The sequence below is a fragment of the Arachis hypogaea genome, chromosome 19 (assembly GCF_003086295.3).
Source record: "Arachis hypogaea cultivar Tifrunner chromosome 19, arahy.Tifrunner.gnm2.J5K5, whole genome shotgun sequence".
NCBI lineage: Eukaryota > Viridiplantae > Streptophyta > Magnoliopsida > Fabales > Fabaceae > Arachis > Arachis hypogaea.
Window position 1 is genome coordinate 15209672 of NC_092054.1, and position 72089 is coordinate 15281760.

A 72089-nucleotide genomic window follows, 5' to 3' on the forward strand; every position below is an offset into this window, starting at 1 on the left:
TTTAATGTTGCACTTTAAATTAAAATCATCTTTTAAAAATTTCTTGGACAAAAATATTCTTATCTTTGTTCTATATCTCCAATCCTTTTATCTACCACCATCATTATTCTTACCAATAATATTACCATCACCAATTTTTTTTATTCCCACCAACTATAAACATTCAACAACAACAATACAATATTTAAATACAAACAATAATCTATTTCATCGATCACCAAGAATAACACTAACAATAACCTTTTTCATTGCAACCTAATTTTTTAAATTCAACAATACAGTATTTATTTATTTTAAAGAAAGAAAAATGATGGTTTTTTAGTGGCTAAGAGAAGGGGGTTGAATCTTAGCCTCTTTTTGGCTTAGTAACACTTGCTAGTCTTTGAAACAATTTCTAAAAACTTTTTGATTTTTGTCTCATACCCAGCCACAAAACTTTTTCTTTTTATCTCGTAACCCGGCACGAGATATTTTCCAGTTTTATCTCCTATGCAGCAGAAACAGAAATGGAGTAGAAGAGAGATAGAAAATCACACCACGAAGTATCCTGGTTCAGCTGCTAAGTGCAATGCAGCCTATATCCAGTCTCCATCACAACAATGATGGAATTTCACTATAATCATCATGATTATATACACCAATTCTCCCTAGGAACTACCCTTCCTATCCGGGACAAGTCCAGAATCTAATCCCAATCCTGAACTTGACTTGGTCACTGCCAAGCTTTCAACTGCTAAGTGCTAATCCAACTTGCAAGGGGATTCCCACAGAATCATGAAACACAACACAGATGTATAAAGGACCTCTAAGGACATCTATGGCTTTTTCTTTTAATTTTTCACTCTCTGCCTTTTTCCACTCTATGACTTTTTCTTACAAACCTCACTGTTTGCCTTTTTTCATGAGACTCAAGACAGACAAAATTAAACAGAAAATTACAAAACAGAAAATATTGAAGGAGAAGAACTTCTGTTAGCTTAGGTAGCTATGAGAACTCTGTGCCTTTCACTCTCACTCCTTGCTTCAAGCCCTGGCTGTTCTCCCTTATTTATAGAAGGGGAAGCCTCCACGGTTGAAACCATTTAACCAAGCTAAACTTCTTCTTATTCAAGTAAAACCGGTTCGGCCAGAGAGAGAGGAGAGGAAACTGAATGTAAAACCCAACATGCAATTACCTCTGTGTCTTCCCTTTACACCAAACTTCACCAATCCGAGCCATCCATCTTGACTTGTACTCCTAGAAGGATCCCTAGCCCTTGATGCTTCTTGATGTATGACAGCTCCTTCTTCTCCACTTTTACTTCCTCCTTCACGTAGCCTTCCTAGCTACCTTCTGTGATGAGTGAACACAAAGTAGAGACGAGCCATGCCTCTGAGATCTTCTTCCTCTGACCGAAATCTTCTTCTTCCATTTTTGGTATGGAGAAGCTGAGATCTCTTCACCAAATCTTACCATTTGTGGTGAAAATCTCAGCCACAACATACTTTTTGTTTTCTTTTTCTTGCCATCATTACAATGGGCTTGTTACTTGCTTATTCTTCTCTTCGGTAGCTTGCCATAGCTTCCATACTTTTTCTCTGAAATGACCGAATGAAGAAGAAAGAAGAAAGAGAAGAGAGATGACTTTGAAATGCTTTTAGTGAAGCTAGGAAAGAGAATGAAATGAATTAATTGTTTCGAAACCCAAGCCTAGAAGCGTGTAGTACACTTAAGGCAATCACATCAATTTTTTGATTTTCTCTTTCCTATTTCCAATGTTTGCATTAAGTGCAATGAAACATAATTTGAAATCCATCCAAAGATGCATATGATATCCGTGGAAACATGCATGGATCTCTCTTTCTCATTTTTTCAATTTGGACCAAGCTAGTGGATCTGTCCATCAAAGTTAATTTGGGCTAATAAATATCAAATCTGGCCCAACAAGGATAATAATAAATCAGCCATAACAATTTCACACCAAGGCTGAAAAACTTATCCCAATGGGCTTGTTATATTTCAGCCCAACAGCAAAAACCTGCATAGGAAAATTATTTTAATTAGCACATATGGATTAAAACCAAATTAATAATTTTGTAACTAATTATTTTAATAATGTTTGATCATCATCAATTTAAATTAGAGTTTTTCAAACTCATCAATCTCCTCCTTGATGACAAACATTATTTAAAAAAAATTGAAGTGGAAAGAGATTAAAGATTAGAGTACTCCCTTTGAATACTTGGATTCCTTCCTTTCCAATTGTTACATGACTCCCCCTTAATGTATGCTATTTTACCAAGGGAAGCTTTAGCTGTAACTTTTGAAATCAAGCCTAAGGCAACTGTGTTATTCAACATATAAAATTCTGCAATGTTGAATAGCTTGATTTATGAGCAGAGTTGAGGATAAACAAATACTTAATTTGTTATCATAAAAAATTTTTTTGCTCAATCAAAATAATCAAAAACTAAAGCATGCTTGAGTACCTTCAGAGTACTTTTCAACATATATTAAAAACTCAACATACTTTGGATCAAACTAATTCTTGTAAAAAGCAGTTTCTTGCCAAAAGGATTTGCCAAACAAAAAATTACAATCTACGAAACTGTTTCAGGTCATCACCCAAACTGACTAAGATTTGCAGATTATTTAAACTAAACTTATCACAGCAAAAAACAGATCATTATAACCATAAACTTGCAAAATTAGTATAAAAAATAAACATAAATCAGAGCAACATAATCAGAACAGCACATGTACAGGGGTAATCATGAATTAACTTGATTTCAGCCCCTGTTTTTAGTTCTAACCACTTTTCAAGTAACTTTTTCAATTTTTTTTCAGCTTTCCTCCCCCTTTTGTCATCAAAGGAGAACCTGCAAAAACACAATGATATGCAACAGATCCAAAATATAACTTGTAACAAAATACCAAGTATCACAGTTCTAAAGTATCCATAACATCCTACAAAGTATCAAAATAAACAAACCCAGAAATCAACAATAAACATAGTGATCAATCATCAGATAAATTATACTCAGAGCCATCTGCATCATCATCATTGGCAGCCCCCCATCTCTTCTTCAAAATTCTGCAGCATTAGGCCAACCCTTTCTTGACACTTCATGCAAGCCCTTTCATTTTCAAATACTTGTTTACGAGCAGCCTTCTACGAATCCACCATCAGTTTAGACATGTTCAAAAACTCACTGAGTATTTCTCTTATTGACTCTGTTACTTTGGATGGCTCGGCCGGTCGGCTCTCTAGGTCACTGTCAGAGGGCATTGACTTTTTCCCTTTGGTGCCTTTCATTGTACTTGAAACTCCTCATCCCTTAATGATTGAGACCTTATTCTCTACAGGTTCATTTGTTAGATCAACTTTAAAATATTCAAAAATGCTGGTGAGAAACATGCCATAGGGAAGGTTTGCCTTTTTGGTACTTTTAACAGCTTCCCACATATGCCTTATCATAAGGTATGCAAAAGAAATAGAAGAGGAAGTAATAATAGCAAAAAGCACAAGAGAGTCAGAAATAGTTACTCTGTTGTGTGAGCCACTCTGTGGAGTCAGAATGAGTAATGATTCTGTGCAGCAATGAGTTTTCGGGACCGAGGGCCTTGTGAGTAGGGATGGTGCCATCCAAGCCAGACAAGTTCTCACAGATTTGTTGCAGGACAATCTTGTATGTGACTCCAACCTGAGAGTCCCATTTTTCAGACATGTACGCTCTTGGTCCCTCATCAGTGGAGCCTAGGGCAGTGCTGATTGTCTTCAACTTCAGAGTCATATATACTCACTTTACGTAGGAATGAATGGTACTATCGATCAGCCTCATACTAGCATAAAATTCTCGTACCAATCCTGGGTAAACGGGTTTCTGAATATGGAGCAGAGGGGTCCATTTCAGATTCTCAAACAGAGGAGAGAAGTTGATTCCTTTGGCTGCAAGTGAGTCCAGATTCACTAGGTGTGAGACACACAAGTGTCGTTTCTCTAATACTTCCTTGTGGAACTCATAGGAGGCCCACGAATTGAATCTAGCTGGATCAAAGTACGAGGTTTGTTGAATTTATTTTTGAATTCCAATGATTCTAGATTGGCTGGTTCCCTCGTGTTGTGTAACACAAAGCTTTTGGTCTTCTGTGAACTTCGTCCAGGGGTTGCCTACTTCGGTGGTGAGGGAGGTGGTGAGGTGTGAGACTCCTCTTCCTCTTCAACCACAGGTTCCATCTTTTTTCTTGATGAAGTCTTCGTTTCTATCACATTTCTTCTCATGGTGTCCGTTTGCTTGGATGATGGTGAGAGAGATTATGAAGATTTAGAACGAATGTGTATTTGAGGGGTGGAGAATTTTTTGGAGAGAAGAATTCGTTCACTTTTCCTTGGAGTAGTTTTCTTTTTCATGATATTAAAAATGGAGAAGTGGAGAGGGGAAGGTGAAGAGAGAACCGAAGTGAGTGGAGAGATGTGGGAGGTTAGGGAAGCGTTAAATGCTAATTGGAGAGAGAAGTGGAGTAGTTATTACCCATTAAGGCGTGGTTATTAACCAGGGGAAGTTTTCTTTTTGTTTTAAAAACTGAAAGTTTGGCTCCTAGAATCAAGAGATGTGGGAAGAGAAAAGATTTGATTTGGCAATAACTTCTTCCAACAAGATTTGATAAGACAACTTCAAAAAAAATGTGATTAACACAAAGAGGAACTCAAAACGGGTCAGAGTAAGGTCAAAGAGATTTGGTGGGGCCCAAGATAATTAATGTCAGCGCAATCTCCCCCTGTATCATGGCCCATTCAATACATCCTAAAATTTGTCTCCTGCTTTCCTACGAGACAAAACCAACAGAATCAAAAAATTTCACAAATTATCAATAGAGCTTAAATCTATCATTCCCAAACTTTTTCTCAAAGAGTAGAATCTGTCTTCACAGAGGGGTTTTGTAAAAATGTCAGCAAGTTGGTCTTCAGATTTAACAAATTAAATATCAGTAGTACCCTTTTGCATATGCTCTCTAATAAAATGATATTTGATTTCAATGTGCTTGGTTCTTGAGTGCAGAACAGGGTTCTTAGAAATGTTTATAGCACTCATATTGTCACAAAATAAGGGTATACTATTGATTTTTAATTTATAATCTTCCAATTGAGTTTTCAACCAAATTAATTGTGAACAACATGCAGATACAGAAATATATTCAACTTCAGCTGTGGATAAAGCTACGGTGGCTTGTTTTTTACTTGACCACATGTTGAGTGAGCTTCCAAGGAAGCAACACATGCCGGATGTACTTCTTCTATCCACTCTATCTCCCGCATAATCTGCATCACAAAACCCAATTGCATAAAAATCATCAAATTTTGGATACCATAAGCCACAATCACTAGTTCCCTTAATGTATCTAATGATGCATTTAACGGCCAAAAGATTGGATTCTTTTTCTTTTGGGTGAGATTGAAATCTTAAACATACACCCATACTTTGAACTATATCCGGTCTAGAGGAGGTAAGGTACATGAGAGATCCTATCATTCCTCTATACCTTGTTTCATCCACATCTTTGCCATCATCATCCTTTTCAAGTTTAGTGTTTGGATGCATTGGTGTTCCCATTGGTTTGGAATTTTCTAGGCCAAATTTCTTGATTAGTTCTTTTGCATACTTTCCTTGGTGAATGAAAGTGCCACTAGGAGTTTGTTTAATTTGGAGGCCAAGAAAGAATGTTAGCTCTCCCATTAAACTCATTTCAAACTCACTAGTCATGAGTTTTCCAAACTCTTCACACAAGGACTCATTGGCCGACCCAAATCGGTGGTACCCCTTTGAAATTGATTTTCCAACAAGAAGGCACCAAGCCTTTCATACCAAGCTCTTGGAGCTTGCCTAAGGCCATAAAGGGCTTTTGAGAGTTTGAAAACATGGTTTGGAAATTCTTTATCTTCAAAGCCGGGGAGTTGTGCCACAAACACTTCTCTATCAATAAAGCCATTAAGGAAAGCACATTTGACATCCATTTGAAATATTTTAAAACCCTTATGGGCAGCATAGGCAAGAAGCAATCTAATTGCTTCCATTCTAGCTACCAGAGTAAAAGACTCATCAAAATCTATACCCTCTTCTTGATTGTAACCTTGGGCCACTAATCTAGCCTTGTTACGAACAATTTTTTCATCCTCACCTAGTTTATTTTTGAAAACCCACTTAGTACCCGTTACCTTCTTACCATTCGGATGAGGTACTAATGTCCAAACCTCATTCTTGTCAAATTGAGCTAGCTCTTCTTGCATGGCTTTGACCCAAGAAGGATCTTCAAGAGATTGCTTTATATTATTAGGCTCTATTTGTGACAAGAGAGCAAGATTGCTTCGTTCGGTTTGCCTTTTGGATGAGGATCTTGTTGTTACACCTTGTGAGGGATCACCAATGATAAAGTCGTGAGGATAACCCCTCATGGACTTTCATTCTCTTGGTTTCCGAAGTGGTGTTGAGATTTGATGAGCTTCAGTGGGTTGTTCTATTCCAGATTCTCTCGCTGGCTCAGGAGACAAAACAGAAATGTCTCCTCCATCCTGACGAGACAAATTAAAACTAGACGGACAGATTCTTCATTTTGAACAGACTTGGAATTTTCTTTACTGGTTTCCTTATTGACAGCATCTTCACAATCTGAATTATTTTCTATCACAGTACTGGAAATTGAGGTAGAATCACAAAAATAAACATGTATGGGTTCCTCTATAGTCCTATGGTCTGAAGTAAATTCTATAAGTCTTGCTAGTGGTGGAGTATCCAACAAACATCCCCTCATATGATTTTGGATCAAATTTACCAAGGTTTTCTTTATTGTTAAGTACAAAGCATTTGTATCCAAAAACATGGAAATACTTAAGATTAGGAGGGGTTCCTTTCCATAACTCATAAGGAGTTTTCTTTAACCATTTTCTAATAATGGTCATATTCAAAATGTAACGAGCTGTATTTACAGCTTCAGTCCATAGAAATTTTGGAATCTCCTTTCCACATAACATAGCCCTAGTCATTTCTTGAAGGCTTCTATTCCTTCTCTCAACCACCCCATTTTCTTGGGGGTTCTAGGGCATGAAAAGTTATGAGCAATTCGAAAATCATCACAGAATTTTTCAAAGTCTTGGTTTTCAAATTCTTTTCCATGATCACCTCTTAAATGGGCAACTTTTAAATCCTTTTCATTCTGAATTTTTTTGCAAAGGGCTGAGAAAGCATGAAAAACATCATTTTTATGAGCAAGAAAAAGTACCCAACCAAATCTAGAGTAATCATCCACCACCACTAGACCATAGTATTTACCTCCTAAACTTTGAGTTCTTGTTGGACCAAAAAGATCAATGTGTAACATCTCTAAAAGTCTCTTAGTTGAAATTCCATCTTTTGGTTTAAAAGAGGATTTTACTTGTTTGCCTAATTGGCAAGCATCACAAGTAAGATCCTTATCAAATTTGATATTTGGAATTCCTCTAACCAAATTTTTCTTGACTAGCTTAGAAATTTGGTACATGCTAGCATGACCCAATTTTCTATGCCAAAGCCATTTTTCAGATTCAAGAGAGGTGAGACATGTTACTCTTTGATCTTTTAAGTCTTCAAGAGTCAATCCATACACATTATTGCACCTTTTAGCCTCAAACAAAATATTCCCAGATTTTTCACAAATAACTAAGCACACAAACTTTCTAAAAATAACTTCATATCCTAGATCACACAATTGGCTTACTCTAAGTAAATTGTGTTTCAAACCATTTACAAGAAGAACATTATTTATACAAGATGAGAAACTTTTACCAATTTTTCTAACGGCCACTATTTTTCCTTTACCATCATCACCGAAAGTGACAAACCCTCCATCATACTCATCAAGCTTTATGAAGAAGGTTGTCTTTCCGGTCATATGCCTAGAGCATCCGCTGTCCATATACCACATATTGTCCTTCCGCTTGGATGCTAGGCATACCTGTTCAACGTGGTTTGCCATAAGACATGGTTGAGACTTGGTTTCGGATTCTTCATCATCTTCTGAATCGTTTTCCAAGTCCTCCCAAGAGGCCATCAGACCTTTCTTCTTTCCCTTCTTTGGCTTCTCTTCTTTCTTCAACTTAAGACAATCTAATTTGAAATGCCCAGTTTCTTTGCAGTTGTAACATATCACCTTGCTGAGATCTTTTCTTTGTTTTCTAGAGCTACTTCCCTTGCTTCTCTCCTTGAAATTCACCATTTTTCTGAATTTTTTGGCAAACAACACAAATTCATTTTCAGAGGAATTATCACTGGATTCATCATCCAGGGGGGTTAGTAACAGATGCAAAAGCATTTCCTTTCTTTTTTGAATCCTTTTTCAAATAAGTGTTTTCAAAAGCAAGTAGGTTTCCTCTCAAGTCATCACATGTCATGGAATCTAGACCACTACTCTCAGATATGATTAAAGCTTTTGTTTCCCACTCTTTAGTAAGACATCTTAGGACTCTCCTCACAAGCATTGAATCAGGATATATAATTTCCATAGCATCCAAGCCAATAATGATGATGTTGAATCTTTCAAATATTTCATCTATTGATTCTCCATCCTTCATTGAGAACATTTCATATTCTCTGTTCAACAGGTCTATCCTGGTTTTCTTTACTATGGTGGTTCCTTCATGAGTGATTTGAAGTTTGTCCCAGATTTTCTTTGCCGTTGTGCATCGTGATACCCGTCGGTATTCCTCGAAGCTGATAGCACAGTTGAGCAAGTTGACAGCCTTGGCATTGAGTTCCACCTTCTTTCTGTCTTCTTCTGTCCAGGTTGCTTTGGGCTTAAGAGAGACTATTCCTTCAGCACTTGTGGTGGTTGGAAATTGAGGACCCTCCAAAATAATCTTCCAGAGCCTGTAGTCTACTGCTTGCACAAAGATCTTCATTCTCTCCTTCCAATAGGTATAGTTTTTCCCATTGAAAAGAGGAGGTCTGTTGCTTGACTGTCCTTCTGTCAGGTTGTAAGACACCAGGTTTGAGCCACTATTTTCTGCCATCTGGATCTTTTCTCCGAGCTACAAAGCTTGATCTCTTTGAAACCAAGCTCTGATGCCAATTGATGGTTTTTTTAGTGGCTAAGAGAAGGGAGGGGTTGAATCTTAGCCCCTTTTTTGCTTAGTAACACTTGCTGGTCTTTGAAACAATTTCTGGATACTTTTTTATTTTTGTCTCGTACCCAGCCACGAGAATTTTTCTTTTTATCTAGTAACCCGGCACGAGATTTTTTTCAGTTTTATCTCCTATGCAGTAGAAATAGAAATGGAGTAGAAGATAGATAGAAAATCACACCACGAAGTATCCTGGTTTAGCTGCCAAGTGCAATGCAGCCTACATCCTGTCTCCATCACAACAATGATGGAATTTCACTATAATCATCATGATTACGTACACCGATTCTCCCTAGGAACTATCCTTCCTATCCAGGACAAGTCCAGAATCTAATCCCCAATCCTGAACTTGACTTGGTCACTGCCAAGCTTTCAACTGCTAAGTGCTAACCCAACTTGCAAGGGGATTCCCACAGAATCATGAAACACAACACAGATGTACAAAGGACCTCTAAGGACATCTATGGATTTTTCTTTTAATTTTGCACTCTCTGTCTTTTTCCGCTCTATGACTTTTTCTTACAAACCTCACTGTTTGCCTTTTTTCATGAGACTCAAGACAGACAAAATTAAACAGAAAATTACAAAACAAAAAATATTGAAGGAGAAGAACTTCTGTTAGCTTAGGTAGCTATGAAAACTCTGTGCCTTGCACTCTCACTCCTTGCTTCAAGCCCTGGCTGTTCTCCCTTATTTATAGAAGGGGAAGCCTCCATGGTTGAAACCATTTAACCAAGATAAACTTCTTCTTCTTCAAGTAAAACCGGTTCGGCCAGAGAGAGAGGAGAGGAAACTGAATGTAAAACCCAATATGCAATTACCTCTGTGTCTTCTCTTTACACCAAGCTTCACCAATCCGAGCCATCCATCTTGACTTGCACTCCAAGAAGGATCCCTAGCCCTTGATGCTTCTTGATGTATGACAGATCCTTCTGCTCCTCTTTTGCTTCCTCCTTCATGTAGCCTTCCTAGCTACCTTCTGTGATGAGTGAACACAAAGCAGAGACGAGCCATGCCTCTGAGATCTTCTTCCTCTGATCGAAATCTTCTTCTTCCATTTTTGGTATGGAGAAGCTGAGATCTCTTCACCAAATCTTACCATTTGTGGTGAAAATCTTAGCCACAACATACTTTTTGTTTTCTTTTTCTTGCCATCATTACAATGGGCTTGTTACTTGCTTATTCTTCTCTTCGGTAGCTTGCCATAGCTTCCATACTTTTTCTCTGAAATGACCGAATGAAGAAGAAAGAAGAAAGAGAAGAGAGATGACTTTAAAATGCTTTTAGTGAAGCTAGGAAAGAGAATGAAATGAATTAATTGTTTCGAAACCCAAGCCTAGAAGCGTGTAGTACACTTAAGGCAATCACATCATTTTTTTCATTTTCTCTTTCCTATTTCCAATGTCTGCATTAAGTGCAATGAAACATAATTTGAAATCCATCCAAAGATGCATATGATATCCGTGGAAACATGCATGGATCTCTCTTTCTCATTTTTTCAATTTGGACCAAGCTAGTGGATTTGTCCATCAAAGTTGATTTGGGCTACAAATCTGGCCCAACAAGGCTAATAATAAATCAACCATAACAATTTCATACCAAGTTTGAAAAACTTATCCCAATGGGCTTGCTATATTTCGGCCCAACAGTAAAAACCTGCATAGCAAAATTATTTTAATTTGCACATATGGATTAAAACCAAATTAATAATTTTGCAACTAATTATTTTAATAATGTTTGATCATCATCAATTTAAATTAGAATTTTTCAAACTCATCAATCTCCCCCTTGATAACAAATATTATTTAAAAAAATTGAAATGGAAAGAGATTAAAGATTAGAGTACTCCCTTTGAATACTTGGATTCCTTCCTTACCAATTGTTACATGGCTCCCCCTTAATGTATGCTATTTTACCAAGGGAAGCTTTAGCTGTAACTTTTGAAATCAAAGTTAAGGTAACTGTGTTATTCAACATATAAAATTCTGCAATGTTGAATGGCTTGATTTATGAGCAGAGTTGAGGATAAACAAATACTTAATTTGTTATCATAAAAAAATTTTCTACTCAATCAAAATAATCAAAAAGTAAAGCATGCTTGAGTACCTTTAGAGTACTTTTCAACATATATTAAAAACTCAACATACTTTGGATCAAACTAATTCTTGTAAAAAGCAGTTTCTTGCCAAAAGGATTTGCCAAACAATAAATTACAATCTATGAAACAGTTTACAAGTCATCACCCAAACTGACTAAGATTTGCATTTTACTTAAACTAAAATTATCAAAGTTTAAACAAACTTATCACAGCAAAAAATATATCATTATAATCATAAACTTGCAAAATTAGTATAAAAGATAAACATAAATCAGAGCAACATAATTAGAACAGCATATGTACAGGGGTAATCATGAATCAACTTGATTTCAGCCCCTATTTTTAGTTCTAGCCACTTTTCAAGCAACTTTTTCAATTTTTTTTTTCAGCTTCCCTCCCCCTTTTGTCATCAAAGGGGAACCTGCAAAAACACAATGATATGCAACAAATCCAAAATATAACTTATACCAAAATACCAAGTATCACAGTTCTAAAGTATCCATAACATCCTACAAAGTATCAATATAAACAAAGCCAGAAATCAACAATAAACATAGTGATCAATCATCAGATAAATTGTACTCAGAGCCATCTGCATCATCATCATTGGTAGCCCCCCATCTCTTCTTCAAAATTCTGCAGCATTAGGCAAACCCTTTCTTGGCACTTCATCCAAACCCTTTCATTTTCAAATGCTTGTTTACGAGCAGCCTTGTACGAATCCACCATTAGTTTAGACATGTTCAAAAACTCAGTGAGTACTTCTCTTATTGACTCTGTTACTTTGGATGGCTCGACCGGTCGGCTCTTTAGGTCACTGTCAGAGGGCATTGACTTTTTTCCTTTGGTGCTTTTCATTGTACTTGAAACTCCTCCTCCCTTAATGATTGAGACCTTATTCTCTACAGCTTCATTTGTTAGATTAACTTTAAAATATTCAAAAATACTGGTGAGAAACATGCCATAGGGAAGGTTTGCCTTTTGGTACTTTTAACAGGTTCCCACATATGCCTTATCATAAGGTATGCAAAAGAAACAGAAGAGGAAGTAACAATAGCAAAAAGCACAAGAGAGTCAGAAACAGTTACTCTGTTGTGAGCCACTCTGTGGAGTCAGAATATGAGTAATGATTCTGTGCAGCAATGAGTTTTCGTGACCGAGGGCCTTGTGAGTAAGGATGGTGCCATCCAAGCCAGACAAGTTCTCACAAATTTGTTGCAGGGCAATCTTGTATGTGACTCCAACCTGAGAGTCCCATTTTTCAGACATGTACGCTCTTGGTCCCTCATCAGTGTAGCCTAGGGCAGCGCTGATTGTCTCCGAGTTCAGAGTCATATATACTCACTTTACGTAGGAATGAATGGTACCATCGATCAGCCTCATATTAGCATAAAATTCTCGTACCAATCCTGGGTAAACGGGTTTTTGAATATGGAGCAGAGGGGTCCATTTCAGATTCTCAAACAGAGGAGAGAAGTTGATTCCTTTGGCTGCAAGTGAATCCAGATTCACTAGGTATGAGACACACAAGTGACGTTTCTCCAATACTTCCTTGTGGAACTCATAGGAGGCACACGAATTGAATCTAGCTGGATCAAAGTATGAATAAGATTTGTTGAATTTATTTTTGAATTTCAATTATTCCAGATTGGCTAGTTCCCTCGTGTTGTGTAACACAAAGCTTTTGGTCTTCTGTGAACTTTGTCCAAGGGTTGCCTTCTTCGGTGGTGAGGGAGGTGGTGAGGTGTGAGACTCCTCTTCCTCTTCAACCACAGGTTCCTTCTTTTTCTTGATGAAGTCTTCGTTGCTATCACCTTTCTTCTCATGGTGTCCGTTTGCTTGGATGATGGTGAGAGAGATGATGAAGATGTAGAATGAATATGTATATGAGTGTGGGTTTGAGGGGTGGAGAATTTTTTGAAGAGAAGAATTCGTTCACTTTTCCTTGGAGCAATTTTCTTTTTCATGATATTAAAAATGGAGAAGTGGAGTGGGGAAGGTGAAGAGAGAACCGAAGTGAGTGGAGAGATGTGAGAGGTTAGGGAAGCATTAAATGCTAATTTGAGAGATAAGTGGAGTAGTTATTACCCATTAAGGCGTGGTTATTAACCAGGGAAAGTTTCCTTTTTATTTTAAAAACTGAAAGTTTGGCTCCTAGAATCAAGGGATGAGGGAAGAGAAAAGATTTAATTTGACAATAACTTCTTCCAACAAGATTTGATAAGACAACTTCAAAAAAAAATGTGATTAACACAAAAAGGAACTCAAAACGGATCAGAGTAAGGTCAAAGAGATTTGGTGGGGCCCAAGATAATTAATGTCAGCGCAATTTCCCCCTGTATCATGTTCAATACATCCTGAAATTTGTCTCCTGCTTTCCTACGAGACAAAACCAACAGAATAAAAAAATTTCACAAATTATCAATAGAGCTTAAATCTATCATTCCCAAACTTTTTCTCAAAGAGTAGAATCTATCTTCATAGAGGGGTTTTGTAAAAATCTCAGCAAGTTGGTCTTCAGATTTAACAAATTAAATATCAGTAGTACCCTTTTACATATGCTCTCTAATAAAATGATATTTGATTTCAATGTGCTTGGTTCTTGAGTGCAGAACAGGGTTCTTAGAAATGTTTATAGCACTCATATTGTCACAAAATAAGGGTATACTATTGATTTTTAATTTATAATCTTCCAATTGAGGCTTTAACCAAATTAATTGTGAACAACATGCAGATACAGAAATATATTCAGCTTCAGCTGTGGATAGAACTACAGTGGCTTGTTTTTTGCTTGACCACATGTTGAGTGAGCTTCCAAGGAAGCAACACATGCCGGATGTACTTCTTCTATCCACTCTATCTCCCGCATAATCTGCATCACAAAACCCTACTGCACAAAAATCATCAGATTTTGGATACCATAAGCCACAATTACTAGTTCCCTTAATGTATCTAATGATGCATTTAACGGCCAAAAGATTGGATTCTTTTTCTTTTGGGTGAGATTGAAATCTTAAACATACACCCACACTTTGAACTATATCCGGTCTAGAGGAGGTAAGGTACATGAGAGATCCTATCATTCCTCTATACCTTGTTTCATCCACATCTTTGCCATCATCATCCTTTTCAAGTTTAGTGTTTGGATGCATTGGTGTTCCCATTGGTTTGAAATTTTCTAGGCCAAATTTCTTGATTAGTTCTTTTGCATACTTTCCTTGGTAAATGAAAGTGCCACTAGGAGTTTGTTTAATTTGGAGGCCAAGAAAGAATGTTAGCTCTCCCACTAAACTCATTTCAAACTCACTAGTCATGAGTTTTTCAAACTCTACACATAAGGACTCATTGGCCGACCCAAACACAATGTCATCCACATAAACTTGAACTAGGAGAATATCATCATTAGATGCTTTTATAAATAAAGTAGTGTTGGTGGTACCCCTTTGAAATTGATTTTCCAACAAGAAGGCACTAAGCCTTTCATACCAAGCTCTTGGAGCTTGCCTAAGGCCATAAAGGGCCTTTGAGAGTTTGAAAACATGGTTTGGAAATTCTTTATCTTCAAAGTCGGGGGTTGTACTACAAACACTTCTCTATCAATAAAGCCATTAAGGAAAACACATTTGACATCCATTTGAAATATTTTAAAACCCTTATGGGCAGCATAGGCAAGAAGCAACCTAATTGCTTCCATTCTAGCTACCAGAGCAAAAGACTCATCAAAATCTATACACTCTTCTTGATTGTAACCTTGGGCCACTAATCTAGCCTTGTTACAAACAACTTTTCCATCCTCACCTAGTTTATTTTTGAAAACCCACTTAGTACGCGTTACCTTCTTACCATCCGGATGAGGTACTAATAACCAAACTTCATTCTTGTCGAATTGAGCTAGCTTTTCTTGCATGGCTTTGACCCAAGAAGGATCTTCAAGAGCTTGCTTTACATTATTAGGCTCTATTTGTGACAAGAGAGTAAGATTGCTTGGTTCGGTTTGCCTTTTGGATGAGGATCTTGTTGTTACACCTTGTGAGGGATCACCAATGATAAAGTCGTGAGGATAACCCCTCATGGACTTCCATTCTCTTGGTTTCCGAAGTGGTGTTGAGCTTTGATGAGCTTCAGTGGGTTGTTCTGTTCTAGATTCTCTTGCTGGCTCAGGAGACAAAACAAAAATGTCTCCTCTATCCTGACGAGACAAAACTGGACGGACAGATTCTTCATTTTGAACAGACTTGGGATTTTTTTTACTGGTTTCCTTATTGACAGCATCTTCACAATCTGAATCATTTTCTATCACAGTACTGGAAATTGAATTAGAATCACAAAAAGAAACATGTATGGATTCCTCTATGGTCCTATGGTCTTTGAGGTAAATTCTATAAGTCTTGCTAGTGGTGGAGTATCCAACAAACATCTCCTCATATGATTTTGGATCAGATTTACCAAGGTTTTCTTTATTGTTAAGTACAAAGCATTTTGCATCCAAAAACATGGAAATACTTAAGATTAGGAGGAGTTCCTTTCCATAGCTCATAAGGATTTTTCTTTAACCCTTTTCTAATAATGGTCTTATTCAAAATGTAACAATTTGTATTTACAGCTTCAGCCCATAGAAATTTTGGAATCTCATTTTTACATAACATAGCCCTAGTCATTTCTTGAAGGCTTCTATTCCTTCTCTCAACTACCCCATTTTGTTGGGGGATTCTAGGGCATGAAAAGTTATGAGCAATTTAAAAATCATCACAAAATTTTTCAAAGTCTTGGTTTTCAAATTCTTTTCCGTGATCACTTCTCAAATGGGCAACTTTTAAATCCTTTTCATTCTGAATTTTTTTGCAAATGGTTGAGAAAGAATGAAAAGCATCATTTTTATGAGCAAGAAAAAGTATCCAACCAAATCTAGAGTAATCATCCACCACCACTAGACCATAGTGTTTACCTCCTAAACTTTGAGTTCTTGTTGGACCAAAAAGATCAATATGTAACATCTCTAAAAGTCTCTTGGTTGAAATTCCATCTTTTGGTTTTAAAGAGGATTTTACTTGTTTGCCTAACTGGCAAGCATCACAAGTAAGATCCTTATCAAATTTGATATTTGGAATTCTTCTAACCAAATTTTTCTTGACTAGCTTAGAAATTTGGTATATGCTAGCATGACCCAATTTTCTATGCCAAAACCATTTTTCATATTCAAGAGAGGTGAGACATGTTACTCTTTGATCTTTTAAGTCTTCAAGAGTCAATCCATACACATTATTGCACCTTTTAGCCTCAAACAAAATATCCCCAGATTTTTCACAAATAACTAAGCACACAAACTTTCTAAAAATAACTTCATATCCTAGATCACACAATTGGCTTACACTAAGTAAATTGTGTTTCAAACCATTTACAAGAAGAACATCATTTATACAAGATGAGAAACTTTTACCAACTTTTCCAACGGCCACTATTTATGAAGAAGGTTGTCTTTCCGGTCATATGCCTAGAGCATCCGATGTCCATATACCACTATTGTCCTTCCACTTGGATGCTAGGCATACCTGTTCAATGTGGTCTGCCATAAGACATGGTTGAGACTTGGTTTCGGATTCTTCATCATCTTCTGAATCGTTTTCCAAGTCCTCCCAAGAGGCCATCAGACCTTTCTTCTTTCCCTTCTTTGGCTTCTCTTCTTTCTTCAACTTAGGGCAATCTGATTTGAAATGCCCAGTTTCTTTGCAGTTGTAACATATCACCTTGCTGAGATCTTTTTTTTTATTTCTTAGAGCTGCTTCCCTTACTTCTCTCCTTGAACTTCACCATTTTCCTGAATTTTTTGGCAAACAACACAAATTCATTTTCAGAGGAATTATCACTGGATTCATCATCTATGGGGTTAGTAACAGATGCAAAAGCAATTCCTTTCTTTTTTGAATCCTTTTTCAAATAAGTGTTTTCAAAAGCAAGTAGGTTTCCTCTCAAGTCATCACATGTCATAGAATCTAGACCACTACTCTCAGATATGATTAAAGCTTTTGTTTCCCACTCTTTAGTAAGACATATTAGGACTCTCCTCACAAGCACAGAATCAGGATATGTAATTCCCATAGCATCCAAGCCAACAATGATGATGTTGAATCTTTCAAACATTTCATTTATTGATTCTCCATCCTTCATTGAGAACATTTCATATTCTCTGTTCAACATGTCTATCCTGGTTTTCTTTACTATGGTGGTTCCTTCATGAGTGATTTGAAGTTTGTCCCAGATTTCCTTTGCCGTTGTGCATCGTGATACCCGTCGGTATTTCTCGAAGCTGATAGCACAGTTGAGAAAGTTGACAGCCTTGGCATTGAGTTCCACCTTCTTTTTGTCTTCTTCGGTCCAGGTTGCTTTGGGCTTAAGAGAGACTATTCCTTCAGCACTTGTGGTGGTTGAAAATTGAGGACCCTCCAAGATAATCTTCTAGAGCCTGTAGTCTACTGCTTGCACAAAGATCTTCATTCTCTCCTTTCAATAGGTATAGTTTTTCCCATTAAAAAGAGGAGGTCTGTTGCTTGACTGTCCTTCTGTCAGGTTGTAAGACACCAGGTTTGAGCCACTGTTTTCTGCAATCTGGATCTTTTTTCCAAGCTGCAAAGCTTGATCTCTTTGAGACCAAGCTCTGATACCAATTGATGAATTTTTAGTGGCTAAGAGAAGAGAGGGGTTGAATCTTAGCCCCTTTTTCGCTTAGTAACACTTGCTAGTCTTTGAAATAATTTCTGGAGACTTTTTAATTTTTGTCTCGTACCCAGCCACGAGACTTTTTCTTTTTATCTCGTAACCCGGCACGAGATATTTTTCAGTTTTATCTTCTATGCAGCAGAAACAGAAATGGAGTAGAAGAGAGATAAAAAATTACACCACGAAGTATCCTGGTTCAGCTGCCAAGTGCAATGTAGCCTACATCCAGTCTCCATCACAACAATGATGGAATTTCACTATAATCATCATGATTACATACACCAATTCTTCCTAGGAACTACCCTTCCAATCCGGGACAAGTCCAGAATCTAATCACCAATCCTGAACTTGACTTGGTCACTGCCAAGCTTTCAATTGCTAAGTGGTAACCCAACTTGCAAGGGGATTTCCACAGAATCATAAAACACAACACAGATGTACAAAAGACCTCTAAGGACATCTATGGCTTTTTCTTTTAATTTTGCACTCTCTGCCTTTTTCCGCTCTATGGCTTTTCTTACAAACCTCACTGTTTACTTTTTTTCATGAGACTCAAGATAGACAAAATTAAACAGAAAATTACAAAAACAGAAAATATTGACGGAGAAGAACTTCTGTTAGCTTAGGTAGCTATGAGAACTCTGTGCCTTGCACTCTCACTCCTTGCTTCAAGCCCTGGCTGTTCTCCCTTATTTATAGAAGGGGAAGCCTCCACGGTTGAAACCATTTAACCAAGCTAAACTTCTTCTTCTTCAAGTAAAACTGGTTCAGCCAGAGAGAAATGAGAGGAAACTGAATGTAAAACCCAACATGCAATTACCTCTGTGTCTTCCCTTTACACCAAGCTTCACCAATCCGAGCCATCTATCTTGACTTACACTCCAAGAAGGATCCCTAGCCCTTGATGCTTCTTGATGTATGATAGCTCCTTCTGCTCCACTTTTGCTTCCTCCTTTACGTAGCCTTCCTAGCTACCTTCTGTGATGAGCAGAGACGAGCCATGCCTCTGAGATCTTCTTTCTCTGACTGAAATCTTCTTCTTCCATTTTTGGTATGGAGAAGCTGAGATCTCTTTACCAAATCTTATCATTTGTGGTGAAAATCTCAGCCACAACATACTTTTTGTTTTCTTTTTATTTCTATCATTACAATAGTCTTGTTACTTGCTTATTCTTCTCTTCGGTAGCTTGCCATAGCTTCCATACTTTTTCTGTGAAATGACCGAATGAAGAAGAAAGAAGAAAGAGAAGAGAGATGACTTTGAAATGCTTTTAGTGAAGCTAGAAAAGAAAATGAAATAAATTAATTGTTTCGAAACCCCAAGCCTAGAAGCGTGTAGTACACTTAAGGCAATCACATCATTTTTTCATTTTTTCTTTCCTATTTCCAATGTTTGCATTAAGTGCAATGAAACATAATTTGAAATCCATCCAAAGATGTATATGATATCCATGGAAACATGCATGGATCTCTCGTTCTCATTTTTTCAATTTGGACCAAGCTAGTGGATCTATCCATCAAAGTTGATTTAGGCTAATAAATATCAAATCTGGCCCAACAAGGATAATAATAAATCAGCCATAACAATTTCACACCAAGGCTGAAAAATTTATCCCAATGGGCTTGCTATATTTCGGCCCAACAGCAAAAATCTGCATAGCAAAATTATTTTAATTAGCACATATGGATTAAAACTAAATTAATAATTTTGTAACTAATTATTTTAATAATGTTTGATCATCATCAATTTAAATTAGAGTTTTCCAAACTTATAAAAAAAAATTAGAATAGAGACAAAAAAGATAAAATGACGAGAGAGAAAAAGAAGAAGAAAGAAGCGCGAGAGAGGAGAAAGGGAGAGTTAGACAATAGTAATGAGAGAATCCACTGCTACTACCGCTGGTTGGGTCATTGTAAAGAGAGATTGAGAAAAAGAAGAAAAGAAAAATTGAGATCTGTTTCTCCTCATTTACCTCTGCTTCTACCATCGCTAAAATTATCGCCGCTGTTTTTCAAAACTGTCACTAAAAAAGGGAAAGAATATGATTCCAAGCTTCTTCAAACCAAAAAAAAAAATATCGCTTATTCCAAACTTTTTTAAAATGGAATGAAACACCAATTTCTTTGACCAATTCTCTCTCGACGTCTAGGACCTATTTTAGGACTTTCCCTCAACTGCATTCTCCACTCCTCGCTCGAATTCTGCCAACAAAACCACCGTCATCGTCAACACCCGCATCGACTGGATGGAGACACCTGAGGCAAGGAAGTGAATGTCAAAATCGAAGAAAAAAGGGTGCTCCAGATTAGCGACAAGAGGAGTAAGAAGAAGGAAAAAATGAATGAAAGTATGTGGTCTCATAAAAATGAAGATAGAGTTAGTGAAGTGAAGGTAAAATAATCAAAAAATAATTTAAAAAATTTAAATAAAAAAAGTTAGAAATAATTTAGACCAAAATAATACTTATCTCCAAATTACAATTATAAAATTAAACCATGGTTTCCCACGAGACCAATATATAAGGAACAGGACACTTCTCAAAATCTTACGATCCAATCTTCAATCTTACACATAACTTAGACCACAAATAATGGATTTCCTTTCTCTTCCAACAGTAATGCTTGTAGCTTCAGCCTTGGTCCTTCTCTATAACATATGGAGGATTATGAACAAATCAAGTGAGAAGCAATTGCAAGCACCAGAACTACCTGGTGCATTCCCATTAATAGGTCACCTCCATTTACTAGGAACCAAAACTCCACTCGCAAGAACCTTCGCTTCTTTCTCCGATAAGTACGGTCCCATATTCCGAATCCGTCTGGGATCATACCCTGCTATTGTGATCTCTAACAAAGATGGAATCAAAGAATGTTTCACCATAAATGACAAAGCTCTTGCCTCGCGCCCCAAGTCTAGCCAGGGTGTATACATTGGCTATAACTACGCCGCTGTTGGGTTCGCTCCTTATGGCTCCCTCTGGACAAAACAGAGGAAGCTAGCTATGCTTGAACTACTCTCCTCTCGCCGCGTTGAATTATTGAGGTATGTATATGAATCCGAGATTGATACTTTGATCAAGGATTTGTTATTGTATACTGCAGGAAATTCGCCGGCTAAAGTTGTTGTCATTAGTGAATGGTTGGAACGGTTGACTTTTAATATAGTGACAAAGATTATAGCTGGAAAGAGATATTTTAGTTACTTGCAAGATGTGGATGATGTTGAAGCACAAAGAGTTGTGAAGCTCATAAGAGAAGTCATGCATTTATCTGAAGGGGGTTTGGTTCCTTCGGATGTGATTCCTCTAGTTCGATGGTTTGGCATAGAAGGGAAAGTTCTTAAATCCATGAAAAGAATTGCAAAAGATTTGGACACACTTTTTGGAAGCTGGGTTGAAGAGCATAAAATGAAGGGCAATATGGTAAATAGCTCAAGCGAGAAACAAGATTTTATTGATGTTATGCTTTCCATGGTTGAAGATGATCCTGATTCTGGCCATACACGTGACACTATCATTAAAGCTCAAATTATGGTAACCATATTGATAATTATGATAATAATTATGCTCAAGATTATTCATGTATCACAATGAATGTAACAAAATAAGTCAAAATTATATAATTTTTTTTTTCTTCAATGCAGAATCAGATATTGGCAGGGACAGACACAACATCCTCAACAATGATATGGATGGTAGCTTTATTGTTGAAGGACAAACAAATTTTGAGGCGCGCACAAGAGGAAATTGATGTGCATGTGGGTAGGGAAAGAAAAGTAGAGGCATCTGATATGAAAAATCTTGTTTATTTACAAGCAATTTTCAAAGAAACTCTAAGGTTATATCCGAGTGGACCTCTATTATTACCCCATGAAGCAAGAGAAGATTGTTACATTAACGGGTATTACGTGCCAAAAGGGACACGTGTCTTCGGAAATGTGTGGAAGCTACATAGAGATCCAAGTATTTGGTCAGAGCCAGAGAAGTTTTCACCAGAGAGGTTTATTAATGGGAATGGAGAAGTTGATGAAGATCACCACTTTGAATACCTTCCATTTGGGTTAGGTAGAAGAGTTTGCCCTGGAGCCTCTTTGGCAACACAAGTGAGCCTCATCACACTTGCACGTTTCCTTCAAGCATTTGACTTCGATTCTCCCATGGATGAACCTCTTGACATGAGAGAAGGCTTGGGTCTAACCTTGCCCAAGTTGACTCCAGTCAAAGTTTACCTCACCCCACGAGTATCCTATGAACTCTATCCCTGAAGCAGTATCTTTAGTTTTATCTAATAAAAATAAAACGAAATATTAAAATTACTCAAGAGGGATTATGTTGCTATAGAATTATTTATGTAAGAAAAATTTTAAATTTATCCCAAAAAATAGTTTTTCTTTGAAAAGTCAAGTTTTTGGTGTACTGAGAAAATTTTTTCTTCCACATTAATAATTTTGTTAGCAACATAATCTTTCAAGATAATTTTAGTATTTTTGTTAATATACTAATATTTGGGGACGGATACAGAAAAAGTGAGTAGTGGCCTCCACCCCAAAATTTTAAATAATTATACCTATTTATAAAATATATGTTTAAGGAAATAAAAAATATTATGTAATTGAATAATTTTATATGTATTATTTTTTATTATATAATAAATTTATGTCTCAATTATTTAATTTATTTATATTTTTTACTTAACCAATTTAGTATCATACCCTCAATTTTGTATACTTTTCAACTAGTTACTTTTGTATACTCATCTTTATATTTATTTTTAAAAAATTTGTTTGTTCTTTTAATATTAATATATTTAACATTTATATTATTATATAGAATATTCATAATGACTTACGACATAATTATATTTTGGTAATCACATTGAATATCTTAGATGTTCTTTTTTTGTAAAAAATATTTATTTTTTTTCTAAACTTACATCCTTAAAAGAAAAAAAAAGAGCTTACTTTAATTTTTCATCTTACTTATTTAATTTTAACTATCATTTTATTTTAATTTTTGTATCTTGCATATATTCTATAAAGATATTATACCTTTCAAGTAACTAATAATTTATGTTTTTTTTTTATTTTTAAAAGAACTAATGTTAATTAATAAAATATGTAATTATTTTTTAATTAAATACACTATAAATAATTTTTGGTATTTTGTACTTTTATAATGTATTGTTGATATTGTTATCTCTTATATGTAATTATTATATCAAAAATAAAATTACAAAAAAATATAAAATTATTCTTTTCTTTATATATAAATAAAACCAATTCAATAACTACATATTATGTTTACATTATATATATATATATATATATATATATATATATATATATATATAATAAAAATATATAATAAAAATAATTAAAAATTAATTTCAAATTCGACCTCTTTATATTAAAATTTTTAGATACGTCTTTGCTAATATTCATCTTATAACTAAAGTAAACAAAAAATTATGCTTCAAGTGTTCTAAAAAGCATGTTAGCACACATACTATTCATCTACCAATCTAGCACATGCAAACCTTTAAAAATTGTAGTATTGAATGTTCGTTAAATTAAATTAAAAATAATTTTTAATAAATATAATTATTAATAATAATTATATTAATAAAATAATTTTTAAAATTAAAAAATATTAATAAAAATAAATATAAGAAAAAATTTTAATATTTATTAATATATAGAATTATATTAAATTTTTAAATTTTGATAAAAATAAATTAATTAAATTTTTTTTTAAATATTTTCAAAAGCACCATAATATTTAAAAGTTATTGTAAGTATAAATATATTAATTTTTTAATTTACCAAACATAAAATAAAGTGACATGTGCTTTTCAAAAAATACAAAAACAAATACTTCTTTAAAAATCTTTAGAAAACCAAATCTAACTATACGGGTGTTAAATCACCATTTTATACTTAAGAAGTTATGGATAAAAAATAAAAGACGGTAGTAGAAAGTATATCATCAATTATATCGTATATTCGTATATAAAGGTTTTTTATATAGAAAATAATAGATATTAAATTAATCACTACATATTTATATATAAATTAAATATATATTATTTTATATATTTTTAATATAATTTTATATTTTAATATATAATTTATATAAATAACTAATCTAGTAGTAGATTTTTTTAATATGCATAATATGATTTGAAAAAATATACAGCCGAAATATATATAAAAAAAGTAATACCAATATTTTTTTTTTCAGAATGAATTTTCCTAAACACGATTTCATATAGTTCAAGTGCGCAGCTCTATCTGATGCTTGGTTGCGAGTTTCGTTTTGGGCTCTAGAAAAGTTTAGTAGTTCGAATGTATATAGAATAAATTTGGTTTATTTCCAACAAAGTTGGTGGCCCTTCCATCCCAGCGATCCCATCGCAATGGGCGAGAACTTGATCTTGAACGACTAAAGGAATAGTGGCCCCCCTTATCCATCATAATTAAAAGCTCCAATTTCGTATCAAGATCACGGTCGATATTTTCACTATCACCAATATTGTCATTTAGGGAGTAGTTGTATGATCAATTTGATTGTTGAAAAACCAGGTCATGATATATTTTTGAAAAAATAAATTTTTCAGTTGTCAGATACGGATAAATATGACTTTGACTTCGTGCTACAAAATATGTCAATTTATATATTAACTTAAATTAACATTGATAGTTTTTTAATTTTATGTTGTATCAGTCTATCTTACGGCTCTGCATCATTGATGGGTAGTATTTTATTGTCAAATGTTAATGTCGCCCTTAGTGTTCTAAATTGGCAATTATGACCTCAGAGTTGGATTTATCCCAAAAATAGAAAAATGAAAGAGATTTATTTATTTATTTATTTATTATTCTATGCTTTAAAGACTTGTTACTTAAAATGTTTAATTTATTATTTCAACAACAACAACAATATGAAGAAATTTTTAAAAATAACACTTTATATATCATTTTTTAGTTGAGTTATTGGCATACATCATGCATGTAGTATCAAAATATTATATAGAATATTAATATTGACTTATATAATTATATCTTAGTAATCACCTTATGTATTTTAGATGTTCTTTTATTATAAAAAATAGGATAAAATATTTTTTTTTCCTGAAATTTGACTAAAATTTCAAAAATACCTCTAAGTTTTATTTTATATCAATTTTATTTCAAAAATTTTGGATTTGCATCAAATATATATATATATATATTCCTGACGGTTAATTTTTCAAAAAATTTAAGACCAATTTAACAACAATTTTATAAGAACAGTCCTCAATACAAGCAAATCAAGCATAATTTTCATGCATTATTATTAGATTAGTCTTAAATTTTTTTGAAAATTTAGCCGTCGATGGTATATTTGATGTAAATCGAAAACTTTTGGGACAAAATTGAAACAAAATAAAATTTAGGGGTATTTTTAAAACTTTTGCCAAACTTCAAAGACAAAAAGTATACTTTACCCTAATAAAAATATTCATTTTTCTTCTAAACTTACATTCTAAAAAGAAAAAAAAAACTTACTTTAATTTTCCATCTTATTATTTATTTAATTTTAGCTATCATTTTATTTTAATATTTATATCTTTTATACATTCTATAAGAATATTGTGCCTTTTAAATAATTAATAGTTTATGGTCTATTTTTTTTTCTAAAAGAACTAATTTTAATTAATAAAATATGTAATAACTTTTTAACTAAACACATTATAAATTTAATATTTTATAATTTTATAATATATTATTGTCTTATTGATATTATTATCTTTTTATGTAATGAATTATTATATCAAAAATAAAATTACGAACAAATTATAAGGTTATTATTTTCTTTGTATATGGATAAAACCAATTTAATAATTATATATTATATTTAAATTATTTTTATATAATAAAAAAGTAATTAAAAATTAATATAAAATTTAGCCTCTCCATATTAAAATGTTTAAATCCGTCCTTGCTAATATTAATCTTATAATTAAAGTAAACAAAAAAGTATGCTTCAAGTGTTCTAAAAAGCATGCAAACCTTTAGCCCATATGATTCATCTACCAATCTAGGCATCTAGCACATGCAAATAAACCTTTAAAAGCGGTAGTATTAATGTTCGTTAAATTAAATAAAAAATAATTTTTAACAAATACAATTAATAATAATTGTATTGATAAAATAATTTTTAAAATTTAAAATATTAATAAAAATAAATATAAAAGTATATTTTAATATTTATTAATATAGAAAATTATATTAAATTTTTAAATTTTAATAAAAATAAATTAATTTTAAATATTTTTATTAAGTATTTTTAAAAGTCATAATATTTAAAAGTTATTGTAAATATAAATACATTATCTTTTTAATTTATCAAATATAAAATAAAATGATATGTGCTTTTCAAAAAAATACAAAAACAAATACTTCTTTAAAAACCTTTAGAAAACCAAATCTAACTATACGGGTGTTAAATGCACCATTTTATACTTAAGAAGTTATTGATAAAAAATAAAAGAAGGTAGTAGAAAGTTTATCAATTATATCATATATTCCTATATAAAGGTTTTTTATATAGAAAATAATAGATATTAAATTAATTACTATATATTTATAGATAAATTAAATATATATTATTTTATATATTTTTAATATATATTTTATATTTTAATATATATTTTACACGAATAATTGATTTAGTAGTGAATTTTTTTAATATACATAATATAATTTGAAAAATATACAGCAGAAATATATATAAAAAAAATTAATACAAATATTTTTTAAAATGAATTTTTTAAGAAAATTACTCAGATAAAGATGTCAAAAATGTCTTTTTTTTTAAAGATATTTTTTAATAATTAAAATTTAATATATATAACCGATTAAACTGTGTTATTTTTATTAAAATTAGATCGAATAAATCAATTTAGTCAAAAAATCAATAAATTAAATTTTAAATCGGGCTAAATTAATATTTTTTTATATAAAAAATGACTATAATATTCCTATTATAAAAAATAACTAAAATACTTCTATTATATATATTAATTTTGAAATCCTAAATCCTAATCCTAAAACTTTGAATATTGTAGTCAAAATTAATATATATTTTACACGAATAATTGATTTAGTAGTGAATTTTTTTAATATACATAATATAATTTGAAAAAATATACAGCTGAAATATATATAAAAAAAGCAATACAAATATTTTTTTAAATGAATTTTTTTAAGGGAACTATTTAAATAAAGATGTCAAAAACGTCTTTTTTTTTTTAAATATTTTTTAATAATTAAAATTCAATATATATAACCGATTAAACTGTATTATTTTTATTAAAATTAGATCGAACAAATCAATTTAGTTGAAAAATCAATAAATTAAATTTTGAACCAAGCTAAATTAATATTTTTTTATATAAAAAATGACTATAATATTTCTATTATAAAAAATAACTAAAATATTTTTATTATATATATTAATTTTAAAATTCTAAATTGTAACCTTATAACAGCAAAGAAGTAAAAGACTAAAATTTAAAATTTTTAAAATTAATATATATAATAAAAAAATTTTAGTCATTTTTTATAATATAAATATTATAATCATTTTTTATAAAAAAATAATATTAATTTAAACTAATTTAAAATTTAATTCACTAATTTTTAATTAAATTAATTTATCTAATCTAATTTTAATAAAAATAATAAATTTAATCGATTATATATATTAAATTTTAATTATTAAAAAATATTTAAAAAATATTTAAAAAAAAAGGTTTTAGACGTCTTTATCATCTTTTCGCCTTCCTAAACATGATTTCATATGGTTCAAGTGCTCAACTCTATTTGATGCTTGGTTGCGAGTTTCTTTTTTGGATCTCTCTTGTATTATTTTATTTGGGTAGTTGTATGATCAATTTGGATGTTGAAAAACCAGGTGATGATATATTTTTGAAAAAATAATTTTCGCAGTTGTCAGATACGGATAATATGACTTTGACTTCGTGCTAGAAAAATTTATACTGATATAATTTTTTAAATTTTATGTCGTATCAGTCTATCTTACGGCTCTTCATCATTGATGAGTAGTATTTTATTGTCAACTGTTAATGTCACCCTTGGTGTTCTAAAAATGACCTCACAGTTGGATTTATCCCAAAAATAGAAAAATGAAAGAGATTTATTTATTTATTTATTATTCTATGCTTTAAAGACTTATTACTTAAAATGTTTAATTTATTATTTCAACAACAACAACAACAAAAATTAAAATATTTATGAAGAAATTTTAAAAAATAACACTTTATATACCATTTTTTAGTTGAGTTATTGGCATACATACATCATGTATGTAGTATCAAAATATTATTTTATCAGAGGAAGTTGATAACTGATATACATAACTCAATATTATTTTCATGCAACATCCATCATTATTATTTATGGGTTATGTTACGTGTACACCAAAATCAATCACTAAAGTCAGTCATTAGTATAAAATACATATTAAAATATAAATACACATTAAAAATAAATTAAATCACACATATATTTATACACAAATACATTGGTAACTGATTTTAGTGACAAATAGCATTTTTCATTAACTATTATTTTTCTTAATACGCTATACATCACAATAAAGCAAAGATAACACGGAAACAACATTAGCTAATATAATGACTTTAATAGATTAATTAATTAAGCTCTAACATGTGCTATTGGTTTAAGGTGAAGAGGCACTTTCTTCGAGACAACGAGTCCATATTCCTCACTCATATCAATGTCATGACCTGATGAAACATTTTCTGGAAGCTTCCAATCGAACCAATAGAGAAGGCTAGCAAGAACATACTCAACAATAGCAACCCCAAAGAACACTCCAGGACAACCCCTTCTCCCATATCCAAATGGAAGGAACTCAAACCATTGATCACCATTGAAATCAATTTCACTTTTCTCAAATCTCTCAGGCATGAACTCCTCAGGCCTTTCCCACAATTTTGGATCCCTTTGAATTGCCCATGCATTAGTTAGTACCTATATGTTGTACCAATACAAATACACAATTATATTAAATATGATAAATTAAACCTATACCACAAATTTAATAAAATAAGGGATAAATAAAGTATGTTTTTTTACTTCAAGTTTGCTAAAACTTTTAAAACATATTCTTAAGTTTTAATTCATTTTAATTTTATCTCAAAAATTTTCAATTTGTATCAAATTATATCCTTGTCAACTAAATTTTTAAAAAATATAAAATCAATTCATTAACAAAGAATTATCTTTAATATAAGGAAGCCAAACACAAATTTTTAGTAAAAATTTTTTGTTGTCAAACATTATTGTTAGATTAGTCCTAAACTTTAAATTTAATGTAGAAGTATATTTGATATAAATTAAAATTTTTTTAAACAAAATTGAAATAAATTAAAATTTAAAGATATTTTTTAAAATAATAAATTTTAAAGATAAAAATATATTTTATTATAAAATAAATATGCAGATATGATAGAAAATAATATTCATGAAGATAGTTATACTTATATTTATAAAATTAATAAAAGTTAAAAAGAAAATGTGTAGAGAATGAATAATTAGGTTAGGTGGTACCATTGTTTTTGCTGGAATATCGAATCCATTGAGTTTGACATGAGCCATTGTCTCTCGTGGAGGCAAAACGGTGCAAGGTGGGTGCAACCGTAGAGTCTCCTTCACTACACACTTGAAGTATTGCATTTGGTTGATGTGGTTTTCTTCCACTTTTGATGAATTGTTACATCTCACAACCCTTCTCACTTCTTCTTGAATTTTCTTCATAATTTCTGGATTTTGCACAAGTCTTGTCATTGCCCATTCTATAGTTGCTGAAGTTGTGTCCGTGCCCGCTACAAACATGTCCTGCAATAATTCATCAATTTATTATATATTATTAATTTTATAATCAAAATATATTATCTGACACTCTTTATTTATAATTGAATCATTTTTTTCTAAAATTAACAAGCTAAGTTTCGTCCCTCTATCTCTATCTTTAACCTTATTTTATATTACGAAATTAAATTAGCTAATCAAATACATATAAAACACAAAATAAAAATATGTAAAATAATATATATAGTGTATAATTTAAAGTAAAAATTTACATGCAGTATTTTTATGTAAAATTAATACTTGAGAATCATTAGATAATTTGATAAATTTTATTAAATTATTAGATATATACTCATTTTGGTCCTCAAAGAATTTCAGACTGGACGTAGTCCCTAACTAAAATTAATTACTTGATTGGTCCCTAACAATTAACTCCGTCAGTCACTTAGGTCCTTTACTCCGTTAATTCTAACGGAGGACAAAATAGTCCCTGACAACTCTAACAGGGGATAAAATGGTCCCTGATCTCCTCTGTTCGGAAATGACACTGTTCTCTCTCAATTTCCATCATATATCGCATAACACTAACAGTCTAACACTGTAACTTCAAACTACACAATGCACACTCTATAAATTTAATGTTCACAAGAAAAAAAGATCCTCAACTTATTCTCAACCAATTCATATTCAAGAAACTAATGCCTATGTCTCTCAACTAGTTGTCGTTTTCGATGGATCCCATGAATTCAGACAGCAAGTCTAATTTGTTAAGACTCGTCATCGTCGTTGCCATCTCCCTCCTCCTCTGCCCTAACATCTCCATGACCACATTGTCCACCACTTCGATTGCTTCCTTTAACTTCTTCTTCGAACCAATGTTCAGTAATCGCTTCAGTTTTCATATGAGCGGCAACGGCGACATTGCTCATTGTAATAGCTTGGATGCGAGGTCGAAGCTATCTGCCAACTTGGACTCCGGAAAAGCAAGAATGAAGCACTCGGTGTCTATTTTAAATGAGAATTTGCATATGATGTCGAAGGAGAATCTTCTCATGATGTCCTAATGTCCAACAATCTATATTGCTTACCGGAGAGTGGAGAAAGGCGTGCCCTTAGAGTAGTTGTGAAACTTGGTCTTGAGGATGTCGTGGATGTTGTTCAGGTTGGAGGTGATGTTATCAAAGACGTGGAAGTGGATGCTTTTGGTGGGTGAAGTACAGAGGAGGCGGATGTACCAGTCACAAAGATTTAGGAAGTGTGTGTGGTCCATGACATGTTGAGGTAGGTGCGACATGTGTGACAATTACACCATGCCTTAATCTTGGAGCTAAAGAGGAGGAAGGAAAAGATGAAAAAGAAGACTGTGAAGGTGAAGAAGGAGAGTATGAATGTTAGGGTTATGCAAGATATGATAAAAATTGTGGAAGAATAGTGTCGTTTTCGAATAAAGGGGTCAGGGATCATTTTGTCCTTTGTTAAAGTTGTCAGAGATCATTTTGTCTTATGTTAGAATTTTCAGGGACCATTTTGTCTTCCGTTAGAGTTTACGGAGCCAAGGACCTAAGTGATTGACGGAATTAATTGTTAGGGACTAATCGAGTAATTAATTTTACTTGGAGACTAAAATGTCTGATTTAAAATTCTTTAAAGACCAAAATGGATATATACTCAAATTATTATTTAACGATTTTTCACCGGCTGCATGAGAATTTTTACTATAATTTAATGATTAATTTTCAGAGTATGTTTGATTTTTGGATTTAAAATCACTGTTTAAATATTTAGTACGTATTGGCTATAATTTATTTACAAGAACATTTTGTAATTTTACTAAGAAAAAGAAGGGTTAAAAGTTTATCCAATGTAACATATCACATTGTTTGAAAAAATATTTGGTTCCATAATTTGCTTTGTAAAAAATAAGAAAAAAAGAAATTTGTATATTATTAATATATATATTTAATATTATCTATCTGAAAATTATTCGAATAAAAATAGTTTAATTTAACGATTGATGTGGATTTTATATATATATATACAACAAATGAAAAGGAAACCATTGAATAAAATATCAAAATAGTCAACTTCTTCGAAATCGTCAGAAATCATAATATATTTAGAATAGTTACTAGCTATATTATGAGCATGCAATAAACTAATAAGATTTTGAAGATTTTGTGTCTGACCGTTTGCATACGAAATCTGTTACGTTGTCCAGGGGGTTACGTTGAAGTGGAGTATAATAATTAGACACTCAATTCAATTCAATCATTATCAAATCAACATATTATTTATATATTAAAATTAATTATTAAAATTAATTATTAAAATTAATTATTAATATATTTATATATAAATAAATAATTTAATTTATTTTTAATATATATTTATATTTTAATATATATTTTATATTAATAATTAATTTTAATAATTAATTTTAATGTATACATAATATAATGCGTTGAATAATTATATATCAAACAAAATTGACTTCTGGCAGTAGAGGTTATTTAAAAATTATAAAAATAGATGTGGCGTCCTAGTTATTTATGTTAAAGTGATAGATCAAAATCGAAATGCGGTTCTGCAAGAGTGGTAAGACCTGCAGTTGACCCGCTTTGTATGAACTTATCTTCAACATAATATATAAAAATTTAGATATTTAAAAACATTCTCACTTCATATAAAAACTAAACATTCATAATTTAGATACTTACTCGATTAGAAAAAATAATATTTTTTAAATATATGTGTTTAATAAGATATTTAAAATACAATTAGCAAAAAGAAAAATTTATATTCACGTATATATAAAATTAATAATTAAAAATTATTAAATAATAATTTAATTAAATATATAATTTTTTGTCTTTCTTAGCACATAATTAATAAATAGAAGAAATTAAGGCTTAGCTTAAAAAGCCGGATTCTTTTTCTTTTATTTATTTATTAATTTATTTATTAATAAAGTGAAAGATGAGGCATATTATATTGTCGTTCCTTTGTCTGTAAGGCACTAATATGACTCAGTTTCGTAAATATTGGATAAGAGATGAATGATCTGAATGAGATAGTAATATATCCTTTGACCTCATCTGTTGAATTCATGTTATGGGATAATACATATGGGACAAAAACATTACGTACTCTTTCGGTTTCTTACTTTTCTTTTTTTCTTTCTAAGTTTCCCTTTTGATTTTTGTTATTGACAATTTGTTTGTTTGACTGAATTTCTAAAAAAATTATATTTTTTCAAAAATTTCTTTTAAAAAAAAATTATAGAGAAATAAAATAATTTTATATTTAATTCAAAAATTTTTTTATTTATCAATTATATTTAGATATAATAATATAAAAATATTTTAATTTATTTATTATTTGAAAAATATTCTTTTTTAAAAAAAATATATTTAAAAAAATATAAATTATAATTTTTCAAAAAAATATTTTTTTATTTTTTAGTATTTTTATTTTTATTATTAAAAATTTATTAAATATTTTAAAAATTAAAAAAATTAATTTTTTTATTATTTTTTTATCAACTTAATAACACTCAAACAAGTACAATATGTATTTAATTAGTATATTCCAACTTTTTATGCAAAATTTATTATTCAATTATGAGTTATGTTGCTAATTCGTAAAAATATAGAAATCAAATATAAATAAAAGATTGCAAATCTAAATAATGAAAAAAAATATGAACGTAAATATATAAAATATAATAATTTATGTCTCTATTTTTATTACAAGTGTGTGAAAATTATGTAATATATGAACGTAAATCATGGTTAGTCTATGTATAAAAATTAAATTTAATGCATTAATTATTTATTAGTAAGAAATTGTTGGTTTTTTAAAACTTATTTTTACTAATTAATTCTTAGTTACTAAAATTATTTTTTAATTAAACTAAGCTGACCAAAATAAGATAATAAATTAAAGTAATAAGTTAATGAGTTTTCCATTTTATAAACTCTTTACTTTTTTTGTTTATGTGTGACTAATTTTATACATCTCATACTTGCACAACATTAATAATTTTCGTATAAAAATGATAGTTAAAAATTTTATAATTATAACTTATTAGTCAAATATATTAAACAATTTAAAAATTTATATATGATGTCTTTCAATTATATTAGATATATACAAAAAAATCAACCACCATTTTAATTATTAATATAAAATATATTTTAAAATATATAATGACTAATTCAATAATTAATTTTTAGTATTCATATATATATAATAATATTTTTGAAAAATATTAAAAAATTAATAAAATTTATTATTTTTTATCAACGTTAACCAACAATATTTAAAAGCATAAATTAAAAGTATATTAATAGATAAATGGATAACTAAAGAAATTATGTTAATAATTAAAATATTAGCCGAAAACAATAAATTATGGTTCGTCGAATTTTTTATATTTTTTTGCCTTTACATAAAAACTTGGAGGGGTGGGTCACCTTATCGAGTATTGTTGGTTATGAAATTGAAAGATAAAAACTCAGTTACAGTCGATTTCACGTGAAGTTGATAAATAAAAGTCGTAAGATGATTTGATTGATTTGACTAAATTTTTATCTAATGACACCTATTAAGGTGAAGTAGAATACACTTGAGTTCCACCAATTGAAAAGCTAAGAAGGGAGCAGAGAAAAGATAGATAGATAGGGCATACCATGAGAAGTGATTTAATGTCATTGTTGGTAAGCTTATACTCCCCATCAACCATAGCTGCATCTTCTTGAATTCCAAGTAGTACATCCACCAAATCCTTCTTATTATTACTACCATCACCATCACTTTCTTCCTTCTTTGCCATTTTATGCTCTTCAATAACCTTATCAAACAATCCATCCAACGTTCTAAAAGTCTCTCTATACCTCCCAATCTTTCCACTAACCACATCAACCCAACCCAATGCCGGAAAATAATCCCCCACCGTAAACGCCGTCAAATAAATCATCACTCTCCTCGCCAAATCTTGAATCCCACCTTCTTCTCCGTACTTTCTTCCCAACGCGCACTTACAAACTATGTTGTTCGAACTCGAAACCACCATCTCCCCCAAGTTCACCGCTTCCTCGTTTGAACTCGCTCTCACCAACACCCTCACCATCTCTTCAACTTCCTCTTCTCGGATCGCTCTGAATGATTGCACTCTTCTCGTGCTAAGAAGCTGAAGCACGCATATCTTCCTCTTCTGCCTCCAGTCGTCTCCGTAGAGCCCGAACCCGACGTCGGTGGCGCCGTACAACAAGATCTTCGTGGCCGTGTTTTGTGGCCGGTTTGAGAAAACTAGGTCGTAGTTTTTGGCTATCTCTTTTGCAAGTTCGGCGGATGAAACTACCAGAGTTGGGTTGGGTCTTTGACCCAATTGTAGCATCATGATGTCGCCGTAAGTTTTGGAGAGGTTTAGAAGAGAAAGGTGTGGGAGTGTGCCGAGCTGGAGGAGGTTTCTGATGAAGGGTAGTTTTGGTGGTGATGGAGGAAGGTTCATTGAATTGGGTTTGGATTTCTTTGTGTGGTTGAAGACGAAGAAGACGGTGATTGTAAAGAGTAGCCATAGGTGAATGTTGGAAAAAAGGGGTTCTTGGATTTGGTCGTAGATCCAAGTCTTGAAAGCCATAACTGTGATTCTTATTATGTATATCCTTTTGCGAAGCATAGAAGCCCATAACCCACTTGTATATATATATATAGCCACTGGCACTCTGCCCACTCATGTTAGCTCCATTCGTTATCATAAACAGTTACATATATTAAAAGAGACGTGAAAACTCAACTGCTCGACTTGACTTCAGATAAAGCTGATAGGCGACAACTGTTATATGAAAATTTAGTTGAATCATCTAATGATTCTTGTTTATCAACTTCATATAAAATCACCTGTATTTGAGTTTTTATCTAAAAAAAATTATATCATTTAATTTATAATTTATTGATATTCGTGTGATTCTTTTTGTGTAATGTTAATAAATAAAAATTATTACATATATTTTTAGTCTTATTTGGATCAACTTTATTTTTAAATTTGTAGTATATTTCGATGACTTGTGAAGTAGTAAATGTTTTAAAATTTAATCTTTTTATATATATACAAAAATTTAGTCATTATATTAATTATTTAATTTTTATAAAATATATATTAAAAATAAATTAAATAATATATATTTATATATAAATATATGATAATTAATTTTTTGTGTCTATATATTATTAGATTCTATTTATTTTTTAATTAATATTAAACTAATTGGTATGGGTTTCACAATTTTAGAATTAATATCCGAATTAATTAGGATCAAATTTAATAGGGTAAGATTTAATTGTACCTGATTATTCATTGAGTCTAAAATTAATATAATCGAATTAGATGGATAATCGGATTATTCATACCCACGAATATCCCTACTCATTGTTACTTATTTTGCATTTTCACTACTTTTTCTTTTTTTTTTTCTTCCTGTGATATAAAAAAAGCATAATAATACTAAGAAGATAATAACATAAAAATATTTTATATAATTTAATATTTATAATTATATATATATATATATATATAATATTTATAATTATATGTTTATTATATTTAAATTTATTTATTTATTTTATTAATAATTAATAAATATAAAATAAAAGAATTGAACTAATTTAAACTTATTTTTATTATCTCTTGAACATTTTTTTTAATAAAGTGCACAACTAGAGCAATGAAAAATAAATGTAGTATTACATGTGTTTGGATTATAGTTTACAAACGAAAATTTGTATAAAATTGATTTTGCAAATTTGATTTTGATAAAAAAAATAATAAGTTTGTGTTAATATGATTTATATTTGATAACCTTTATATCAAAATAGATTCTAATAAAATAAATGTTATTTGAACTATACTACTCATAATTATTTTTAGATGAAAAATTACTAAAAAAGACATTAATTTAAATAATTTTTTATATTGAATAAATCTTATTAATTAATTTTATAATAAAATTAATATTTATTTACCAAATTAAAGTATCATATAAAAGCTGACAAAATATCAGAAGTTAACATATAAAATTACAATAAGAAGTAAATAAAATTTATATAAATAAAATCAAATAAAAAATAAAAAGTTTTATACACGACATAAATATAGTACAATAAAAAATAAAAAAATTATATAAAAAAATAATAAAAATATCATAAAAATTAATAAAAATAAGAATTTATATCAATAATATTTGTTATATGAATAAAAAAATACAATAAAAATAAATAAAAAATTATACAAATAAAACTAAATAAAAATAAAAAAGACTTTAAAAAATATACATATAAAAAATAGTATAGTAAATGATAAAAAAAAATTCATATGAACTAAAAAATAGTATGAATTCTAAAAATATAACATCAAAATACTAAAAAAATAATATAAAAAATATTTATCATATAAATAAAAACAATACAATAAAAAACATAAAAATCAAAATATGAAAGAGAGTACTAAAAGTAATAAAAAAATTTTAAATATTTACCTAGACAGTGATTAAAACAGATCTATCTAAAAGATCTTGATGAAAAAAAAAATTTGAAACAAAAAATACAAAGAATTACGGAAAAAGTTATATGGTTACTTGTATCATTTTTATAGAAGAAAATGAAGGGTAGAGCTGGTAGAAAATGAATAAATTTTTTATCTAATTTCTCAACAGTAATCAACCTTCCCCAAGTAAATGCAGGAGTTACAATTTTTACTTTCACGTGAATGTACGTTTAGAGGTGGAAAGCATGTACTTCTACGTTCAGAAGTCTAAAAAATTGCCAAACATAAAAATAGAACGTTTCAAGACATTCAAACTGACTTCTCTTATTCCCGACGTAAATTCCAAACACATCTTATAATAACTTTCATGTTTAATTTGTAAAGTAGTATCACTTTCTTAACAGTAAATTATTATTAAGAGGGCATCCGTACGTTATGAATTTAATAAAATTAAAACTTGTAATTATTAAGACATTTTAAATAAATTTTGTAACTATTATTGGGATAGATATTGAATATAATACTACACATTTAAATCTTTTTATATATGAACTAAGTTCAATTAAGTTAAATAATAAAGTTTGAAGTAATTTATGAAGTACGTACATTTCGCTGAGTTGTCGTGTTTGTGTATCGAATACATTTCGAATACAATATTCATTGACACTCGTCCGACACACGTGTTTGCTGTGTCCAACCATATCTTAATAAAAACTAAAAAATTCTTTTTCGAACATGCTTGGACACATTTAAATACTATCACATGTCAGCATCCAACCTTATTCTTAACATGTATTATTGAAATAAATTTTGTAATAGTATATATTATTATTTAGGTTTAATTACTCTGCAGGTCCCTATAGTTTCACCGAATTTTCAATTAGGTCCCTATACTTTTTTTCTTTTTAATTGGGTCCCTATACATTATTTTTTTTTCAATTAAGTCCCTGCCGTGAATATAACGTTTAAGATAACAGAATATTCTTGATAAAAAACGAATATTCTTGTCATTTGATTGGATTAGCTAGCTGAACAAAAATGTAATTTTTCAAAATACCAAAAACACCCCTTTCATTTCGTCCCAAAGAAAAACAAACCCTAGGTTGCTCTCTGAAGATCGCGAGGATCGTCTGCTGCGTCTCCTGCGTCTCCTGCGTCCGTCGTCCGCGTCCGTGTCTGGCTTCCTCTGCAACGGACGCTTGGTGGTCTGCTGTCCGTCGCATCCTCCCCTCTGCGCTGGTCTCCTCTGGTTTGTTCTGTTCGGAGATCTTCGGCGTTTCTCCATCCAAGCCGTCGCCGTCCCTCGCGGTGAAGCCCCTCGCCTGACGTCGCCGCGCCGCACCGTGCCGAGCCTCGTAGCGCCTGGCCTCCCATCCCCGCGTTGTGCCTCTGCTCCATCTCCTTCTACTTGAACTATCTGCAAACAGGTAAAAAAAAAAAAGCCTCTTTTTTCAGTTTTAAAACTTCATGTTTATGCTTATTTTATTTTGTTTAAAAATATGGCATTGGTTGATTATCGATTTGTTGAATTGATTTCTGAATTATTTTGATATAATAGTTTATTTAGGGTTTACAATATGGATATTTATATATAGGGATTTTGTTAAAAGAGGGAAATTTTTACTGTCAAGCAGGGCAAATTTTGCTTTTTTCCAACAATAAATGGTGTCCTGCTTCTGCAGGCTTCAATGCCTCTTGATTTTTCTTTTCAATTCTCATGGATGATTTAGAATTTTGCTATAAATTAGAAGTTTTATATTTAAGGTCTAATGGAAGCCGAAAGCCATTAGACATAATGTCATTTCATATTGATATTGCAATATATGCCATCCCCTATTTGGCACCTTGGATAGATTCTGGTCATCTGCTCACATATTGAGTTTTATGCTCCAGAGTATGGCGGCTGCGGCTTCTTAATGGAGAAGGCCGATATATATAGTTTTGGGGTTTTGATTCTTGTGATTGTGTCGGGAAGAAGGCCGCTACATGTTCTGGCATCTCCCATGAAGCTTGAGAAAGCTAATTTGATCAGCTGGTGTAGGCATCTTGCTCAAGCGGGTAACATTTTAGAACTAGTGGACGAGAAATTGAAGGAACATTACAACAAGGACCAAGCAAGCCTTTGTATCAACTTGGCGCTTGCTTGCTTGCAAAAAATTCCAGAGTTTGAAAGGGGAGATGGATCTTGAAAGGGGAGATGGATCTTCCGCCACTTCCATTTGAGTTCTCCCCTTCACCACCTTCCAGATTATATAGCAGATCAAGGAGAAAATAGAAGGGCACTGTTGAATAGGTTTAGGTGTTTAGCGATGTTCATGGAACCTGAATGATTCATGTTGTATGTATATCATGGAAACTACAAGTTGCATAAACTCTGTTTGTAATTGTATGTATCCTTGTCAATTGTGAGTGTGCAGTTGCAGCATTGGGTAGCTTAGCTCTTCATTGTAATAGGTAAGGGCAGAAGGCTATTTGTTAGTTGCAGTTTGTTTTTCAAGAGATCAAATTGTCTTGCAAGGGCTCCCCTAACATGACACCAGTACACCACTGGTTTCTTACTTTCTTTTATATTAAGAGAAAATTAACCCTATTCGTCAACACATAAAGCATAGTTGAAGTTCAACTAAATCATTCTAATATATTCTTAAAGATAAGGTATTTTGAAAGTAAAAAAAATAAAGAGAAGATATTTTTGGTATAATTTGTATATAAATAAGAAAAAAATGACAGTGATAAAATAAAAGGGATTATAGGAATATTTTTTATGTCGTCGAATCATTAAATAAGGATTATAAGAATATCTTTCATTGAATATTTATAATTTCTCTAAATTTTCAATTAGGTCCCTATATTTTTTTCCTTTCAATTAGGTCCTTAGGGGTATACAAGTAATTTCACAATTCACTAACATTTTTTTAACGTTTAACGTTAACAAGGACTAAATTGAAAAAAAAAATAATGTATAGGGACCCAATTGAAAAGAAAAAAAGTATAGGAACCTAATTGAAAATTCGATGAAACTATAGGGACCTGTAGAGTAATTAAACCTATTATTTATTAACAAAAATATATTTTAAATATTTTATATAATTAATAATATATTAAAAATAATTTATATTTTAATATCAATATAATATTAAATATTATTACGATTTATATAAAATATATATATATATATATATATATATATATATATATATATATATGCGTGTCTATGTGTTTTATAAAATTTTAAAATTTGTGAATCGCTTGTAGTATCTATACATCATAAAAGATAATGTTATCCATAATTTATTTTTGTTGATTTTAAATTAATTTAATTAGACTTAATTAATAAAAATATTTAAATAAGTAGTAGTATTATTAGGTTAAAAGGTTGAACACATTTAAACGTGCTCACGATGTCGGGCCTCCTAACAGAGAACTAATGTTAAATGTGACCTAGGCATGCATAAGTGATGTCAATTGTAAGACTTTTTATATTTAAAAGTTTAGAATTATATTTTTGATGAAATTTGTACATTATTATTGACCACACTTTAAGTTTAAAAAAGATTCTTATGTAAAATCATTGTTATATAATTTAAGCTTTTAGAAGAGATAAAAAGTCAGAATAACTATATTTGAAGCCAAAATTATAATTTATAAGTTATATACATCATATTTTTAATTGTTGATTTTGTATGAAAAATGAGTTTATAAAATATTAAAATAGTCATTGCTTTTATGTGAGAGACTATTTCCCCAATCCCCGCAATATGTAAATCCGGGAACAAAATGTATGTTACATATCTATAAATTTAACGCGTAATTTTGAAATTCAAGTATGATTATTAATAGGCTTAAAATTTAGAATGGTGATGAGATCTCTATTTTAAAGATTATGTAAGAAAGGAATTAAAACAGCCTGACGAGAAGAAGGTGGTTGAATTGCTAACACGAATGTATGTGTTTAGATATCACATTTAGGCAGGGCAGTTAAAATGAGCTAATACTGTTAAAAAAAATTAATTTGATTAATCCGGGGGAAAAAAAAAGAACTGACCCATTAACTTGTTTAATTTTGTTTTATTTTTTTTTTCAATCTCACCCAAATTTCCAAACGGAAATGTTTGGTAACAAAAAAAAAATCAGCCAAAAACAGCCGTAACTTGTCTTATTTAGCATTTATTAATTGTTACGACAATTAATTAATGTTAAATAAGGCAAGTTCTGCGTATTTTTTTTTTTCTACCTAGTATTACCCATTCCCAAAATTGATTATTTTGGTTTTCCTTTATAGAAAAAATTTGACAATATGAAAGAGGGAAACGAGTTTAGTCTGTTTAGTTTGATAAGCTTTTTTTTTTTTTTATGGCTCAGGTCAGTATTTTAGAAGCTTATACATATTTAATATGTGATTTATATGAATTGTTTAATAATCTACTTAAAATAATACACCATGGTATAGTTGACCCGTGACAGCCCTACATTAGAGGAGTAGGGTGTCATATTAAAACAATAGAAAATATTATAGGATCGAGTCATGTCACGCATAAGAAGATAGGATTATGTTACGGATTCGACCCACGGATCCTACACCCAGAACGGTCTCTGAATCCGGTTATCAGGGTCCGACCCCCTTCGCCCTTCCAGAAGGCCCGAAATCAGCCCACTAGAGCTCCTAACCAACTTTCGAATTCAAACGTCTCCCTTATCTTAGCCAAATAAGATAAGATAAGATATTCACTATCACCTATAAATAGAGGACCCAGGTCCCTCCAGGTATTCATTCATTCTTCACACCTTCTACCTCTTAGATCTATTCTGACTTGAGCGTCGGAGTATCTTTGCAGGTACCACCCCCCATTGCTCCAGGCAAGTGATCCGGCATCTGCCTCAACCCGCAAGTTCTCGATCCATTTCTCAACCCGTACCAGAGACATCTTGTACATTGGCGCCGTCTGTGGGGACTTTGCAACGTTGTGGCGGCATGGCGGATAACTCAGAAGAGCAATCATCAAACTCAGATTTCTTGCGTGTAACTGAGAGCAAAAAGGAATAATGTTTCCTTAACTTGCATCACCTTTGCATGTTTATGCATCCTTTCGCCCTACTCCAACGGTGAAATCCCAAAGGAATAATGTTTCCTTAACTTGCATCACCTTTGCATGTTTATGCACCCTTTCGCCCTACTCCAACGGCGAAATCCCAAAGGAATAATGTTTCCTTAACTTGCATCACCTTTGCAGGTTTATGCACCCTTTCGCCCTACTCCAACGGCGAAATCCCAAAGGAATAATGTTTCCTTAACTTGCATCACCTTTGCAGGGATAACACACCTTCGCCCTACTCCAACGGCGAAATCCCAAAGGAATAATGTTTCCTTAACTTGCATCACCTTTGCATGTTTATGCACCCTTTCGTCCTACTCCAACGGCGAAATCCCAAAGGAATAATGTTTCCTTAACTTACATTACCTTTGCAGCGATAACACACCTTCGCCCTATTCCAACGGCGAAATCCCAAAGGAACAATGTTACTTGCAATTACCTTCTTAGTGATAACACTCTTTATGCACCCTCGCCCTATTCCAACGGTGAAATTCCAAAACCTCTGAGCCCAAAGTCTCGCCTCCCTTTAGTGGGACACCTCCACCTCTTGGACCCTCTCATTCACCACTCCCCCATCCGTCTCTCCAAGCGCCATGGCCCCATCTTCTCCCTCTACTTCGGCTCCATGCCCAGTGAGGTTGCTTCTTCTTTTGAACTCTTCAAGCTCTTCCTCCAAACCCACGAGGTCATCTCTTTCAACACTAGGTTCCAAACCTCTGTCATCTGCCGCCTCACCTGTGACAACTCTGTCGCCATGACATCATGAACGACCTCCTTAAATGCTACCATCGTGGCCAAGCTCAGACCTCTCAGGAGCCAATAGATCAAGAAAGTTCTCAAGGTTCTTGCACAGATACGGGGGACAGCCAAATCGTGGCGGCATGACGGAGAACCTCGAGGAGCAATCCTCCACCCGACACCCCAACTCAAACCCACAAAGCCCAACTCCCGAACTCCAAGATAACACTCCTCCCACCCATGGGAGGATAATAAACGCGGCACATCGCCAACCAACCCCAACCCAGCAACAACCAAGAGAGGACAATCATCCTTCCACTGAAGCCCGGCCACCCGATGGCCTGGGAGAGAAGGCGGTCCAGATAATCCAAGAGTTGTGCCTCAGGATGCAAAACCTCAAAGGCCGAGTCACACCCAAAGAACGGTACCACCCGGAGCATACAAGCCAAGCGACCTCCAGGACCTAATCTCATCGCGATACCAGGAACACCATGCCCCCTGAGCAGAGTTAAGCCCCAAAATGGTCCCTGAGATTGGCGTCGTGCACTAAAATCGTCCCTGAGATCCCAATTGCACCAATTACGTCCCTGAGATTGAGAAAAGTGCACCATATTAGTCCCTGACCTATTTTCCCTTAACGACGTGATGACATGGCTGGATGACGTGGATGGTAAGTGACACGTGTCACTCCATGATTTGACCACGTGTAATGATATGATGATGTGGTGACCAGTGACACGTGGCATGCTGACGTGGATAGTTGTGCCACGTGTCACAATGTTATTTGGCCACGTGTCCGTTTGTGCCACGTGTCGCGACAGTATTAGTCCACGTGTCATCCATTATGTCATCGTTGTAAATGCACCAAATTAGTCCCTCACTTTGCATTAAGTGACTCATTTTAGTCCCTGAAATTGAATGTCGTGCACCAAACTAGTCCCTTCACCAATATTTTTTTATTTTTTTTCTATAAATTCAAAATTCTTAATATTTTTGAATACATTAATTTCAATTCTATTTTTTCACATGTTATTCAAATAAAAGTGCTTTTATAAAATATTTTTTCTCTTGCGAATATCCTAACCGTCGACTTGGAGTTGACGTGAAGGTATTTCAAGCACCTTCACTACTATCTCCGACCTCTTTCAGTACTTTTATAAAATATTTTTTTCTCTTGCAGATACCTCTAACCGACGTCTTGGAGTTGACGTGAAGGCATTTCAAGTTTCCCTCATTACCATCTCCGACCTCTTTTATTTATACTGCAAAGGTCGGAGATGATAGTGAAAGTGCTTGAAAAACCTTCAATCTAGCTCATTTACACATAACGAAAACGTGTACTTCATAAGAATAAAAAATATATATATTTTAATTATTGATTTCTTGTTAAAAGCACGTGTTTTTTTTTATGAAAACAAAAAGTATCCAATCAATCATATAATTATTTTTTTATAATAACATACTTATATATTACAAAAATTACCAATGTTCAATTATTAAAAAAATTATATAATTAAAACTAAAATCTTACAAATTTTTATGAAAACACTTGTATTTAAATGATATATGAAAAAATAGAATTGAAATTAGTGCATCTAAGATATTGAAAATTTTAAATTTAAAAAAAATGAGAAAAAATTGGTGAAGAGACTAATTTGGTGCACGACATTCAATTTCAGGGACTAAAATAAGTCACTTAATGCAAAGTGAGGGACTAATTTGGTGCATTTACAACGATGACATAATGGATGACACGTGGACGAATACTGTCGCGACACGTGGCACAAACGGACACGTGGCCAAATAACATTGTGACACGTGGCACAACTATCCACGTCAGCATGCCACGTGTCACTGGTCACCACATCATCATATCATTACACGTGGCCAAATCATGGAGTGACACGTGTCACTTACCATCCACGTCATCCAGCCATGTCATCACGTCGTTAAGGGAAAATTGGTCAGGGACTAATATGGTGCACTTTTCTCAATCTCAGGGACGTAATTGGTGCAATTGGGATCTGAGGGACGATTTTAGTGCACGACGCCAATCTCAGGGACCATTTTGGGGCATAACTCCCCCTGAGCAACAACACTGCAAACAGCACGATCGCAGCGTTTCCCTAGACCCGAAACACCGACGCGGAGAAGATGACCGACGACACCATCGGAGGCCAAACGAGCAGGAAACATGCACGTGATAATGGAAGCCATCCCATTCACAGAAAAATCCTTGAGAGCCAAACTCCTGAAGGACTTCAACAAGCCCACTGACATGAAATAGGACAGGACCAACGATCCCCGGGAACACCTAACGGCCTTCGAGGCCAGGATGAACCTAGAAGGAGCCGCCAACATGATCCGGTGTAAGGCCTTCTCAATAACCTTAGCTGGCCCTGCGATCAAATGGTTCAACGCCCTCCCCAACGGATCCATAACTGGCTTCCACAATATCTCACGGAAGTTCATGGCCCAATTCACCACCAGAATCACCAAAGCTAAACACCCCATCAGCTTATTAGGGGTCGCACAGAAACAAGATGAATCCACACGAAAATACCTGGACCGCTTCAACGATGAATGCCTAACGATTGATGGACTCATGGATTCCGTCGCAAGCCTCTGTTTAACCAACGGGCTCATGAACGAAGACTTCTGCAAACACCTCACCACCAAGCCAGTATGGACCATGCACGAGATCCAAAACTTCGCCAGAGACTACATAAACGACGAGGAGGTCAGCCAGGTCGTCGCCGCCAATAAACGGCAACACGGCAACACCCCACACGGCAACCCGACTCCCCGCCATAATTCGATGCCCAGAGAAAGTCAAAGAGACCAACCCAAACAAACCAACACAAACCGACCACCCAGGATCGGGAAATTCTCGAACTACACCCCCTGACAGCCTCGATTACCGAGATATACCACCAGATAGCGGATTGGGGTATTATTCCGAAAGCCCGACAACTCAGAGAAAGAACGGGCGGCAACAAGACCCTTTACTGTGACTACCACCGAGGTTACGGGCACAGGACACAAGACTGTTTCGACCTTAAAGACGCCCTCAAACAAGCTATAAGAGACGGCAAACCCCCAGAGTTCACCAAAATCATCAGAGAACCAAAACATGCGGAAAAAGACAGGTCGCCTGAGAGGAAAGGACGCAACCTGAGAACACAAAAATAACCTCCCAGGGAAAGTCCAGAAGACGACCCGGCCATAGTAGTAAATGTCATCACGGGCAAGGATGTGTCAAGCAAGTCAAGATCAACACTAAAAAAGGACCTCAAATTCTTGGCCGTCAGAGATCAAGCCCCAGCTACCACAGCCGACAAAACGATAACTTTCTTGCCCGAGGATTGCAGCACAGCACCTCGGCCAAAGACGCACCTTTCGTCATCTCGACGAGAATCGGAACAGGACTAGTTCAGAGAATACTGGTGGACACTGGCGCAGACTCCAACATCCTCTTCCGAGGTGCCTTCGACAAGCTCGGGCTCCGCAACGAAAATCTCCAAACACACCGCAACGGTGTCACGGGACTCGGAGACAACTTCCTCAAGCTAGACGGTTCCATCATTCTTCCCCTTACCATAGGGACGGGAAGCCATAGGAAGACAATCCTGTCCGAGTTCGTGGTCCTCAAAAACTCCACCGCTTATAACGTCATCCTCAGAAGGAAAACAATCAACGACCTCTCCGCCGTCATCTTTACCAAATACCTTCTAATGAAGTTCACGGCAGAAGATGGCTCCGTCGGAACCATCCACGGAGACCGGGAAACCGGGGTAGAATACGACAACATCAGCCTAGCCCTATGCAAGAGATCCCGAGACGCAGCAAGAATCTTCCTTTCCAATCTCGATGCACACCAAAATCCACGCAGAACCATGGGAGGAAACGACAAAGAAGCAAAGTAGGGCCTTGCAGACAAGGTCAGGAGTATAGCACACCTACGTGAGCTAGTCTTAAAATAGAGAATAAGCCTAAGGTACAATGGCAGCACGGTACGACGAGACTTCGGACCAGGAGACCTCGTCTTATGACAAACAACATCGATCTACCCACTCCCAATAAAACGGATATCCAAATAAGTAAACGGCTACCCGGGAATCGATCACCCCGAAGCCAATAAAACGGATATCCAAATAACAAAACGGGTATCCAAATAACAAAAATAGCGGCCCGGGGATCGATCACTCCGAGGCCAACAAAATAGATATCCAAATAATAAAACGGATATCCAAATAAGTAAACGGCTACCCGGGAATCGATCATCCCGAGGCCAACAAAAGGGATATCCAAATAATAAAACGGATATCCAAATAAGTAAACGGCTACCCGGGAATCGATCACCCCAAGGCCAACAAAACGGATATCCAAATAATAAACCGGATATCCAAATAAGTAAACGGCTACCCGGGAATCGATCACCCCGAAGCCAATAAAACGGATATCCAAATAATAAAACGGATATCCAAATAAACAAACGGCTACCCGGGAATCGATCACCCCGAAGCCAATAAAACAGATATCCAAATAATAAAACAGATATCCAAATAAGTAAACGGCTACCCGAGAATCGATCACCCCGAAGCCAATAAAACGGATATCCAAATAATAAAACGGATATCCAAATAACAAAACGGATATCCAAATAACAAAAATAGTGACTCGTGAATCGGTCACCCGCAACGCCAACAAAACGGGAATCCAAATAAGCTAAATAAACAAAGTCTTGAAATCGGCCCACCAAGAGGCCTAAAATAAGTTCACAATAACGGCCCAAAAAAGGCCACACAAAACAAGCATGAGCTGACGGTCTTCCAACTCGCGGAAAGCCATACTGACCAACATCCTACCAATTGGTGCATGATGACGTCACGCCTTTTTCAGGCCCCTCACAGTCTCCCGAACTACAGAGAATCGGACTCTCCAATGACTTAGCATTGAGACCATGAAAGCATACTCTCATGCTCTGGGGGCAACTGTTCCAGACCCGATCTCCGAGCCATTCTTCGGAACGGTCATCAAACCCGGCATGTGATGAGACGCCCAAACAACGCGCTCCTGGCCTGACCATGAAACGGCTAGGAACTCCCCAAATCCTCGACCTCGATCGGAAAAACCAAACAACGATCTCCTTGCCAAACCACAATGGCGAGGAAAATGTTTTTCCAGCAATGAGACCGAGCACCCTCACTCTCTCGCTACGGGGGCAACTGTTACGGATCCGGCCCACGGATCCTACACCCAGAACGGTCTCCGAACCCGGTTACCAGTGTCCAACCCCCTTCGCCCTTCCAGAAGGCCCAGAACCAACCCACTAGAGCTCCTAACCAACTTTCGAATTCAAACGTCTCCCTTATCTTAGCCAAATAAGATAAGATAAGATAAGATAATTCAAACGTCTCCCTTATCTTAGCCAAATAAGATAAGATAAGATATTCACCATCACCTATAAATAGAGGACCCAGGTCCCTCCAGGTATTCATTCATTCCTCACACCTTCTACCTCTTAGATCCATTCTGACTTGAGCGTCGGAGTGTCTTTGCAGGTACCACCCCCCATTGCTCCAGGCAAGTGATCCGGCATCTGCCTCAACCTGCAAGTTCTCGATCCATCTCTCAACCCGTACCAGAGACATCTTGTACAGATTAGTTTTATATAACAAAAAAGCAAATTTAATATATATTAAGCTAAATCTGTGAAAAGATCATATTCACTAAAATAATTTAACGATGCTAAGAACAGGAATGTCTATTGGTTTGCGCTAACCTACGTAGCCATAGGGTTTTACCCCATCCAAGTAGAAAATTATGGATTCGTTTTATTCGTTCGTTTGAATTCAAAAAATTATCCATCTATAACATGAGGATTGAGTAGTGGTGGGTATTAAAATATTATTAGAATTATTAGTAGTAGGGAGTTAAGTTAATAATGGCTAGTAATTAGTAGATGAATATTTATGAAGTTAGTTGGTAATATTCTTATAAATAGGGTGATTTTGTATCATGTAACAACTTTATATATAATATTATCTTTTTATTCTACTATTTAACATAATATCAGAGCCATAGTATTCTCATTGAGGAGGATAAACCATTAGTCTTTCGGTAAAAAATTACCATGCTTCCTTTTCACCCAAATATTTTTCATCCATAATTTTTTTTTATTCTTGTTATTGATTTAATACTTTCTCACCTCACCAAATAATCTATTCTTTTTGTCTTGTCCTTTCGAGTCTAACGGACCCAAAATTATGGATATTAAGAGATCAAACGCGCTTTCACACGCCTCTCAAAGTTTATTGTCATGGTCACTTCTTCTTTATCTCCTCTTCTTCATCCATTTTCTCTTTCTTCCTCTGTCAAGAACCACTCCCTGTCCGCACCTTTTCTCCTTCTCTTTATCTATCTGTTCACCCCGTTGCCGGTCACCCTGCGCCATTGCGACATCCTTGACGTCCCCTTTCTTCTTCTCTTCTTTTTCTTCCTATTTCTTTTTGGTTATCTCACTCCTATCTCACTCTCAAACATAGAACCAGAGCAGTAGTCTTGTTCCTCCTTTTCGTCATGACCAGAATCGCCGGCCCGCAACACATGCGTCTTCCTTCTTCTTCTGCATCACCACGCCGCACGCATCGCCTCTTCTGCGTCACCGCACGCCGCTCACATCTTTCCCTAACTAGAGCAGAAGTCTTGTTCCTCCTTCTCGTCATGACCAGAATCGCGGCCCACGCCGTGCTTCTCTTTTCATTTGTCTTCCTCTACGACTCGCACCACATGTCTCTTTCTCTACGTTACTGCGCTATACACTTCTTCCTCAATCATTTCATCAAAACTTATTAAGTTGGGAATTATTGACATCTTTCATTTATCGGTTTGTGGAAGCATATTAAAATACTATTAGATAGAGTAGTTAGTAGTTGAGAGTTAAGTTAATAATGACTAGTAGTTAGTAGATGGATATTTACAAAATTAATTAATAATATTTTTATAAACAAAATGACTCTTATATTATATAATAACAACTTCAACACAATAACTTCACATATAAAATTATCTTGTTATTTTACTTTTCGCCCAAAATTTTAACAGTGGTGGCATGAGTTTATATTTTTTATTTAATCTACACAACATATTCAATCTAATGATGCCATTCTTACTCAAATCCAGAGGTATCTGCTTCTATCTTCCGTTTTATTGATTCTTAATTTGTTTAGTGATTATACATTGATTTTTTCAAAGTATGTTACTTATAAACAATTCTAAATCTAATAACATTTTTATTTTTTATTTTTTTCCTTTAATTTCTCACTTTATTTCTACTAGTTTAATTTGATGCAATTTTAATTTAATTTATTTTTCACTTTCTTTTTGAATTTGTTAGTTGCATATTGTATCTAATTAATTCTCTTGACTTGTCTTTCCTTTTTTTGTTTACTCTCGAAGCGGGATTGCTAAAAAAAACTTATTAGCATTATGAAATAATAAATATTAGAATTTTTTACTTAAATAAATTGTATGGGAGTCAAAATTACCTGATTCTCTTGAAACAGATTCTGCAACGTGATTATCCTTTTTGTATTATTATATAAATCGTCCAAGGGTGCATAGGGTTATATAAAACATGAATCATCTCACCCTAGGACGATTAATGCATGAACTTGTGAGGCAAATTAAGCGTAAATTGTGGCAGGACTTCTTGGGTTAGAAATAGAGTATAAATCGTCCCAGGGTAGTAGGTTTCACGTGTTCATGGGCTAAATCAAACTGGGCTGCCACGATTTATATGTTATTCGGACCCTCTTCAGTCTGGCACGATTTATGTGTTAGTTTGTAACACTAACTGGGCTGGGACGATTTATGCCCAAGTTAGTAACCCTAAGGACTCAAGGACGAGTCATCTTTGTTGTTGCTGCGGCGTAAAGGGTGAGAGGAGGTTTGGGAGCCACCATTTTTGACCGGAGAGGAAGTTTGGGGGGAGAAGTGTTTCGGGTGTGGGGACCAGCCGGTGGCGAAGGTGCAACTGGTGGTGGGCAGAGGCGTCTGAGTGGCACAGGACGTGGTGGCAGTGGGCTGTCGGTGGCCGGCTGGTGGAGTTGGGAATCTCTCCGGCGGTGATAATGGCCACGAACCAAGGAGATATGTACCGCCTGAACGGCATTGCGCATGTTGCCGGATTTATTGATCAAGAGATAAGTTTTTAAATTTTGTAATGTTGTTGAGTCGATGCCATGTGTATGTTAAGTACATTGATATGTTGGATGATATAGTATGTTGGATGATATTGTATAGGGTGAATATGCATCTTAGAATATTTTTTGATTAAGACGTTGCCGGATACCATGTTTAGTGATTTAGTTATTTTTTGGTTTAGTATAAGACGTTAGAAATCAGTGTTCTTAATAGATTATGGAATTCACTCATGATAGGGTGATGGTTCTGATGGTAGAATCCCAAAAAATTTGCTGTTTTTACTTTGAGACCGGACCAGACCGGACCGGTTCGAGGGGAAAACCGGGCAATCGATCCTGAGCGTCCAATCTGATGATCTGACCAGATGAGGCAACGAACCGGTTGGGTGTGGTCAAACCCGGAGTGAAATGGTTTAAACTGATATCACTCGGTAAGACCGGTTCGACCGAACCGCTTGAGTTTCAAATTTTTTTTAAAATGTTGAAGTTGGATTATTAGTGAAAATATGTATTTAAATTTTAAATTTTAAAATTTTTTAGGGATTTTATTTTTTAATTATATAGGACCGAGTCAATCGGTTCAACCGGTGAATTACCGGTTGAACCATTAACCCGGTGACTTGATCGGTTCGGTTGTGACTTTTATGGTTCTTACATTATATTGGTAATGTCGATTTGAACATGAAATGTTATTATGAACATATCCATTTTGATGGCATCTGTGAGTTGGATATTTGTCTTGAACTAAGTTATTTTCTATGTGTGTCTGTATAAGGACCCGAAATAATGATGTGCTTATGCTTGCGTATTTTCAGCCAACCCGATGCGTTAGGAGCGTGCATCGGCAACAGAAGATGATACTGCATGATCGTATACTCCCGTACTTAGATCGTGCAAACCTATTACATGTTGCTCGATTGAATGATTATTGGTTCAAGCTTGATGAGCCGCTGATCAGTGCTTTTGTGGAGCGATGGCGTCCCGAGTCACATACATTCCACATGCCATTTGGGGAGTGTACCGTAACACTACAAGATGTGGCATACCAGTTTGGCCTTCCAATTGACGGTCATGCAGTGAGTGGGTGCCTCAGCGACTTCGAGCAGTTGATGGAGGGTGGCAAGCCTGCATGGGTGTGGTTTGGAGAGTTATTTGGTGAACTCCCACCGGAGGACTGCATCGATGACTTCACAGTTTCTTTTTCTTGGTTCCAGAACAAGTTTAGAGTATTGCCCGCTCATGCGTTAGAGGAGACGGTACAGATCTATGCACGGGATTACATTATGATGTTGTTGTCCACCGCGCTGTTCACGGATAAGTCTGGTGCCAGGGTACACTTACGGTGGCTCCCGTATGTTGCAGACCTCGATGGACTCGGCAAGTACAGCTGGGCTTCGGCCACCTTGTCTTGGTTATACAGATGTCTCTGTAGGGTTGCGAATCGGAATGTAAAGAACCTCTCTGGACCGTTGTCGCTACTACAGTCTTGGATTTTTTGGTGTTTCTCGGCATTCAGGCCTAGAGGGTTTGATGCTATTCTCTGGCCGCTTGCTGCGAGGTATATCATTTTGATGCATAATCATTGTCATGCACATGTTTGTATCGTATTTTATAAGCTCACTTCTGGTCGCTTTGTAATGGATCAGGTGGGGTCGGTTTCTTCCGTCGTCGGATGAGAAGGGACCCCGTGTGATTGCTACCCGACACAGATTAGATAGGCTGACTGGCGATAATGTAAGTTTGAATGTCTATAATGCTATTTTCTGCATTTCTGTTTTCATATACTCGGTTGGTAATGTTGACTGATTTCCATGTTGCAGTTCATTTGGATGCCATATAGCAATCTTGAGGTGATCCAAGTAGTCCATCCTGACATACTCCGGCCTGACCACACGCTTTTATGGAAGTCGACCACTGCGTTGATATACTTTGTGGCAATAGAGTGGCATCAAGTAGATAGGGTTTTATCCCAGCTCGGGGGAGTTCAGCACATCCCAGAGCCAGCCATCAACATCGACTTCTTGTTATCCAAGGATGGTAGAGGACCCACTAGGTAGTTTCCTGAGGTATTCGCCACATGGAATCAGTGTTGGGATGAGAGACGTCAGAGCGTGCTTTCTTTTCAGTTGGTTCCAGATCCCCGTCCGTCTGCTGAATATCTTGACTGGTGGTTCCGTGTAGCACGTAGGTTCCTTTCACATGATCGTCTACTCATGGATCCTCGGGCGGGTGGAGTTCCCGTAGATGCTCCAGTTCGGGGTCATGTTGCTGCACCTGCTAGGCAGCAAGGACCAAATGTGCCTGACAATAGGCGGAGAGCGACCCGTGCGCGTGTGGGGACTCGATACAGCCAGCCTGTTGGGGCAAGACACGAGGATGCTATTGGGATGGATGATGATCCAGAGCATCACGATGATGATGGCGGTGGTGGAGGTGATGATGGCGATGACGGGGGAGATGATGGTGGGACTGGCCACCAGGGTCGTCAAAGGGGTTGGGGGCATGGTGGGGCGGGTCTGGTTGGTGTTGGGGTGGTGGAGATGGTTGGGGAGGAGGTGGCGGTGGGGGTTCTGGTTGGGGAGGGGGTGCGAGTGGATCCGGGTGGGGTGGCGGTGGTGGTGGTTCTAGTTGGGGTGGGGGTGTTACCGGATCTGGGTGGGGTTGGGGTGGTGGTAGTGGGGGAGGAGGCAGTGGAGCTGGAGGTGGATCAGGACGGGGAGGTGGTAGTACCTCCAGAGGGCATGTTGCTGGGCATCAAGTAGATACAGATGTTGTAGGGGTTGAGGGCACTTTATTCCATTGTACTACTGAGGGTGGGAGTGGAGGTGTCCAGGCTGATGCGGCCACGTTGTTCTCCGACTTCGGCAGCCCGAACCAGATGGAGCAGGTATTCGGCGCTGGTTCAGAGTTTTTTGCAGACTTTGCCCAGTTTGGGAGCCCAGCTGGTGATTACAGGCCACAGTTTGATGGTGTTGCGGTGGATCTCAACGTCGACTTGAATGAAGTGCCGACTGGTTATCAAGGAGGCGAATTTGCCTTGGTAAGCACTCCGACATCCGCCCTTGGGGGAGTGAGACAACACCCACTGCCTGTTCTGCCGGAGCCTGCAAATGCTGCTGATAGCAGGCCCCCAGATGCGTTTGTCCCAGTCACGCAGCGGAGGAAGCGCGTGATCAAGCCGGCAAAGTGTGGCACTGGTTCACACATGTGTTAGTTATCGGACTCGAATAGATCTCGGCCACTGAGTAGTGTTGTTTTTAGAGTTGGTCTTATTATTTATGTTACTTGTGTTAGGACTTCTTGTTCGAACTTAACTACCTTTTTCATTTCGTATATGTTTATGCTACTTCATGGGTTTGTATCTTTACATTTGGTACATGTTTATGTTTGGTACATGTTTATGCTACTTTATGGGTTTGTATCTTTCCATTTGGTACATGTTTATGTTACTTCATTTCGTATATATTTTGTTCGCGTATCACTAGCATGAGGTAATACAAAATAAGTAAAAGTCCAAACAAAAGCATAGTCAATGTAAATTAAGAACACACGAATTGATATACATATAGATCACCTTAACAAAGGTTTATAACGAATGTAAACTTAAAAAGTACACGACATATTATAAAGAAGCATGAGCAATAGTAAACATTCATAAGCTAACAGTGCCTATGCATTGCTACCTTCGTGTGATCCAGAAGCTCCTGGGCGCTGTGGACAGTTTCTTCTGGTATGACCTGGGGTCCTACACAGTCCGCATCTCTTGGGTCTATCCGGATCCGCCTCATCCATACTATTCCTTATCCTAGTGCTCCGAGGTCTTCCAACTGCAGCCTGCATCATGCCAGGATCGGGGATAACACGAGGTCCCTCGTATATGGGTAAGAGATCATCCTGGATAGGCGGAGAGAAACCCATCTTGTAAACATTGACACGGTCTTCATGCGGTACACATCATCAACGTAGGTCCTCCAGTCCAGTCTACAAAATGAGCATACTGCAAGCACATGACGACACGGGTAGTGGAGGGTTTGAAAGTATCCACAGTCGCATGTGCAGGAGGATAGAGACACCCGACACACACTCATTGCAATCCTTCCCGCGGTCGGCGCAAGTTCCTCAACGACAAACTCAGAGTTTCCCCTATCATACAGATCCACCCACATATTTCTAGAGGCTTGTAAATTCCTCTCGATCGCCTTCATAAGGGTCTGACAAAATTCTTGCTTTGCTCCGACCTGAGACTCGGCCTCCTTTCCCTTCCGCACAAGGAGCTCGGCCAAACGCCCATATGTTGACTTAACTAACGAACCCGCCGGGAGGTTGCGTGTGCCTTTAAACACGGCGTTGATACACTCAAAGATGTTAGTCGTCATATGACCATATCGACGACCACCATCCCGATATTGGGTCCACAACTCCAACCCAATCCTGTCGCACCATTCAACCATTGCAGGATCTTCCTTCCGCAAAATGTCCATGTAATACCGATGATCCTCCTCAGTCTTTGCGTATACGGCATTCACGAGAATCCTCCGGGCTTCCTTAGACTTGTATGATAGTGCGAAGTTAGCCGCGATGTGTCGCACGCAAAATGCCCGGTATACCGACGGTGGGAGCCATCCACCGTCCTCTGCAAGTAAGGCAGCCTTGATGGCATTGTGCCGATCAGATATGACTAAAATGCCGGGTTTAGGGGTGACATGCTGGCAGAGATTAGTGAGGAAAAACTTCCACGAATCCGTGTTTTCGCCTTCGACTAACCCGAAAGCCACTGGGAGAATGTTCGAGTTTCCATCTTGGGCAATAGCCATTAGCAGAGTGCCGCCATACTTCCCATACAAATGGGTCCCATCAATGGATATCAGTGACTTGCAATACTTAAATGCCTCAATGCATGGAGGAAACGTCCAAAATAGTCGATGAAAGAAAACCGTTGACGCATCTACGGTCTTACCTATCCTCACTAGCGAAGTACGCAAAAGCGCAATAGTACCCGGCATATACAACTCAACCCCGATGATCCACCGTGGTATGTGGTTGTAAGACTCCTCCCAATCTCCATATATCTGAGCAATTGCCTTCTGCTTGCCTATCCAAACCTTCCTGTAGCTGGGCTTGAACCCAAACTTCGAAGACACCGCATTCTGTAACACCTTAACTGAGACTGATGCATCAGCCATCACCAACGATAAAATCGAGGCACATATGACATGGTAATCTAGCTGCCTGTGATCCATTGATATCTCCGTTGCTAGACACGTGTGTGGTTCATTGTACTTTCTAACTTTCCAGTAGCCTTTCCTCTGTCTCATAGTGACACGGATCAGCCAATTACAACCATTCCCGAACTGGACACACTTCCCATGATACTTCAACTGGTCGGACTCAAACACTTTATACTCTACACCCCGCCGAATATTATAACTCTTGATTGTCAGTACAGCTTCCTCTTTTGTTTCAAACCGTTGCCCGACCTCAAACTCGTCCGTGCCAATCACGCTAGGCCTTTCTCCGTGAATCACCGGGTGATGCTGATCTACATTTGCGGCCTGGTTCATTGCTTCAAGGTCCAATGTGGTAAAGTGTTGAGGGTACTGCTGTGTACCACTGCTACTATGGGTTTGAGCTCCCACGGCAACTGCGGTGTCCTCTTCATCGTCGCTCTCATCACCAATAATTGATGGCTCCGAATCTGACCCATCATCACCTATAGCCTCCGCAAACGGATCTCTCTCTCTCTTACCTCCATGAATGCGGGTGCACCGTCCACTACATGTTCAGATCCCATCGCAGCTGCAAGCTGGCCGAAGCTACGCCCATCACCCAAGTCATCACCCGAGACAGGCAAATCAGCAGCAAAAGATGGGGACAAAACAAGTGGAGTCGCCGGTTGCCCTGTTGGAACGGCGGTGGAAGTTCCTTCTATGACGCCAATGGGCAGATTCGGAGCAGATCCCCTGCTGCTGCCCTCCACGTCAACCATTCTGACAAACAACTCCAGCGCGCCTAAGTAAAAAAATCTTAATTGACTGTGAAATATAACTCGCATGTCGTCATCACCCAACATCGCGTACTTCCCAAACTTAACATAACCTTGCTTCAATGATATCGGAATACGAAAAAATAATTGCTTCACGCGTTTTTTACCACACTTTCCAACCTTCTCTAATATACTACTATGCAAATCCATCAACGTCGTTGACGGAGTTATAAACACACCTATATGCTTTTTGCTAGAAAAAGTTACACCCTCACTTGTATTTTCATCAATTTTTTCCCGGTGATGCACTAACAAGAAAATACTCTTCGCCATCTCTCACACCCTCAACAAATGTCCCGTGTGGCTCGTCTGTTTGAAACTCGTTTATTTATAGAGTTTCTACCTGCATAAATCGTCCTTGAGTCCTTGGGGTTACTAACTTGGGCATAAATCGTCCCAGCCCAGTTAGTGTTACAAACTAACACATAAATCGTGCCAGGCTGAAGAGGGTCCCAATAACATATAAATCGTGGCAGCCCAGTTTGATTTAGCCTATGAACACGTGAAACCTACTACCCTGGGACGATTTATACTCTATTTCTAACCCAAGAAGCCCTGCCACGATTTACGCTTAATTTGCCTCACAAGTTCATGCATTAATCGTCCTAGGGTGAGATGATTCATGTTTTATATAACCTTATGCACCCTAGGACGATTTATATAATAATAACAAAAGGGTAATCACGTTGCAGAATCTATTTCAGGGGAATCAGGTAATTTTGACTCCCATAAAATTTATTTAAGTAAAAAATCCTAAATATTAATTGAAGATGGTTGAAGACAGCAAAAGTATGCCGGTGGGAAAGAAAATAAAAAGAGTATATACTCAAATAGGTTATGTTTCGAAAAATTTTGTATCATATATTTTTATTTTTGAAAAAATTTTATTAGGTTGAAATCTTTGAATTTTATAAAAATAAGATATATAAATTTTTATTTTAGTTAAATTTATTTTTTATTTAAATAAATAAATCTTTAAAATTAAAGTGTGATACAATGACTTATATATCTTATTTTTATAAAATTTAAGGATTTTAATATAATAAATATTTTTTTAAAATAAAAATATCTATGTAAAAAATTTTTAGAACTTATTTAAATGAAAAAGTATAGGTAGACAATAAAAATACTAAACAATGTGAACAATGAATATATCGGATGTTCATTTTACTAGGTGTGCGAATGGTTATTCTAATAGAAAAGTATAGGTAGACAATGAAAATATTAAACAATGTGAATAATAGATATATCGGATGTTTATTTCATTAGGTGTACGGATGGTTATTTTAATATTAAGATTTAGGTGGGTAATTTGGAGGTGTAGTGTGTTTTTAATTGATTGGTGGTTATTCATATTGTTCAAGATAATCATTGTTTATCTAACACTTTTTTATTCTAATATTAAGATTTAGATGAATAATTTGAAGGTATAATGTATTTTAATTTAATTAGTACTTATTCATATTATTCAAAAAAATTATTAGTTACTTAACATTTCCCTATTTAAATATATACTCTAAAAAAAATGTCAACGCCGAGAAGTTATCACCTAATTCTTTAATTTGAACATCTTAATATATATGAGCATATTTTAAGATTTAATTTACAGACACATTTTCAGGCATAATGATTTGAAAATAATAATAATTTTTCTTTTAAGGAAATAAAAAAATTCCAGCTATTTCATAGTCATAGGAATTATACATTACTTTTTTTATAAAGTGATTTTTGTAATATAATTAAATTAAGTTTTCTAAAGTTAGAATTTAGTTTAGTAAAATTTTTAGTTTTCAACAGCAGTTTTTTAAGGTTAAATTTCAAAAAATATTTTTTAAAAAATTATATTATTTATATTTGATAAATCAAATTAAAAATAACTTTTTAATAAATACAAACAATAATAATAATTATATTTGATAAAATAACTTAAAATTTAAAAAGATCATAATAAATATAAATATAAAAATAAATTTAGATATTTATTAATAAACTTAATTACTTTGTTAGTTTTATAGTTTTACTAAATTTTTATTTAGCTTCTTATTATAATTTAAAAGTTTGTAATTGAATTCTTATATTAGATAAAAAATTTTAATTATTAGGTCTGTTCATGCTATTTTTGTTAAAATAAAAAATATTTTTAAAATATTTATTTTTGTATTTGATATAGTATAAATTATAAAATGTTCTAAATGCAAATATTATAGGATTATTGTATTTATTAGTGAAAGATAGTAATTAGTGAGGATCTAATTATAAATTTTTATCTAGTATAAGAATCCAATTTTAAATTTTAAAGTATAAAAATATAATTAAAAATTTAATAAACATATAGGGGCTAATAAAATAATTAAATTTATTATTAATACATGAAATTATATTACACGTTTTAATTATATAGGGGTTAATTTCTTCTTATATACTTCTAAACGTACCATAACTTTTAAAAATTGTAAATACATGTATAATTCTTTTATTCATCGAATACAAAACGAAGATCGAATGATTTAAAGGAATTCTTTGAATCTTAGTGTGACAATGATAATGTGAGGTGCGAAAAGAGAAGATAGATAAATCTTGGTTTGTAATTGTATAGGTGACATGGAGGAGTAAGAATAAAATTTTTTGAGAGAAAAGATGTCCAATGAAAAAAAGTGTGGGATGAAACAATTAACTATCGGAAGAAACAAGAAAAAATGGTAAAAAAAAAAACATCTTTTTGTAATGGCGGTAGCAAAGGAGATATAAGAAATCTAAAGACATCTTCAAACCTGTAGATTGGCATGATGCATTGGTAGTTTTGTGCAGAATTTATTTGGAGGTTACCTTTTTTATGCAAATAACAAATTGCTAGTATTCTTGTGTGATTTGGTTAATACAGGTGAAAAAGTAATGGCTTTGGTAGAAGGAATTGAAGTGGTGATCTAATTTTTCATGGAGGAATTTATTTCTATTTTGGACAATGTCGTAATTTTCTTTTTGAAAGAAAAGAAAAATTTAATACAATAAATAGAGCGTACAAAGACAACAAACAGAATCAACGTAAAATCATAAAAAAAAAAGTTAACCAACTCAAATAACACTAATATTTATCCTTTTGTCGGTATTGCCATCAACAACAAAAAAAATTCACACCTAACCACTCTTTATAGTTCATAAAGGACATATGAATAATCTCGTCAACTCTTTTTTGTTTTATTCTGAAAAATTCTTCTATTCCTTTCTAACCAGATATTCCAAATAACCGCACAAAAACACATCATTTATCTCTTGCGCTCCTCCTTGTTAGCTGATATCTCAGTCCAACTTAGAAAATGTTCCTTCAACGTCCGCGGGAATGATCATTGCCTTCCAACAAATAATAATCAAGCACACCAAACTTGCCAAGAAAAATTACAGCCAAAAAACAAGTGGTGACCATGTTCAACACCTTTGTTACATAACACACATACAACATCTTCCTGGTTAATAACCCCAAGCCGACTCGGCCTTTCCTTCATATTGACCCTGCCAGTCAAAACAAACTAGACAAACAGTTCAACTCTTGGTTCTTAATTCACATGATTTAAATTTAGCTCAATATATATGATTTGATTTGATTTAATTATTAGTAAAAAATATATTGAGAACCTATTTTATGCATAAATTTGTTATTTTAATGATTAATTAATTAATTAATACAGATAATTAGTATAATTAATTTGATTTAATAAATTAAAAAATACTAACAAAGCATTAAAAGAAATAAATTAAAAATACTACCAAATTAATTTGATATAAATGAAATAAATTATGTAATATTTAAATATCTAATTAAATCAATTAATTGATATAGTTAATTTATCATAATAAATTATATTTAATGAGTTAAAAGAAACAAATCGTTAAACACTCTCATAAGCATGCATGTCACATCAACTCCATCATTAAGTGCAAAAATTTGATTTTTATATAATAGAATAGATAATAAATAGAATATATGAGAATATGATATGAGACATATTTTAATTATAAAATTGGTATCATATAATAGATTTTTTCTAAATTCTTATTGCTTGTTCGTTGCTAATTTTTACGTAATTACTTAATATTTCTGCCTATGAAACTATCAACTACCTAATATTATGATTTAATTAATAAGAATGATGACATTAATATTTTTTCATAAGTCTTGTTATTATTATAATTAGAAAATAGCCATAAATAAATTTATTTCCTTAATGAGTGTTAAATTTGTTGTCAAATTCTATATTACCTTTAAAATTTTAGCGTAATTGAGTCTAATTTCTACATTTTGAAATGAATTTACTCAAAAAAATTAATATGTAAATCACATTATTATTACAAATTACTTTTTTAACATAATTAGTGGTGCTTATTTGAACCATTAAATTTAGCTTCTAATGATATTAAAGTCAACTTATTTTATTATCTTGTACCTTCAAAGAATTTACACGATTAACATAAATATATAACAATTGAAAAAAAAATCATTAAATGGGTATATTCATTTTAACAAATATTCTTCTATCTAATACTATAAAAAAATACATTGGCCACTTTGAATTGCTACAGATCAACCTCCATCCACATTAGTAGAATGCCTAAATTGAGATATATTTATCAAACAAACAATCAATAAAACACTCATCCGTACTTTCTCATTTTGGATACATTTATACATAGAAGAAATTATACATAAAGGAAAAAAAAAGAAGAAAAGAAGAGTTGAAATAGCACGAGTAATAAAAATTATGATTCTTATAATTTTGTGTGGCCATCTATATATAGTAGATCAGACAACTATGATTATCTAACAAAATTAATTTGTATTTATTGCACTCAACTTAAATAAGTAAGAAATTATCTTATTTTAATTTATTTTTTAATTCACATTATTTGAATTTAGTTTAATATATATTATTTTATTTGATTTGATTTAATTATTAGTTAAAAATATCTCAGTTGTCTATTTGATTCATAAATTTATTATTTAATAATTAATAAATTAATCAAATTAATTAATTAGTACACACGTTAATTTGGTTTAATAAATTAAAAGAATTAAATTACAAAATACTAACAAGAATATTAAAATAAATGAATTAGGAAATATTACCAAATCAAATTGATATAAATTATAATAAATTAATTATCAATTAGTTGATATAATTAGTTTATCGTAATAATTTGTATTTAATGAGTTAAAAGAAATAAATTGGGAAACACTCTTAGAAGAATGCCACGTTAGCTCCATCATTAAGTGTAGAAATCTGATTTTTATATAATAGAACTAGTGTATGACCCCGTGCTCAGCACGAAAAAATTTATAAAAGTAAAAAAAATTATATACTTCGATATTTAAAATAAAAGTACAAAATAATTATTATTTTAAGAAATTTATAAAATTATTATTAAAATCAAAGTTTAACTTAAAAAAAGTGAGTAATAATTATTTTATATTTTTTAATGTCAAATAATTATACACTGATACAGAATTTAAAATAAAATTAAAATATTTACATTAGAATACTATTTTTTTCAAAGATTTCTCTATAAACAACATTGATGATTGAATTTGCAGATATTCCTACGTGATTCATAAGTAAAACTTTTAAACCTCTCTTACTCTTAACTCTTGAAAGTGCCACATATAATTGGTCATGTGTAAAAACTGGTTTGGGCAAGCACAATCCAACATGAGATAAAGTTTGTCCCTGAGACTTGTTAATTGTCATAGCAAACGATACTATTATAGGAAACTGTCTTCGTTGGAATCTAACTGGGACAGTTTCATTTGTTGGTACCATCTTGGAATCAAAGCAATATGACCAACATTGTTACCCGTTAAGACTTCACATTCTATGACATGATTTCCAAACTTCCTAACTTGTAGCCTTGTACCATTACAAAGACCACTGAATTGGTCAACATTCCTCAGTAACATCATCGGAACACCAATCTTGAGTATTAATTTATGTGGAGGCAAACCAGAGCAATTTATGCTATTCAGTAATTTAGGACCATAGAGATCTAGTTGACTCTACTCCATATTTCCTTCATCCATACAAATAGAATCCGAACTAAGATATAATTTTTCTCCTCCAGGAATGATAGCCATCAGATGGTTGTTGACCTCTTCAACGATGTCTATTGTGGGAGCCAGTATAGTTCTTGCTTTGAAAAAATCCTTTGAGGACATGTTTTCCAAAATATTTGGATAAGAAAAATGAACCAACTCATCAAATGCCTAGTCCGAAGAAGGAATAACAATATCTCCTGGAAGACATATCTCATATTCACCATCCATATTGTCACCTATTAGACCATCACCAACTTTCAATAACCACTCACCAAATTGCTCTGTCTCATCTTGATCTGAAACAGTCGTATCTACAGAGAGTCTCATATTTTTTGTTAGTTTGAGCACCTGACAAAACTTCCAAAGGTAAGACGAATTCACGGTTGAATTAACGATATCTTGTCTCGATCCTCGTGGAATGACAGGAAGAATTTGTCTAAAGTCTCCACCTAGTACAACCATTTTTCCTCCAAAGGGCAAATCTTTGCTATATGTTGGAGAACACCTCATGATATCACCCAAGCATTTATCAGGCACTTCATAACAGTACCTACTAACCATTGGAGTCTCATCCCAAATTATAAGTTTGGCTTTCAACAGCAACATTGCTTGAGGGGAACCAGGTTTGATGTTACATACAGAATCCTCAGTTATGTTCAGCGGTATTTTGAACCTTGAGTGTGTCGTTCTTCTATTGGGAAGAAGTAAAGATGCAATACCACTCGAAGCAACGTTTAACACTATATCACCCCTTGAGCGAATCTCAGCAGACATAAGGTTCCACAGAAATATTTTTCCAGTACCCCCATGACCATACACAAAGAAAAAACTCCCCTTCATCACAATACACAACTGTAACAATTTTATCGAATGCATATCTCCGCTCAATTGTTGCGATGGCTAACATGTCTGAGGCATTTTTCTTTAAATCATCCCTGTTAAAGTTTAGCTCTTCCCTAATAACCCTTTCGGTTAACAAAGAACTATCAACTTCAGTTGCTAAAGGCATTGGAGGATAGTCTTTCAAGGTTTTACCATAGGAATGTAAGATCTTGTCTATATCCATTAAGCACAACTGCTTAATCTCATCATCTGACATTGTTAATTCTGCATATTATACGATACTGTAAAAATTCAATCAAACAAAAAATGATCAATAAGGAAGAACTTTTATCATTGTAATTAATAAAAACTCACCCCTCATGTTCATCACAGTTCTCTGTCAATACAAAATATCATCTGAGAGTTCATACCAACATCTATCCCAGACATGTTCTGGTCTTGAGATATTGTTGGATATTAATAGAATGATAAATAACCTCCTAACATATGATCCTGAGGCCCATGAACTTGCTTTCTTAATTGCATCAATGAATTCTTTGTCATCTTGCAAGAGTCCAATGGTGAAACATGCATTTCTATACATAGCATAAATTGTTCCTCCTACTATTCTTATATCTCGAAAACTCATACATCCTTTTTGAGTATTCAAGAGAAGTCGTTGGTAATATTCTTCAATATTTACTGCAAAAAATTTGGTTAAAATCCCACTTTTAAGTTGTTAAATGGATTAAGCTACGCTATTTTAATTATTATGTAACTACACATCCGCATAAGAATAATTTTCCTAAAAAATATAGAAAAATAAAAAAATTGTATAATCTACAGATTATAACTGTTGAAAGTTATTTGAACATTTATTTTCTAGTGTAGATAAATCGAATAAAATAGACGTGGGGTATAGGCTGTTAAGATTTTAAATTTAAATTATTAAATAAGTAAGATCAAAATTGAATATAAACTCGTCATTACCTGTAGATACATGAGTCTTCCAATTGTGAAGCCTTTCTTTCGAGGAAATCACTTTGAAGAATCGTCCTTTTCAACAAACTTGGTTGGAAACTCAGCATAAGTCAGACTTCGAGTATAGGGATATGACATGTTCGCCGCCATCCATCCCAAAAACATGGACTTATGAGATATTGCTCTTTCGACGATATCATTCACATTAGAAGTTTCACCATAAACCACATGTTGCTCATCCACCAAATGGAATGGAAGTCTAATCACAAATGGTTCTTTCTCTTGGATTTCGTATCTAAATAGACGCTAGACTGCCTCACATGCCGAAATGTACCTACAATCGTAGTAATTCCTAATTTTCCTCAACAACTTGTGTGGCTTCTGATGGATCACCAGTATTGTATAGAGTAGTTGTTACGTGGTCATTACCCTTATGTACATACTTAAACAGATACTTAATAGAACTTGTTTGGCATGTGTATTCCACATTTATGTGGCACCCGAACTTGAGCAACAATTCTGGATTATACGGAACAATGAACTTATTGTCTAGTACACATTCCTTTTCTTTACTATTCTACCGTTATTAGTACGCCTATATTTGGAAAATCCGGTCTCATCAATGAGTGTTCACTGTCTAAACTCTTTAGGATAGAACTTTGAACATGATCCATTCTTTATGCAAGGTGAATTCTTGTTGTACGGACCACATGGACCATATACCATGTAATTTTGAATAGCTCCATGTAGATTTGGCCTTTTATTTTCATCAGAAATCTCAACTGTTATAGATTTGGCGTTTCATTTTCACGTCAATTTCAGAGAGGAGAGGAGAGAAGTGTGGGAGTGGGAATGGGTTACGGGCTTAAGCCGTTGGGTATTCAGTTTTTTTTTTTAAAGTCAAAATGGCACCGTTTGGAGGAGTTATTAACAAACCGAAAACCCTTTAAAAAAACCAACCAGTTCTAACGGTTCACCGATTAATCACATATACGACCGGTTTTGTAATGAGTTTTTTTGTCAGACGATTTACTCATAACATCTGTTAAGTCATTTTTAAATTTTATAAAATTATTTATAATAATTACAAAAAGTGCTCATAATAAAAAATTCAAAATTTTATAAAAATATTTTATTTAAAATTGTTAATAAAATCTTAGTTGTACTCTGTTTCAAAATAAATAATTATAATGATATTAGTATTTTATACAACAACCCATACAAAAAAAATTTAAATTTCATACAATATTTTTTCGTTCATTTTTAATAGCTCATAAATACAAAAAAAATATTATACGGAATTTAAATTATTTTTGTATTAATTTTTATATAAAATACCCATAACATTATAATTATTCAGAAGTTGCATATAATTCGAACCTTATGAATTTAATTTACTACGTATTTGCCTAAATCGAATTTATTCAATTCGATTTATATAGAGATGCAAATTCGATTTATTTAATTTAATTTATTTTTGTATGTGGTATGATTTGATTGAAAGAGCAACAATTTATAATTTTACCTAGCATCAATAAATGTAAATTATGATTTGATTCTTCTATAATTTTATCTAGCATCAATAAAATTCCACTATCATTGGTTTTTTAAAAAAATTAAAATCTAAAACGATGGTTAAAAATAAATAAAGAGGATAGATTTAATTCTTCTATAATTGTATGCGTTTTTTTTTTTTTTTCTGATTTGTGTTTTTATCACAATCTACAAGTTCTATGTTTTATAACTTAACGATAATTCATATATAGTATATAAATAAATTTAATTAGAATAAATAACAATTTATTTATTTTATTTTAGACTTTATAAATGAAAAGACTAATTCACCAATCTAACAAATTATAATTAATGTAATATAATTAATTAAGTAATATAAATTATAATAAATTATATTAATTATATTAATATTTAAATATCTAATCAAATTAATTAGTTGATATAATTAAGTCAGTGCAATAAACTGTATTGAATGAGTTAAAACAATTAAATCGAAAAATACTCTCCAAAATATGCCAGGTCAGTTTCATCATTAAGTGCAGACATCCGATTTTTATATAATAGAATAGATAGAATTTTTCTTAATACACTATACATCACAATAAAGCAAAGATAATTAACACGGAAACAACATTAGCTAATATAATGACTTTAATAGATTAATTAATTAAGCTCTAACATGTGCTATTGGTTTAAGGTGAAGAGGCACTTTCTTTGAGACAACGAGTCCATATTCCTCACTCATATCAATATCATGAGCTGATGAAATATTTTCTGGAAGCTTCCAATCGAACCAATAGAGAAGGCTAGCAAGAACATACTCAACAATAGCAACCCCAAAGAACACTCCAGGACAACCCCTTCTCCCATATCCAAATGGAAGGAACTCAAACCATTGATCACCATTGAAATCAATTTCACTTTTCTCAAATCTCTCAGGCATGAACTCCTCAGGCCTTTCCCACAATTTTGGATCCCTTTGAATTGCCCATGCATTAGTTAGTACCTATATGTTGTACCAATACAAATACACAATTATATTAAATATGATAAATTAAACCTATACCACAAATTTAATAAAATAAGGGATAAATAAAATATATTTTTTTACTTAAAATTTACTAAAAATTTTAAAAATATTCTTAAGTTTTAATTCATTTTAATTTTATCTCAAAAATTTTCAATTTGTATCAAATTATATCCTTGTCAACTAAATTTTTAAAAAATTTAAAATCAATTCATCAACAAAGAATTATCTTATAAGAAAAGCCAAACACAAATTTTCAGTAAGAATTTTTCGTTGTTAAATATTATTGTTAGATTAATCCTAAACTTTAAAATTTAATGTAGAAGTATATTTGATATAAATAAAATTTTTTTAAACAAAATTAAAATAAATTAAAATTTAAAGATATTTTTAAAATAATAAATTTTAAAGATAAAACTATATTTTATCATAAAATAAATATGCAGATATGGTAGAAAATAATATTCATGAAAATAGTTATACTTATATTTATAAAATTAATAAAAGTTAAAAAGAAAATGTGTAGAGAATGAATAATTAGGTTAGGTGGTTACCATTGTTTTTGCTGGAATATCGAATCCATTGAGTTTGACATGAGCCATTGTCTCTCGTGGAGGCAAAACGGTGCAAGGTGGGTGCAACCGTAGAGTCTCCTTCACTACACACTTGAAGTATTGCATTTGGTTGATGTGGTTTTCTTCCACTTTTGATGAGTTGTTACATCTCACAACCCTTCTCACTTCTTCTTGAACTTTCTTCATAATTTCTGGATTTTGCACAAGTCTTGTCATTGCCCATTCTATAGTTGCTGAAGTTGTGTCCGTGCCCCCTACAAACATGTCCTGCAATAATTCATCAATTTATTATATATATATATATTATCAATTTTATAATCAAAATATATTAACCGACACTCTTTATTTATAATTGAAACATTTTTTTTTCTAAAATTAACAAGCTAAGCTTCATCCCTCTATCTCTATCTTTAACCTTATTTTATATTACGAAATTAAATTAGCTAATCAAATACATATGAAACAGAAAATAAAAATATGTGAAATAATTAATATATAGTGTATAACTTAAAGTAAAATTTTACATGTAGTTTATTTTAATATAAAATTAATACTTAAGAATCATTAGATAATTTAATAAATTTTACTAAATTATTATTTAACAATTTTTCACTAACCCCATGTGAGTTTTTACTATAATTTAATGATTAATTTTCAGAGTATGTTTAATTTTTGGATTTAAAATCACTGTTTAAATATTTAGTACGTATTGGCCATAATTTATTTACAAGAGCATTTTGTAATTTTAGTAAGAGAAAGAAGGGTTAAAAGTTTATCCAATGTAAGATATCACATTGTTTGAAAAAATATTTGGTTCCATAATCTGTTTTGTAAAAATTAAGAAAAAAAAAAATTGTATATTATTATTAATATATATATATATATATATATATATATATAATATTATCTATCTGAAAATTATTCGAATAAAAATAGTTTAATTTAACGATTGATGTGGATTATATATATATATATATATATATATATACAACAAATGAAAAGGAAACCATTGAATAAAATATCAAAATAGTCAACAACTTCTAAATCAGAAATCATAATATATTTAGAATAGCTAGTTACTAGCTACTAGCTATATTATGATGAGCATGTAATAAACTAATAAGATTTTGAAGATTTTGCGTCTGACGGTTTGCATACGAAATCTGTTGTCCAGGAGGTTACGTTGAAGTGGAGTATAATAATTAGACACTCAATTCAATCTAATCGCTATCAAATCAACATGTTATTTATATACTAAAATCGGTTATTAAAATTAATTATTAATATATTTATATATAAATAAATAATTTAATTTATTTTTAATATATATTTATATTTTAATAATTAATTTTAATGTACACATAATATAATTGAATAATTATATATTGTTTGGTAAGTCGGTTTCCGGTCGGTTTGGGTGAAGATCCTGGGAGATGGTAGGGGCTCGTCAAGTCGTGGACTGTCGGCTAGAGTTGCGCGAGGTCCCGAATACTTCGTGTGGAAAAAAGGGGGTGCCACCTGCAAAGACACTCCGACGCTCTTGTCAGTAAATGTGCAGGCGAAAAGGGTGATGTGATATGTGACGTACCTCGGGGGAAGAGCCAATATTCCCCTTATATATTGTCAGGGGTGGGCCCTGTAAAGGCAGGCCCACTACTCTCGAGGTGTTCCCTTCACAGCTGTGGGTGAGCTGTTACGGACGCGTGTCCGGGTCGGCGATGGGGCGTCCTATCCCTAACCGTTCGGGTCGGGTGGAGCTCGGATCGGCCCAAGCCAGCAGAGGGTTTGGGCCGGGCCGTAACAAATACTAACTAAAATTTTAACCACATTAATTTGTGCAAATCAACCTTGAAAGTGTCGACTAGTTTTCAAGCGAGATCTATACCATGCGTCTGATATTAACAGATTACAATCACATTTGACAATACATAGTATTTTCATGAGCCAATCAAACACAAACATTGTTTACCAGCTAAAGGTCCAACCACAAGTCCACAACTGCTCTCAATTCTCATGCACTTAATCTTTCACTTAAGACGTGACAATCCCCAACATTCTTTTCAAAAACCTGATCTCTCCAACTAGTAGATAACATCTTATTTGATGCCCACCAAAACAAAGAAACTAGAAGCAATGTCCATCACACTGCCTCGTGGCTGCCAGAAAGATCAATTCCAGGGCCAGCCAGAGTATATAAGTCTAACATAACATGCCAGCCAGGCCAAAGCATTAAATAACATTTCTCAAAGCAAACATAAAATAGGATTTTCCATGAACAGCCGATTGCTTCAGAGTTCAGAGGGAACAGGACATAAAAACAAGTGTATCATCGATTTTGTGAAGGCATTCTTTCTGATCCGTGCCTCAACTGAAAGCTGCTGGACCTGAAACTTGGCTCTGATCCGCTGGCAGCCTGGTGGTATGCTCTCCAACTTGATTCTCTATCCACATGATTGAATGATAATGAAGGCAAGTGATCTCTTTCCCAACCTTGGAAGCGACTTGGCAGATGGGCTTCTTCCGGAAAATTGCGTCCCGATGAACCTGATGGAATCAATAAGAAGCCACCGCTTTGGTCTGGTGATGAGGCCACTTGTGCTAATTGAGCTGACCCATTATGGCTGCTGGACCTTCTAGTGTCAGAGGCATTAGGAGTCCGCATTGAGGTAGAATTAGGAGGTTGTGGAGGTTGATAGTATGCCTGAAGAGCCTGGACTCTGTCTCGGGCCCGGGCATTGCTACCTGGATATGGAGGTATCATTGAAGATGCAACTGATGCCCCAGCTCTAGCACCAGAACTGTGACCAACAATGAAGGGGCGGTACCTGCAAAGACACTCCGACGCTCAAGTCAGAATGGATCAAAGAGGTAGAAAGTGTGAGGAATGAATGAATACCTGGAGGGACCTGGGTCCTCTATTTATAGGTGATGGTGAATATCTTATCTTATCTTATTTGGCTAAGATAAGGGAGACGTTTGAATTATCTTATCTTATCTTATCTTATTTGGCTAAGATAAGGGAGACGTTTGAATTCGAAAGTTGGTTAGGAGCTCTAGTGGGCTGGTTCCGAGCTTTCTGGAAGGGCGAAGCGGGTCGGACCCTGGTAACCGGGTTCGGGGACCGTTCTGGGTGTAGGATCCGTGGGCCGGATCCGTAACAGTTGCCCCCGGAGCGAGAGAGTGAGGGTGCTCGGTCTCATCGCTGGAGAAACCTTTTCCTCGCCGTTGTGGTTTGGCAAGGAGATCGTTGTTTGGTTTTTCCGATCGAGGTCGAGGATTTGGGGAGTTCCTAGCCGTTTCATGGTCAGGCGAGGAGCGCGTTGTTTGGGCGTCTCATCACATGCCGGGTTTGATGACCGTTCCGAAGAAGGGCCCGGAGATTGGGTCTGGAACAGTTGCCCCCGGAGCATGAGAGTATGCTTTCTTGGTCTCAATGCTAAGTCATTGGAGAGTCCGATTCTCTGTAGTTCGGGAAACTGTGAGGGGCCTGAAAAGGGCGTGACGTCATCATGCACCAATTGGTAGGATGTTGGTCAGTATGGCTTTCCGCGAGTTGGAAGACCGTCAGCTCATGCTTGTTTTGTGTGGCCTTTTTTGGGCCGTTATTGTGAACTTATTTTA

General features: G+C 34.0%; 4 protein-coding genes and 1 long non-coding RNA gene across 6 annotated transcripts in view; 2 read left to right on the forward strand and 3 right to left on the reverse strand.

Annotated features, from left to right (window-relative positions):
* Positions 1 to 19824: 19824 nt before the first annotated feature.
* LOC112779726 (cytochrome P450 CYP82J17) lies at positions 19825 to 22619 on the forward strand. Its single transcript, XM_025824059.3, has 2 exons — positions 19825 to 21476; positions 21587 to 22619. Exons 1-2 carry the CDS (start codon positions 20535 to 20537, stop codon positions 22205 to 22207), a joined length of 1563 nt encoding a protein of 520 aa, XP_025679844.1. The 5' UTR covers positions 19825 to 20534; the 3' UTR covers positions 22208 to 22619.
* Positions 22620 to 28493: 5874 nt separating this feature from the next.
* LOC112777191 (phenylacetaldehyde oxime monooxygenase CYP71AN24) lies at positions 28494 to 35846 on the reverse strand. The gene is made up of 3 exons (XM_025821495.3): positions 34533 to 35846; positions 29582 to 29869; positions 28494 to 29002 (listed from the first exon to the last, which is right to left on the reverse strand). The coding sequence occupies exons 1-3, from the start codon at positions 35520 to 35522 to the stop codon at positions 28664 to 28666; spliced, it is 1617 nt and encodes a 538-aa protein (XP_025677280.1). The 5' UTR covers positions 35523 to 35846; the 3' UTR covers positions 28494 to 28663.
* A 2506-nt stretch (positions 35847 to 38352) lies between these two features.
* Positions 38353 to 39985, forward strand: LOC112777438 (uncharacterized). Its single transcript, XR_003190428.3, has 2 exons — positions 38353 to 38812; positions 39279 to 39985. It is a non-coding gene; the product is annotated as an uncharacterized lncRNA (long non-coding RNA).
* Positions 39986 to 55092: 15107 nt separating this feature from the next.
* On the reverse strand, positions 55093 to 57409 carry LOC112777972 (uncharacterized). The gene is made up of 3 exons (XM_025822349.1): positions 57170 to 57409; positions 55422 to 57110; positions 55093 to 55317 (listed from the first exon to the last, which is right to left on the reverse strand). Exons 1-3 carry the CDS (start codon positions 57407 to 57409, stop codon positions 55093 to 55095), a joined length of 2154 nt encoding a protein of 717 aa, XP_025678134.1.
* A 9981-nt stretch (positions 57410 to 67390) lies between these two features.
* The window catches only part of LOC112776203 (phenylacetaldehyde oxime monooxygenase CYP71AN24), a 12639-nt gene continuing 7940 nt past the window's right edge, over positions 67391 to 72089 (reverse strand). Inside the window, exons 2-3 of one of the 2 annotated variants that reach the window (XM_025820255.3) lie at positions 68448 to 68735; positions 67391 to 67872 (exon numbers count right to left, since the gene is read on the reverse strand). In XM_025820255.3, coding sequence (XP_025676040.1) covers positions 67534 to 67872; positions 68448 to 68735 — 627 coding nt within the window. In that variant the 3' untranslated portion in view covers positions 67391 to 67533. Of the gene's footprint in view, positions 67873 to 68447; positions 68736 to 70333 lie in introns of those variants that run through there. The other variant, XM_025820256.3, reaches the window with a different exon arrangement.

What these genes read in the sequence shown, in the direction of transcription:
- LOC112779726 (XM_025824059.3), top strand. Translation starts at nt 20,535, where the DNA reads ATGGATTTCCTTTCTCTTCCAACAGTAATGCTTGTAGCTTCAGCCTTG. An exon ending in TCATTAAAGCTCAAATTATG is followed by an intron (nt 21,477 to 21,586) that starts GTAACCATATTG and finishes TCTTCAATGCAG; the next exon opens with AATCAGATATTGGCAGGGAC.
- LOC112777191 (XM_025821495.3), bottom strand. Translation starts at nt 35,522, where the DNA reads ATGCTTCGCAAAAGGATATACATAATAAGAATCACAGTTATGGCTTTC. An exon ending in ACATTAAATCACTTCTCATG is followed by an intron (nt 29,870 to 34,532) that starts GTATGCCCTATC and finishes GAATTATTGCAG; the next exon opens with GACATGTTTGTAGCGGGCAC. An exon ending in ATATTCCAGCAAAAACAATG is followed by an intron (nt 29,003 to 29,581) that starts GTACCACCTAAC and finishes TACAACATATAG; the next exon opens with GTACTAACTAATGCATGGGC.
- LOC112777972 (XM_025822349.1), bottom strand. Translation starts at nt 57,409, where the DNA reads ATGGTTGACGTGGAGGGCAGCAGCAGGGGATCTGCTCCGAATCTGCCC. An exon ending in GTGCACCCGCATTCATGGAG is followed by an intron (nt 57,111 to 57,169) that starts GTAAGAGAGAGA and finishes TCAGATTCGGAG; the next exon opens with CCATCAATTATTGGTGATGA. An exon ending in CGTGTCGTCATGTGCTTGCA is followed by an intron (nt 55,318 to 55,421) that starts GTATGCTCATTT and finishes CCGCCTATCCAG; the next exon opens with GATGATCTCTTACCCATATA.